Raw genomic sequence first — 70,899 nt, 5'->3', positions numbered from 1 at the left:
AGCAACATATAAAGTGTTATTTCTATACTAGTCTGGGTGACATTTCCATTTAGTTTCTATAACTGTGATTAAAGGCAAGAGAGGTTTCTAAACATATCTAGAGATGCTGAGCCTCACAGTGTATAAATAGCATGCATTTCATAATCTCGTGTTTAAACGTTTATTTTAAAATAACCCCTATATACATTCCAGAGAGTCTCCCTGCTATAGGACATAGTGCAACCCAGGCTTTGCATATCGTTTGCAAACTGGGTGGAATACTATTGGAATACTATTGAAGGCTGATTCAGTCCTTATTTTTCCTGTTTTGTTAAAAAAAAAAAAAAAAAAAAAAAGGCAATGTGTGGGGAAGCCTGTGAGCCTGTGCCAATACACCACTTAGAGATAAGGACATTTCTGAGACACATCTAGGCTCTCAGCACAGATCCAGAAACATAAAGTAACTTAATTGCCTTTGCTTGGAACTTGTGGCTGACATTTCTAATTACATCCCTTACCCTCCCCTGCCAGTTGTAGCTTCTGAAACTACTGAAGTATTTAAGTTGTGAGGAAGTTGTCAAATTGTGCTTTCCCCCACACTATCCATGCATCAGTAACATCGCTTCATGTGCAGATTGTGTGTTTCCACTGTAAGCTTGCCAGTAGGTTTGTCTCTTGGGCCACTGGAGAAGTTAAATTGTGTGTATTATGTCCTAAGTCTTGTTTGAGATAACATCAAGGCTGAAGAGTGGAAAAGACATGGTAAACAATAAACAAAATAGACTGGACGGGAATAGATGGAAAGGTAAGGCTGAGCCTAGTTGCATCTTTTTTTATGTTCTCGTCCAACTGGATGTCTAGGTTGCAGGGATTGTTGAGAAGCAATGGCAGGATTAAACCTGAGGTTTTGCCAAGGTAACAAGAACACAGAAGTTTGATAAAGCTCAATTCTGAGCTGCTTTCAGCAATCTCTGTGAATGTGGCCTTTTAATTAGTGTGAGCAAAGATTTAATATAAATAAATAATGTGGAAAAAAGATCCCTGTTTTCTTCCACAAGCATCACAAAGGATGGGGAAAAGGAGGGATTGGGACAGATTGGAGATTTTGATTATTGGGCATTAGAAAAAAACAGACACTGAATGGAGCTTGCCTAGATCCTTTTTCTTTGGCAAGTGAGGCAGCATCAAAGAGGATGCAGGGCTGCCTTACACCAGCATGCCAAAAGCCAGGGACCTCCAATGGCAAAGACCAGATCAATGTGGGATGGATAAATTAGCCAGGAATCCATGAATTAGGGGATTGTCCCTTCATTACACTCCAGTTTAATCCACTGGAAAGCAGACTGAGGAAAGAGAAGTTTAATGTGTCAAAATCATGACCTGGTTTGGGATGGCCTGGGAATGAAATTTCCTTCCCCTTCCTCTGGGCTCTCAAGTGTTCCTACGTGACAAATGCGCTGGGGCAGGTTAATTGGGAGCCGAGTGCAGAGGAAGAGTCGAGTTGGCAAAGCACCCCTGAAGCTGGAGGTGTCTCAGCCCTTCCCTGGGAGTAATTTCTGTGGCTCTTAGTGTGTTCTACACTAAGCCAGCCCCAGCTGAAGATTGTGCCTTCCAGCCTTGGACAGAAAAGGTGCTGGGGAGGGGGAAGAGAAGAAAAAGCCAAACAAAACAAGCTAGGGCAAAACACGCGTGCGTCTCCAAACACTGTTTAACCTGTGTGCATAAATGTGGAGTCAGTGCTGGAGAGCCAGCCCTGGAGATCCTGTTTTGCTTTCTAATTTTTGGTGTGTACTTAATCCCGTGATTTCCAATGAAGGGAGGGATATTTAAAACACTGGGCTCTCCAAGTAGGACAGCCCTAGAAAGGAAGTTCTCTGAGGGCTTGATGCCTGTTACTAAGAGGCTCAAAATACAACTATCAGTTAATCAAATAAATAGCACTTCCCAGCCTCTGACAGCTAGGCAGCTAATTGACTGAGGCTATTAATAAAGGAGAGAAATTTACACAGAAGAAAGTGAGAACTGGGGATGGAGGTACAGAAACCTGGATAAAATCCGTACTGGAGTTAAATGTGTCCTGGGACAAAGGGGTAGTGCCTGTGCACTGATTCTGTGGGTCAGAGATTTACCCTGTTCCTGCATCCCCACTCTCCCAGGAGCACATGGTGCTGTAATCCACAGGGCAGTGCACTGCTTTCTAACTTTTTACCCCTTCCCCATTTGCAGGCATGGAATGAAGCTCCCTCCAGTCACCTTCTGCAAGACACATTATCCAGCTTCCTAACCTTAAGGATGAGACCCTATCAATATTGCCTCTGCTTTTGTGATCAGGGTAGTAGTGCAATATTGCTTATAGGGTCTTTTCTTTTGAGGGTTATTCTTCAAGGAGAGAAGAAAGCCACAGCAGGAAAAATAATCCCACATGCCCACCGAGTTAAGAGAAAAGTTGTGAAATGCTGAGTGTTGTTAGATAGGCGAGTAATTGTACAGAGATGTTATTTGTGACAAATAATTGTGCTATTCTGGTGACTCAGGTTGTGAGTAATGGGCATATTTTTGATGCTATCACACAGGATTCAAAACGGCTTTGTGTTTAAAACACAAGCAGTGATTGAAACCAGAGAAACCCATCATGGTTCCTTTCTAAAATAGTATGAGTTCTGAGATGTTTGAAGGGTGTCTATATTACATACTGATGTAAACACCCACCAAAGGATGGGAGGAGATACATAGCTATACTTGCTGTTTCTGTGCCTGATCCCAGCCCGAAAACCAGTGTGGTGCAAAGCAGAGCGCAGCACAAAGAGGCCGAGGCTCTAATCCCAATAACCTCGGCGAAACAAAGCTGATGGCTCTGCCCGGCGAGTGTGGCCCGCCGAGCTCCGCGACCGTGTCCCGAATACCCGGGGCTATTCCAGGGTCGGGCGGCGCAGCGGGGCCGGGCACTGCCTCCGGCCCTTCCCGAGAGCTGCTCTCTGAGGTACGTGGGAACGAAGCAGGGATGGGGGTGTTAAATCTCCTCTCCGCTTTGTGAGGATCAGCTGGGGGCTGACAGCAGCCGGGATGGCCGAGTGGGTGGCCCTGCCTTCCATTTCAGGTGGTCCCCGCGGTCCCTTTCGGGACCTCAGGGGCCCAGGGAAAGGGGTGGTGGGAGGGGACTGAGGGCCGGATCAGGGCGCGGCGGAGCTGCCGCGGGGCCGCTGCCGCGCGTCTCCCCGGGGCGGCGGGGCTCGGGGCAGGGTCCGGAGCCATCCTACGGGGCCGTGCCCGCTGCCTTCCCCTTGTACGGCTGCCGCTACCCTCAGTTTAACTCCCCCCCGCCCCCCGCCCCGAGCTGCCCCTTAGCATCATTCCAATGGGAGGCGGCCAGCTCGGGGACAAAGCCAAGATCTTCCCAGCCCACTCGGGCTCTCCCCCTGTGCCCCCAGCCCGGCAGCCGCCGCAGCTGCTGTGCCAGCGCTGGGACCACCGGCCGGGCTGCCCCTCTTTCCCTGTTGCACTACTGTCACGGTCGCAGCGAGCAGTGCAATAATGAAAGGGCGTCAGTGCGCCGGGGAGCGGCGAGAGCCGGGGACAAGCCGGTGACAGCGCGCGGGGACGGGGACGTCCCGCCGCACCCGAGAGCCACCTTAACGGGGCGGAGGGGATACACACGACACTGACGGACGGACTTTGGTTGTGCAACTTTCTTTGTTTAAACACGCAGCGGCGGAGAGCGTGCGCGCAGGGGCAGGACAAGGTGAGCGGCTCCGCGCACCGCTTGCCCCGGGCCCGCCGCCGCTCCCCGCCCCGCCGGCCCCGGCCGCGCTCCGCGGGGCCTGGGGCGGTCCCTCTGCTGTACCAAGACCAAATAAATAAAAGTGACCCCCGAGTCCCCTGTCCCTGCCTTTTCTTCCTGGGGTGTTTCTTGCAGGTCAGCAGCCCCTCCTGCCTCCCTGGCAGCCCCTCGCAGATAAAAATCCCCTCGATGAGTTTTTGCCCTGCCCTGATCCGGTGTGCTGCTCACCCGTTTGGTCTTGTGGGGAGAGGCTGAAAATGCGAATAGGAAACGAGCGTCTTCCTTCACTGTGGAGCTTGAAAAACTCCAGTCGTGCCCTAGTGCTGGGTTCAGCCATGGAAGAGCACGGGTAGGGAAGTGAGTGTGGGGCGTGAGGGGAAGGGTTCGCAATAATGGAGATGAGAACAGTGCTTTGCATCTGGGAAGGCCAGGAAATAGCCCTTTGATTATTAGTGGTCATGGTGAAATGGATACTTCTATAAAAGAGGGCTGGGGAGGGGTATTTCCTTAGCAAAGGACCTTCCTGCTCTGGCCTTTTGAACCTGTGCTTCTCCCTGGCACTATTTCTGCTTCATCATGACTTTTTGCAGAGGAAGGTAAGTGCAGAAAGCAGGCTGGCTGTCGGAGAGGGATGCAATCTAATCCTGATGAAAAGGCTTTTACAGTCTATGCTTAATTTCCTATTTCTTTTGGGTTCTCTCTATCTTCCATCCCTCACATGCACAAGCAGATACAAAAGCTGAATCCTTCCCTGCAGTCTTTCTCCCAGGGAAAAGTCAGCCCCCTCCCCAGCTTCACCTTCAGGCTTTGCGCACACAAAATGGCTGCAGCAGCCTGTGGGTGGGCATGGAGAGCTCAGGAAGCTGCTTTTCTTTTTCCCACCCTGCCTGCCCAGGAAGCCCTTCTGCTTTTATTTTCTGTGGCATTTTGCTCTTGCATAGCTCTGTGCAAATCCAAGGGGGTCTCCAATGTGTAATCTATGCATGGAATGGGAGCTGGGGAGGGAAATGGCCAGTTTGCATGAGAAGGGGACCTGTCGGGCCCCAGTGTTTATTTTTTTGCTGACCTTCTGGGGATATGGTCAGTGAGAGCTGTGACAGCTGCTGGAAGCGGCAGGGGCTTTGAAGATTGTGAAGGTTGTGACCTCGAGGCCCCTTTCCTCTCTCTGTCCCAGGAGCTGCTGAGTCAATCAGGGAAAAGGGGAGGTGAAATGGGGGCTGCTCTTTAGCCATTTTTCAATCGGTGAATGAAACAGGAAAGGACAAATGCAAGAAGAAAAAAGAGCGATTACTTCCACTTTGGTGCATTACTGAGAAGGGGGAATCTCTCTTTGGCAAAAGATTATAACAATAATGGGAAACCACTGTGCTCCTAAGATCCAGCACCTTGAATAAAGGATTTAAGCGGGCAAGGAGCTGATGGCAGATCAATAACAGTAAATTAGGGGGAAAGCCTACAAAGTCCTCTTGGTTCAAAGCAAGAGGAAATCCACCTCTTGTTTCCACCAGATATCAGCTCTAGATGTAGCAGCAGCAACATTCCCAGTTGTCCCCCTAGCTCCCACCATCTCCTTGACCCTACACTAACACACCTTCATCTTTGCTGAGCTCAGCTGAACCCTGTGGCTGAGATCGCAGAGGCCGCTGACAACGGCTGCACCACACATGCCAAAATAAAGAGACAAAGTACATTGTGCAGGGCTGTATCCTTGATGTGTGCTTTTCAAATGGCACAAGCTCCCCTGGCAATAGACACCCCTGGGTAGCCCACGAGAGGGCTCTCACTCAGCCCCAGACCCCTCTCTTAAGCCCAGTGAGAGGGGTTTAACTCTTTTTCAATTTCTGGATAACATGATCCTATGGATCTTTCCTTTTAAAATAGTAATCAGAACAGCAAACAGAGCACCCGGCTTCGGTTGACCAATACACAACAGAGGCAAAGAAAGCAAACAGCAGGCTTTTCACTTAGTTTACACAGGGGGCACTTAAATACTGTATTGGTTACATAATACCATTTGGGGGTTGGGGTTTTACACATTCTTCTACTAAATATATCTGTGAGATTTGTTTTAAAGTGATCAACATAAATCCAGCCACAGCTTTGAGGCCTGTGATTAGACCTAATACCACTAGGTAGCTCATAGCATAATTGCTGAAAACCAAGGCACAACAGAATTTTTTCCCTAGATCTCCTGGTCTGCACTGCACTCGCTCCACTGCAGCAGAGGGTGTACATTGCCTCTAGAAGGGCTGCCATAGACAGCCACTTCCCTGCAGGAAGCACAAACAGCTGGGCTTTAGGGCCATATCCTGCTACTGCTCCACATCCAGTCCTCAGAATTCATTTCAGCACAGACTGAGCAGGACATGTTCCAGCAATTACAACAAACTAAGTGCTAAGAAAGAGGATGAAGCACATTAAAAAAAAAAAAATTAAATCCTAGCTATAATTGATCAGGGCAAAAGGTATACACTGTTAAGTCCTCTAGAGAAACCTGTTCAGATGGGGTACCTGAAAGTACGTTCCCTTCCTGAGAAGCCCTCCAGTAAACATCCTGTTTCCATCCAAAGGGAGTAGCAGGTGGCCAAACTGCTCCACTGGAGGTTTGACAATGGCATTATCTATCCAGCTTTTCAGCTGAAGCCTGGCTAAATCTGTACACAACTTCTGAGACTCTAGCTAAACCCTTCCTGGGAATGGAGAGCTTCCCCAGGCAAAGCTTGGATCTAGCAGCCCTGCATTCTTGCAAAGGTCGCATCCCTCTGCTCAGAAGTGAACAGATGGGGAGAAAAGTCTCAAAGCATCAGAGCTTTAAAACAGTGCTCTTCTCTTTAGTGTATTGTCACCAGAAGCTCCATGGGCAGGGATCTCTGCCATAAGGAACTAGCAGAACAGCAGGTGGGGGGCTAATTGAGAATGGAAGTTCCTTGGGGCAAACCAAAATAGTCTCTGTGGCACTGCATGAAACTAGGTACAGTTCCTGGGCTCAGCATCAGACACTGACTCTGTAAAATTCCTGCTTTCTCACTCACCTGGGAGATAGTTGAGCCTTTTAAACATTTTGAGACACAGAGTAATCAGATGACAGGGATAAGCTGCTGTTATGGTGCAAACTTGAATGTATCATTTTTCATGAATGTAATAAGTCAAATATTTTATAGTCACCCTGCTACTACTACAACAAATAGCAGAGCCCTGAATTCCTCAAACACTGATATACCAACAAGTAACACCTTTGTCAGGAGCCACTATGTCTTTGTGAGCAGTTTGCCCAATTAAAGTCTATGGGGAGTTACACTGACTACAAAAGCCACCATCACACTGTGCTAGAAACAAACTGGTTTGTTCCACCACTGTGAATTCCTGTCATATTTCAGAACAAGGTTGGGGTGATGGCATCTGAGTTTACACAGCCCTCCAGCACAAGATTCTGTTACTTGGTTCTCTTTTCACAGTGGATACACCTTTTACACATCTCTAAATTGTTTTAAAACATTCAAACAAAATGGAGTCTGTGTTCTGAGAGAAGGAGAAAATAAAAAACTTCCCATTCTGAAGGAAAAGGGGATCTCTCACCAACCCTGGAGAAGTATGGAGGTCACCTTCATGTGCAAGCTGTTGCAGACACCAAGAAGGAACAAAGCTAAGGATTTCTCACTGCCTATCCCCAAACACCAAGTGATTAACTTAGGACTTTTATAGCTTAGGACTTTTATTGTTTGGAGCAAGCAAAAGAGTAGTTTTGGTTGAATGTCTGTCTGAATTCTCTGATCAGATCCCTTCTCCCCCTCATTTCCCTATTCATGCACAGACAACCTTAGTGAAACATGAATTTTTACAGGAAGTTACAGGAAGAAAACTTAAACAACGACCAATCTCCTACCCATCCCTTGAAATCTCACACATACACACACAAAAACCCCCCCCCAAAAAAACCAAAAACCAAAAACAAACAAGCAGGAGATAATTTAATTAGGGGCGGGAGAATCCAGATAACACTTAAATCGGGAGAAGTGAAGACGAACTGTTTTCCACTTGCACCCTGTATTATGGAAGACAGTGGGGTAAGGGGTCTTCTTTAAAGCCTGGACTACCTGAATGAATGGATCTCGGCACTACAGCGGGTGGGGTAGAGCTCCAGCCTGCCTTCCCCGTCCGGCGGCGGAGCGGCTCCCCGGGCTCCGCTCCGCGCCCGCTGCCCCGACGGCGCGGCGAGAGCCCGTGCGGCCGGCGAGCGGCACAGGCAGCCCCATACGCGCTGCCGCCGGCAGGGAGAAAGGGTTTCGGTGCCGGGAGCTCATTTTCGGTGCTCGGCAAAGGCCAGTGCACCGCAGTCGGCTGAGCCCGACAGCTGCTGCCGGTGAAACCGGCCCCCGCGGAGCGATCGTCTGGGGGTTCCGAGGGCCCCTGGCTCGCGGCTCACGAGAGGACCCCGCTGACAGTCGGTCCCGCCGCTTTGTTCGCAGGCTCTGACCAAAAGGAAGGCTTCGAGCCTGAGAATCTTCCCCCCCACCCCGTGACATACGGAGGCAGAGGGCGGACCCCCTTCCGTCGGGGAAGGTGTGCTTGAAGCCACAGCCTTCCCCTCCGTGAAAGGCTGGAGCGAAGAGTCACGTCCGCCAGTCCTAGCAGAGACGGGGAGGACAGGCTCAGAGCGGGGGCAAAGGGGACACCGGCTAAAACCACTTCTCGACGTAGACGTCTTGAATTTTTTTATTTACTTAGGGGCACACAAACGTAAATTTGGAGGGGGACGGGGGACGACACAGCCGGAGTAAGTATTACTCAGGCTATTCAGTCACACATTTCCGATTATCTCTGCCCAAAATACCTCTGCCCGACATCCAAGAACATCCTTCCCTGGCTCTTCTCTGTTCAATTTAAATCCCCGATGCACATAAATGCCCCGGAGACCAGCCTGGCGGGAGCCTGCTGCTGCTCCGACCGTGCCGTCGGGAAAGCATCTCCCGGGCCCTCCGGGGGGCTTGGGGGTGAGCCCCCGCACTGTGATTCGCCACATTTCCCTCAAAGAAGTGAGTGAGATTCTCCCACCTGCAGCCGGTCAGTCCCCGGCGAAGGCACCGGGCGGAGAAGGAGCAGGGGCCACAGCACCCCGGGCCAAAGAGGGGCTGGCTCCCGGCAGAACACCCAGCCTCCCTCAGCCGGGAGGTAGCGGCCGCGCCCAGGCTCCCCCGCCACACACCCCACAGTCCCTGGACAGCCGGACAGGAGCAGACAGAAGTCCCTGCCTTCGAGGGACAGGGTGGCTGTCGCCATTTTAACCGGCTCCGAGCAGCCCTCAGCAGAGAGGCAGCGGGTGATCTTTCGCCGCTCTGCGCGGCTGCGGGAGAAGGATACTGGGGAGGGCAGGGATTCACCTGAGCAGCCCTGGGCATGTCAGCCAGTCTCCCTGTGGAGTTCTTGGACACCTGTCCCGGAACCCAGAGCACTGCTCACAGACAAGGCAAAAAAACCCTCTAATTTTCTCTTCCAGATGGGACGAAGAAGCACCGACACGTTTTTGGGACCACTCAGTCCTGCAGCTACAAACTGAGTACTGCTCATCAGTTCCAGTTCAGTACCTTAAGCATAGCTCTACCTATTAATTCCAAAAGATCCCTGGACTTTAGTTAACACTTAATGAGGGTGGAATTTTATTTTAGGTTAAGTACTAAGGAATTCTTTCAGTATAAACCATAGTGTCGCAGACTAAAGAACAATCACTTTTCCTTCGGTTTCTTAAGGCACCAGATATAAGAAAATATGATCTAGTGTTAAGGTGGTTTTCTGACAAGAACAATCTAGACCGGGCAACTTTCCTATGCAGAAGAGCACAGAAAGCAGGTTGAAAAGAAAAGCGACATTCGGCATTTATTGTTATCTTCCCTTCAAAACATCTTTTAATGTAGCATCCCACTCAGCACCAGCCTTCCCAGCGCCGCCCCGCGCAGCATCTCTTCCCCGGTGGGGCCAGTGCCCTGGCACGCAGTCGGCGCAAGCTCCGCTGCCGGAGCTCTGCCGGGGGGTCCCCAACCAGGAGCGTGCTGTGGGCAGAGCAGGAGCCGCCCCGGCAGCAGGTTCGTGCTGAGGATGCTGAACCACCCTCCCCTGGCCAGCTCCCATTGTACGTCCGCTCCACGCCTGCGCCCTGCCCCTCGCAGCCCCCGCCCCTGCTCTGCTGGGCACCGCCGGGCTCGGAAACCCTCGTTCTCCGTCACTGATGCACACATTCACTTTGTTCTGATGCTCCCCACATTCGGGACCACACCGCCCCGTCCCAGCAGAACAAGAGTTGCGGGGTTCACCCGCTCCCCGGCTCGGCTTTCGGGTGTCGCTGGGGAGGGAAGCCGAAAAAAGCTTCTATGTCTAATTTCCAGTCTTGGGAGCGTTCGCAGGCTTTTCTCTGCCACCCACTCCTACTCTCACGGAGGGCGGTGTCCCTTCAACTCCAGCTGCCGCTTCCAAAAAAAATTACAAGTACCCCTACCTTTCTGAGTAGGGGGGAGGGAAGTTATGCCCTCCCAACTGCGAATGTACCCCTTAAAGATCGACCTCTTAAAGCCGGTCGGATCGCGCCTCCCCGCCCTTTGCCGAGCAGCATCCCTCTTGTTCTCCGGCGCCCGGCTTTAGCCCTGGGAAGGGCAGTTTTCCTAAGGGGAGTCACGAAGCACTATTTCCCCCAGAGCCGAGACCGAGGGGCTCCAAGGCTGCTGGGATTTCTTAAGCAAGATTTCAGTTAATTGCTCACAATAAACAGCCGCCCATATCATGCAGGAAAACAGCGCACATAGAGAGAGACAAATATTTTAACATTTTAAACTATTTTGCCCTTGAGACTGAAGGGCTCTAAGCTCGACTGAGAGCCATTCTCACCGTAGGTTTGTATTGCAGAGGAAACACAGCACAACATAAACGTGTTTTACTGTGCAGCTTTATAGAAAATTGCCTGCAGCTCGACAGTAATCATTTGCACATCCTCACCCAGCAAAAGCAGAGGTAATGTGTTCAAAAGTATAATATTTGCAAGAGAGAGCAGATGGTGCTCCCTTGGGTGCAATTTCAGGAGAAGCCTTGCATTCTGAACTTCTCGAGGTCTGTTTTACCCACACAGGTTTAATGCTATAAGAGCTCTATATTTTTTTTCCTTCGGCAGTGGAGTCACAAGCACACTCAACGCTAGCCCAGCGTAAGATATTGCTGGCACGCGTCATGACCCTTCCCGTTTTGAACAAGCAGGGGGGACACAAGCGGAGTAGACAGGTGATTAAACAAGTGCCTATGCGATTATTTTCCCACATCATTTTCCGTGTGCCCGCCGAAGCCAGTTACCGAGCTAGATGGGTTTGTACTAGGATGGGAACTGCTAAGAATGCATTACGGCGTGTTTCTCTCAGTGTCAGCAGCCGGACAGGGCCGGAAGTCCTCTCACAAGCCGTATAAAAGCACGATTAGAACACCCCTAAGCACGAAGGCCTCCGGGCGTCCTTGATGCGGGATAAGCACTCAGGGCCCCCGTGAGCCCATCGACTCCCTCTCCCGGGCAGGTACAGAGTCGCCACTGTGTTTTCTCGGCACAAGAAGGCACAACGATTCGGTTTTGCAGTCTTTTGGGCTCTTGAGCTACTGGGCTTTAAACTTGCCGCCTGGAGAGAGGAAGTCGGGTGAAGACAGCGGAGGAATTGCCCTCTCCGCCGACCCATCGGACACAGGCACTGCCCAACGCAGTCCCATCCCTGGGAGTCGGCCCTGCGGCCAAGCATTGCCGCGCCCAGCCGCGAGGAGCTCTTCCATGGGAGACGCGCCGCGCCCAGGCTCTGCCGGGGCCCGGGCTCTGCCCGCAGCCGGGGGCTCCGCTGAGGCCGGCGCACACCGCGGGACCTCCCCGCTCCCTCCACGCCCCGCTGCGGCGGGCGAGGCTGAATAAAGAGACGCAGATCGTGCCCGGCAGAGAGCAGAGGGACAGGGGCAGAGTGAGACGTGAGAACAATTTCGCTCCAAGAATGAGGGTCTCCTGCCAGCACCCAAGGATCGCCGTTAGCAGCGGCTGGCACGCAAATATTGGTACCCGGAAACCCTGAAGGCTCCTGTGCGAGAGCATCTTTCTACTAGACATGAAAGAATATCGGCAGGCGGCGGATGCTGAGAAACCCAAATTGCACCGGCAGGCAGACATGCAGAAAAAAAAAAATTACGTTATTTTGGCACGTGAACAAAGCCCTCGCCAATAACTGCGCAGGTAGGAAGGGGAGCTGGACCCGCCACTTGCTGTCCCCACTGAGGACGGCTGGTGGGGCTCGATGTGGGTGACCCACGAAGCCAGCGGGAGCTGCATCCCCGCAGGATGGCTGGGAGAAATTTCGCAGCTGCTCGGAAACCGATACCGTGTCGGTAAGAGATGGCAGCTCGGCTTTCATCCTCATGCCAAAGGGGAATCCTCGGCGGATGGCACAGGATCTACTCCAGGGGAAGCGGTCCAGCAAGAGCCGAGGACAGCCAGGTGAGCTACGTTAGGGGTAAGAGGTGTTCTTGGAACTACCACTGACGTGCAGCCTATTCTAGCTAGGAACAGATCGTTTCGTTTTAGCTTTTACTGTCGAGATCTTGCGAAATGCAATGCGGTTTTTTGTACATGACAGGACAAGGAGAGCTCCTTTTTTAGCGATCCTTTTGTGCGTTTTCTTCCCCCACCGAGCAGAAACCGGTATTTAATTTTACAATACAGATAATTGCCTTAAATGCATACTGTAAGCAAACAGACTTCATCCTTGGCCGCACTTCAACGATCCTAAAGAAAAATAGTAAACAGAAACGCTCGAAGCACCGCTTCAGAGCTTATGCTAATGTTTTAAACTTCCCTTCTAATAACCGAGCAGTACATGACTTGGCAGAGCGCACCTAAGGAGGCACGGCCGCACGGGCGGTCTTGCAGCAGCTGATCGCCTTAGCAGTGTAACGCGGGGGAAGCGGATGTTATTTGTTTCCCCCCGAAGAGTATAAATCTGCGGCGATCAAAGCTGCGCTGCTGAAACCCTGCCGGGCTGCCAGAGGCACACGGCTCGCAGGCAGGCAGCGCCGGGGAGCGGCGCGGAAGGCGGGGGAGCAGCGCTGACTAGCGGCCGCGGCTCCCGGCTCCCGCACCGAGAGACCGAGACGCGCCCGCCCCTCTCACCTCACAACAGCCCTGCTCGCATCCACCCCACGCAAGTTTTTATACAGCTCACCCACGGGGCTGTTCCCTAGGCAGGACAGCAGCCACCAGCATTTAAGCGCACAGTAGAGAACTCTCGTCTAGGGGCAGTCTGCGGGCACCGGCCAAGCCGGGCAGCCGCGGGAAGGCGGCCGAAGTCAGCCCGACCCTTCCAGGCTGCGGTGGTCGGGCAGGCAGAGATGGGGCTGTGAGGGCATCAGCAGAAGAAAAATAACATCGGGCACCTACTGCGTACTATGTTCAGCTGTGGTTCGAGTTGCACTTAGATTCACCCCACCTAGTTCGATTTTCAGTACAGCACACACTTGTACTCATTATTAGTACTCAGAAAATGAAGCCGAGGTGGATAAATACATAACCATCACGAGGATCAAGTGAAGAGCCACAGATCTGAGCCAAAGCTCGACAGTTCTCCACACATTATTTTTACAACTTAAAACAAGAACATAGGAAGTAATTACAGAGCTTTACAGCTTGTACACATTCTGATTAATTTGTAATGTGTTTTATAAATGTTTGGGACCCTTGAGATGTCATACAGCTTCTAACACGTCTTATCCTAATGAAGCAGGACACCATTTTCACTAAGGACAGGAGACAGATGAATCCCTCACAGAACAGCAGCTTGAATCAGTCTCGGAACTATCACAGGATTTCACTGTGAACTTTATGCTAATTAAGAATTAGCACAATACCAAATATAGTAAAAAGGCTTAAATTGCATCAAATTGAACTATCAGTTCAATTTGAAGCAATTTAAATAGCAAGAAGCATTGAACAGCACAGCTGCTGAAGTCTACTTTTCAAGGTGCTCACCATATTCCCTCTTTGCTCACACACCCCAAATAAACCAGTACTGTCCTCAGAGGAATTGGCTGACCATGTCTCAATCAATTTCCACGCATTACTGCAATTACAGCAAGTTTGATTCAGGAAACAGATGAGAAGGAGCTAATGCTGGGTTTCCCTCTTTTGCACAGAAAATAAAAAAAAATTATTATGTGCAAATGCCGCACACCCTACCAAAGAATTAATAAACATGGGAGCACTAAGATGCTTAGAATACCCCTGGAAGGAAAAAGAAGAGGTATGAAATACTTACTCCTTTAGCTTCCTAAGGTTTTTCAAAATGCTTAAAGTTTATTACTGTTTGTGACCTGCATACATAATAAACCCTAAGGTAATGTTCAAACTGCTGTGTGTTTCCTGTGAAACTCTACACTGGTAAGGTTGAATGTTTTATTCTTCCTTGAGGAAGAAAACCATGCCCTGTGCTTCCTACCCCACAGGGTAGAACCAAGGTGAAGAGGAAAGCACTTCCTTAGCTTCAAATATTCCTGTTTAATTTTTTTTCTTGCTTCCTTAAAAAGCCAAATGACACAACCACAAGTGCTGTCTTGTAATCCCAAACACATGAGTTCCTGAAAGGCAGCTGATGAAACAGCCATGTTATGAAGTAATTAATTATCAAAGATAATTGATTGGTGGCCCAGGGCTGGATCACAGGAGACGTTTTTAAAGAGAAAATTGCAAAACCAAAAGGGCACAGACACTCTACATACACAAATCTCTGACAGGCTCTCAGCTGCCAGCAGCCAATTTAGCAAAGAGGCAGCAAGGATGCCAAGCAGGGAGTCAGACACCAGCAGGATGCTGCTGCTGGAAGGAGATACTGCTACAGTTCAGCCTCTGTCAGGCCAGGTGTGAAACCTGGTGCATCCACAGGGTCAGCTACTGCTTCACTGCTGGGGAAGGCAGGCAGAAGACAGAGAAGATTCAGCAAAACTAACTTACAAATACTACTGAGTAAGAGTCATTGTTACAGGCTTGTTTTGACTGTATTTTTTTCCTCTTTAAAAAGATATGCTAATTTTACCTAATAAGAACAGATATACCCAATTAGTATTCCTAAACACAATAAATTAAATTATGGTTATACCATTTAAATACAAACACTGGTTTATATTTAGTCTCAACATTCAGAATGAAGAATCAATGAGCAACACACCCCTTCCAGCACACTGGAAGAACTAAAGCCAGGTTTCATTCATCCTGACTAAAAAAGTCAAAGTGTGTGGCAAGCGTTCATATGGAGAGCAGTTGTACAGAGCTTTAAAGAGCTTCCAGAAATAGAGTAAAAATATCTGTAGGCACACACTTGCCTAGAAATTAACATATCTAAGGAACTCTTTATAATTTCATATTGAACTAGATATATACATATGTGTAAAATGCACTATTTGACAGATTTCAAAGACTGACTAGCAACTATTCCTGCTGAGAACAATTATAAATACAGATCCTTCTCATTCTTTCCCCAAAAGCCTTTCTGGTTTCTTAAAGGAGGAGTACAAAGCAACATTGGTGCACCTTTTCAGAGAGTTCTTGTAGTAAAAAAGTGAGAAACAGGAAAGCACCTGTTCTCTCTTATTTGAGAGAATTATTTTCTGCTAGCATCAGAAGACAAAATAAACTGGTTTCATTTAACCTTGAAGCATACAGAGAATTTTGACAGGAGGTATAAAATGTATCATTTTAAAATAAAGGAAAATAAAGAAAAAAACCAGCATTCCCAACTTCTATATCTACATCTCTCAGTATTTCATGTTTTACCCTAGAGCCCAAACAGCTTTGGGCAGACAGTAAAATCATATAGAAAACACCACCACACTGCAATACAAAAACTAGATTCTCCAAGTCTCTAATCCTCACCCATGGGGGCAGGACTGAAAAGTTGGATTATGAGCAGCCAAAGTAAATAAAAACACCTGAATCAGACTCTGAAATCTCAGTACTTGCACAGGAGCACAAGCCATCATTTTTCAACGCTATAATTTTTGCACTTCCTACATTAACATGACTTTTGTAGCCAGAATTCAGCATGCTAGGGGTACCAATAGTTCTTGATGTACTGTATTAGACCTTTCCAAAGTAAGATGTACTTCAAACAGCCTCATTTGAGACTCCTTCATACCACCACTTACAGCGATAAAAATTGGGGGGAAAAATCCCAACCAAACGAAATCCCCCCAACTATTGCAACACACACCCAAGTGAAATATTAAGGCTAAATGACTTTTACACTTTGGTCAGAATCAGACGAGGAGGAAACTCCGCTCACAGGAATATTGTTGAGCACGTCTTTAAATAAGGCATTCATGGGTATATTTGCGTGTGGCAGCTTGTTCTTTAGGAACAAAAGGTACAAATATTTTTCAAAACAGAACATAAGAAAGTAAGCAATAAGGACTAAAAGCCAGATTTTTCACAGCCTCACCAAACCAATTTGGTTCAAATCCAGAAGAGAAAGCCAAAGGTCCAGTGAGATCCCACTCAAGCATAATAAATAAGACTGAAAACCACCTTTGCCAGGGACAGAAACATCCAGGCACAGACAATCATTGGGTGGGGACAACACCTGGCACACAGACCAAGATGAGCCCCACAGCTCTACCCCTTCTCAGCCAATTCAGTCTTCCACAGGTGCTCAAACACTAAGCCCATTGGTGTAGGCACAAAGCATTTTAGCTCTTAGAGAACTCATTGTCATGATTATTTCTTCCTCCTGTCAAATACCGTCACATTTTTTGTGTTTCTATATATAACACCTTCAAAAGAAAAGCTCTCCTTAATAAGGGAAAAGCTTGTTTATGCAGGTTTGTTTTGTTTTTAAATAGTTATCCTTTTATAGCTATAACCTCAATAGCAATTAGTCAAGAGTATCAGTGAACCTGAAATATTAATCACAGGAAAGTTTATTTCTAATACAAAACAGCAAAAGCCAGTTCTACCTAATCTCCAAAATGCCTGCAATCCTTAAATACACACATGCAACTAAAATTACTAGAAAAACATTCTTACCTTTTCCTTTGAAGAAAAATAGCAAGGTACACAGAAATGCTGTTACAGAGGTTCCTTGTTCCACAGGGTTTGGACAGATCTTCCCTAGCAGGAAATCCTTAAATAAAGCCTGGAGCCAGCCTGGGCAGCACTCCTGCATGAGGTGCACAGAGCAGCCTGCTGGATTTGTAAAGCTGAACTCAACTGCCTACTGCACCCTCTCAACACAACACCAACACTGCAGCTCCCAACTGCAGCTGTAAGAGCAGTAAATCAGTTTCCTGCTTCTTTAACTGATTGACTAATGAGCACCGTAATCAGTAAACTATTTACACATGGAAACAAGACCACCTGAATGCTCTGACTTTTCTCACTGATTTGGTGAGCTTTTCATCTTCAGACAAAAATCACAAATACATGGTATTTTGAATTTTAATCAGTATTTCCAGTAACACTGTATAAAAAATGCACTGAAGAATTCCTTTTCACAGAGGAACACAGAAATTCTTAACTTGTGTAGTGAAGATTCCTTGCTAGCACTCCAGTGCATACCACTCTGTCAGAAATCCATGACCAAACCACTGTCTCAGATTTTTTTTTGCTCTTCTGGATTCACAAATAAAAAGCCCCACAAAGGTGTATGCCTCACTATTTATTCACCTGGACTGTCATACTGATCTTGTAGAGTGACACAGAAGTAAGCCAAATTTAACCGTTTCTTTACACCACAAGAAACTCTGTAAAATTCCAATATTAATTAAGCAAGCAGCAGTTTTCTGCACCTGTTCATAGAGCAGAGCAGCCTTACCAATGGACAATCAGCTGTACCACCATTACTAGAACATCTGAATTTCTTGGACAAAGTAAAACTATTGAAATTTTGTCTTCTTACTCCAACACACACAATATTTTCAAATCTTCCAATACAATACAGAATGAAACTGTCATAAGACATTGGATGCAATTTTCAAATGGATACTTTTTTAAACTCAGACTGAATAGCCGACTGCAAATCATTCAAAAAACACCGTATTTCAGAACCATTTTTCCGTTTCTACACTCAATCCATCTCCTCATCAATAACATTCTTTCACTAGGATGTAGAAATCAGTTTCTAAATATTTAATTATAGCTGGAAAAAGATTACAAAATACAAAGTTTTATTGTACTTGAGACTAGAGAAAAGTATTACTTTCATTTTTTCATTTCCTTCAAATTCGAGAAAAAGTAACAAGCAAACAAACGACAACAAAACCTAACAGATGTATGAACTAGTTTCACCAATAAAGCTTGGAATTCAGAAAGGACTTCACCAAATAAATGTCAGTGGCCGAAACTGGCAGAAGCCATTCCCCACAGAAGTGCTGCATTCCTAGAATGAACTAATGCCCTTCAGTAACACAGAAAATCAGTCACTCAGGCAAGGCAGGACTTAGACCAAGGATTAGCGTCTCCAAACACTGGAGTCAAACGAAGCATTTTGGATCCTGTGTCAATTCAGAGCTCATCATGTTTTGCAGGGTCCAGACTGGGTTTGATGAAGACTCCCTCCATGGCTTTCCAATAGTTGTGGTGGTTGGCAGCAGGCATGCCATGAACTTCCCGCTGGCCTCTAATGGGGTGGCCGTACTGCTCCCCCGTGATGGACAGGAACACCTCGGTCCCCACGTGCTTGAAGCGCACGGCATCCTCCCGCTCCCAGTAAGTCCCACTGCACTGCACAATCCAGAAATCCAGGTCATCTCCTTCGCCATCATCCCCAAAGGCACTTACTTCCTGTTAGAGACACAAGCTTCCTGAAGTGAAAGTGTAAGCAAACACCTCCAAGACACACAAACACCAACCACAGACTCAGCAGAGTTCAAAGACAAGCACGGGGAAAGACGTGTTGCTGTATTGCTTTGTCAACAGTTACTGAAGCCAGAAGCAGTAAGGTTCTACCAGACAGTGTGAACATAAAGTGCCCACAAACTCCAACCTGTAATGTGAGCAAAAAGTGCTGAAAAAACTCCAAACAAAACAAAACCCCACAATGACAGCTGAACATTCAGCAATGTTAATGACAATATATGAAGTGTCTACACTGAAAAATGAAACCCAGGGAAGGTTTCAGAGTCAATCTTTCCCTTAGGCAATTCATTTGAAATGTTATTTTTCCATCACTTCTTTCAATAATGAGATTATTGAGACATCCTACACAGAGCTGAACCGTATTGTTTCAGCCACTTTACTTATGGTGAAAGAAAAATTTTTCCACAGAGTCAGAGCTTCCAAGTTAGAATGTAACAACCTATGTACACAGCCTGATGGAAGACTGACATGACTAACAACAAAAATCTTTCAACAATGGCATTATTTACACGAGATTTTCCATCTTGGAGAAGTATTTGTTCTGGGGCTGAATTACAGTTAGAAATGACACTCTTCTAGATATGTACAAAATTCTAATTAAGTATGATTGCAAGAGCAGTTCAGTTTTCCTGTGGAAGAAGGACAGAAAAATATGAACAGTGAAATGAAATAGGGATAGCAAGAAGACAACTGAGACTAATAGACTGGATCACCAAGGAACATAGACACAGGAATGCCTAATGTTATAACACATGACTAGTTGCCTGGCTCTAGAACAATCTTCACAATGTTGAGGGAGATACTCAATCTCCTGCATCTAGAAAACACCAAGCATTTCAGAACAGCCTTCCCAGCAGCAATGGTGCAGAAAAAAAAAAAAGCAGATTTGTTAAAAGTATGGTAAAATACTGGCACATACTATATTACCTCTGTCAAGAACTGAAATACATCATTTTAAGATGCAGAAAAGCCTACACTCAAATCTGGATATGCACAGACATACTGCTTCTGGCAGCTGGTACTCAAGCCTGATTCTCCAAAAACCCAAGTCACTGGAGAGACTATTGTCAATAGCATGCACTACTTGTACAAAAGCTTAAGACTTAAACCAACTCACTTGGTTATTGGAGAGTGGTGATGGGAAATGATGAGTGTGCAGATTTTTCCCAGTGTTAACATGGGTGAGCCGTATGGCTTGCCCACATTTCACTGGTGTCCCACGCTGGCAACTGCTGTCACTCTTCCCACGGATCCGCCAGTAGCTGTTGGCATCATCTGAGGCTTCAACTCCTGTCACTGACTGCTGCCCACTTCCTGTTTGAATAAAATTAAATGACACAAGATTTATCCCACTTCCCCAGTTCAAAAAGACATGAGAAAACTACAGAAATTCGCTTGAATGTTGTCATGCCTTCATGTTTACAAGACAGTTAATTCTCACAGTCCATTTACTGACTGCAAAAGGAATGCAGGTACCAAATCATCTTTCAGATGGAAGCAGTGAAACACAGCATGTGTTAACAGATGCAAACTGTCAAAGTTCATAGTGAATACGAGAAAAAAAATCTGATCTATGACAGGTACTATTCACACCATCCCACCTTTATCAAAAATACTATCAAGGTCTTAGTGTTCCCCAACAAACCAACACCCTCGTTGCCAGAACAGACACTGGGAAGGTACTGCTGTGGGCCTTGACACTGAGCAGGGCTTACCTCAGGAAAGGGCAAAGCACCCCTATCACATCCCGACTCCAGGGCCCACAGAGCAGCTGACACATCTTCCTGTCCCACAGGCCTCAGCATCCCCCTGTCCCTGCCGTGTCTCCAGCCCATCCCTACACCCCATTCCTGGCCTGCCGCTTCCCTCTGCACCAAGGATACGAACCTCGGGACACTCCAACTTCCTCCACCTTCCCCACCACCCTCGCTGCCTGCCCACCCCCGCCATTTCCCTGTTAGGCACGACCTTTCCCCGGCCGCTTCCTCGGCCTCTCACAGCCCGTGCCCCGCCATTTTCCAGCTCCCCGGCCAGGCCCTGCTCACCGGAGCCGTACTTGACCTCGTGCGAGTGGAGCCGTACGCTGTGGCGGGTGTTAAGTAGTTTCAGCACCGAGCCGCAAGTCACGGCGCCCGGCGCCGGCTCCCTGCCGTGGCACAGCCCGGGCAGCAGCGCCAGGAGCAGCAGCGGGAAGAGGCGGCGGCCGCCCCGCATCGCGCCGCACCCGGCCGGCCCCGCCGCCCCCTCAGTCCCCTCAGTCCCCTCAGCCCCGCGCCACTGCCGCCCTCAGCGCGGCGCTTCCGCTCCCCCGCGCGGGCCCAGCGGCCGTCCCGCCCACCGCCGCGTTCAGCCAATCCCCACCTGCCCCCAACCCCGCCGCGCGTCCTCATTGGGCTACGGTGAACCGGCAAGGAGAGAAGTGACCAATCAGAGAGCGCGGCGTGGCGGCCCCCCCCTAGCGTGTGGACGCGAAGGAGAACTGCGGGCGCTCTCCCTCACGGGGCCGGGTCAGGGCTGCGCTGCCGCCGCCCCCGGGCGCCTTCGCCCCCGGGCCCGGAGCGGTGTCACCTCCGGCTGCTGGGCACCCCCGGGGCAGCGCTGACACGGCTCTGCAGTTTGCCCTTGCTGAGAACGGTAGGAGGAGAGGCCAGGTCTGTCACTGCTACCATCTCACCTAACGTGGTCTGGGCTGTATGAACAATTACAGCCAGGTCAGGCTGAGGGATTGTTTAAGGGCCTTGGCGGGAAACGTGCTGTGGGTAGGACCGTCCGGTTATTACCAGAGCCAGAGAGGGACAAATGTCCTGACAGCGAGAGCAGTGTCGGACACAAACCGGCTCAGAGGTCACAGCCAGGTGAGGGCAGTGCTCAGATCCAGCCTCGGGGAGCCGCAGTTGCACTGTCAGGTCAATCGGCCCCTGCTGCTCCATTCAGGCCGCTTCTAGCTCAGAGCTGGCAGGCGGCACATTTAGCTCTGCTCCTTCCTGCATTTCTGGCTCTAAGAACGGAGTAAATATCTACCCATTTGGGGGATTCACAGAGAAAAGTAACACAGTGGTGAAAAACAAAGGGAATTCATGTTTGTGAAGTGACTTGGATGATAATACATTACAGCTCCAGTAAATTCTGGATTCTTTTAGAGCTTCTAATTACATGGCATAAACATTACACAAAGAAGAACTACCAATGGTTGCTGTAATATTAAGCTGTAGCAATAACATTTTTGCTTTTGGATCCCAAAATTTACCTGTGCTTCAATCTCTTGCAAAGTTCTTATAACTCTATTCTGTAAAAAAAAAAAAAAAATCTGCATAAATTAACATACATACTGTCCTTTATTGCATAGTTTTGCAAACTGAAGAAATACCTCCCCCAAAAAATCTCAGTAAGAGGCAGCCATTGACAAAGGACGCTTGAACTCCTACATAGTTCTTTTACCTCTGAAACAGCTCAGTGGGGTTCACCCATGTACCACATCACAGCCTTGTGTGAGTCCCTTGTAAAACTGTGAATAATTCAAAGTAATTCAAAGGAGCAAAATATTTTGATCTTAGTGGCAAGGAAACAGAAGGGCTCCCATCCTGTGACTTACATCTTTGTAATAATGGTATTTTGTCCTTGCAACTGCAAAGAACTAAAACACTGCACTTGATATTACAAGATGATTTAGAAAGCACATTAGTGTTGCTGGGTAGTACAAACATCATAAGATGCTCAGCTGACTCTCTCTTCCACCAGTCCTGAAGCTGCAAGGTTTTTTCCTGCCCATGTGATACCACTCAATCAAATAGTTAGCTTTTTTTGTGCTGGCTTTGGCCTGTTTTCCATAGCTATACCTACATTTGAGAAAAATCTCTGACGTAAATGCCAGGCCAGCATTAAAACAAGCCCAAGTGCTAAACACAGGTCACGTATATGCACGTCTATACATACACACACACACACACACAGAGTGTGCTTTCCTCAGAACTTAAAGCTCAATTCCTAGTGCTGGAGGTATAAAGCCTTACTCACAGAAAAGCAAAAGCTCCCCCACTGATAGTCAAATGCCATATTTTTTGCATCATTCTAAGCAGCCTTGCTGTTCTAACTAAGACAACAATAACCAGTTTCCTGATGTCAGCTTGCAGGAGGTGCTTGGCACTGCCAGGGCAGCCTGAGTTGTAGGTAGTGGCAGGTTGGGTCTGGGAGACATCCTGTGCTGTTCTCAGTTTTGGGAGGTGGCAGCCCACTCGAGGCCACAGGCACACTTGGGTGGGAGCAGACCCCTGCACACGAATGCTGCTCTTTTCTGTGAGAAACAAAACTCACCGTCCCAGTATTGCTTCTGTTGTTATAACTGGGGCAAAACCAGATGTCTGTGGTTGCCATTTTAGCCGTGGAAAATCAATCATATGGGGCTTTAGCTGGCACCTGTCTGTCTTTCTGGGAGGTCGCTCAGTCTCAGTGCATTTAGTGCCGTTTACACGGTGCTCCCTACAATGCTTTTCAGTCCCACTTTAGAAACATAATTGGGTTAGAACGGCTGCCAGCAAAGAGCCATCAATGCCTAACACCCACGGCAATTAACAAGCACCTCATTGCCACAGGGCCCTCTATTGTTTCTGGTAGATTGCTGTAAGCTCCAGGTAAAATTGCCTCAGAAATTATGTGGCTTCACCTTGGTCATGGGAACATCAGCTTTTTGTGATGGGAATCTCTTTATGATTCTTGTTTATGCACAGAAACAAAATAATTCAACAGTGCTGTAAAAGGGGAGAATGTAAAATGTAACTACAAAGCCTTCAATCACTCAAACACCACCCCCCCACCCCCATCCTTAGGCACAATTGATTTTCAAGCATTTTGGAAACTCCTACCATTTCCACTCAGGTGCAGCTATAGTTATAACCTGGCCCTCCCTGAAAAAATGGTTGAGCAGTGCCAAATGCTTTTAACATGCAGGAATGAAAAATCTGTGGCACAGATTTCAGAAGCTGTATGCTTACCCAAAGCAACAGATTAAAGAAAAATGATACAGTTTTTATATTGGCCTTTGTTTAAACTTCCTTTGGCTTTAAACTTTCTGTTTGCTTTGCATGACTGGAGCAGTTACTGACAGCTAAGGTAGCAGAGCTGGCAACTCCTGGGCGTGATCCACACCCCAAAACACACTGGTGCATCTTTTGGTATAGACAGCCCTTGATGTATGGAGAACACTGCAGCAACACCTGGGCTCTTTCTCAGACCAGCACAAACCTTAGGCAAAACAGACAGGGACAGTTCTGAAGCCATTAGTACCTGATACAGAAACAAGCCCACATGAGCTCTTCCATTACCTTTTCTCTGCATCTGGTCCCTTCTCTGATGTCTATAAAGATGAACTCTACTGAACTCAACAGAGTAGCTGTAGACAATCAGATCTGCAAAGATTGTGTGCTTTTTTTCTGTCTCATTCTTTCACTCCACACTGAGGAACAGCTGGTTATAAACCTCACTTCAGATGAAACATTTGTCTCCACTGGCATGCCTTGCAACAGAGTTCTTCTAACTGTGACCCCTAAGCCTCATACAAACAGTGAACAGGAGTAATAATGATAAAATGTGTCAGCCAGGGAGAAATCCAAGTGACAAAAAATGGCTTGCCAAAATTTTCTAGAATTCTAGTTTCTTATCACTCAGCCTAAATTAAAGATTAGATAACCAAAATAATTTGCTCAGATTTTTTAATTCAGTAGATATAAACATAATGTAAGAATAAGCAGAGTAAGTAAATAAGCAGGAGACATTTGACAAAAAAAGTATTAACATATACCCTTAAATTGAAGATTTTTTCATCTGGGGGAGAAGATTTGATGTTTTTTAATTGCTGCCTTCTCTTTCTATACTTTGAGGTAGAGAGGGTTTCCTGGGAAGTCCTGCAGAGTCCTGGCAATGTGTCTGTCACTGTCACCATCTCTCAGCGACTCTTCTGCCTGATGCTTGTCCTTCAAGAGCAGGGGATCTCCCCTCAGAACCCCAAAGGAATTAATCTGCATTTCCATTCCATCCACTGGGATTTTTCACATGGTTTCAGTGATGCTGGGAGTTGACAACAATCACTGTAAGTGATCTGCCAGATGAACTTTCCTGTGTAGTGACACTGCTGAGGTGTTATCCATGTTTGCATTAATTCTTTTTTATTTCCCCCTTAACATAAGGACCTGCCTCTGGTATCTTTAATTTGTTTTAATGACTCCTAATCAACATTTGCAATAATCAATAACTTTGTTTTTGTTTAGACAGTGTAAGTTGAAGCTGAGGAAGTTATTTCGAATTTGTAGGCATGGATGGGAATTGTTGTTTTGATGATTAGCTTCTATTTTAGAACAAGAATGTAAAAATGCAATATATGTTACATCAGTTCAGGCAGCTTTTAAAATAACTTAGTTCTTCATGGGATTTGAGACGCCTCTAGACATCTGTTCAGAGAGGTCAAACTGAATTCCTGATGTAATCAAAGAGTTAATGGAATCAGATAGTCTAGGTTTAGCTATTAATGTGCACAGTTAAACAGTACCTATTTTGGACCCATCATTTAATTGTCTAGGAGAAATATTCCCCATCTCAACTCTTTTTTGACCAGGTATCTTTGTCTATTTTAATAGACCTCAACATCAGGCAAAGAGATATCTGGAAAAGGAATGTGCAGGCTTTACGTCATCTCAACCCCAGTTAGAAGTCATAGATGCTGTAATTTAGTTCATATTCAAATATTAGTTTTTACCACACAGTAGACAGTGAAGGAAATGCACCAGAGAGAAAACAGCCCTCTGAAAAAAGGGAGAGTGGATAAAAACTCACCATCCATGAGCCAAAGTATCACCAAGGACCAGAGGCCTGCTAGGTGCATCAGGAGGGATTTGAATTTGGTGCTTTTAGCAGTCCTCCATAATTGAATGCCAAGTGTCAAGTTAATAAGAAGGTCACAATGGCAAATTTTGCCTCTCAGCCACCTTGCTAGGACCACACACCTTGCCAGGCATTATTTTGTGCTGGTGTAAATTCAGGTATTTCAAGCATGCATGAAGGAAGGTGACAGGTACTGCCTGGCTGTGTCACATGGTAACCAGGGAAGCCTTTCACTCTTAGCAGAGTTTGGGGGTTTCAACCCTTTTTGATGCAGGATGGAGGAAGCTGTTCTATGGATGAAAAACTGTAGTTTAAGCATTTCTACAGAAGCCACTGAACCTCAAAGATTTACAAATCCTCTGAGGCTGGGACAGAGAAGAAAATGTTTTCATCTTTTCATTTAAAAAATGGATTTTACTTTGTCTCATTTCAATGCCTTTTAGAGTTCACACTTTTAACAAAATTTCATGCAAGGAAAAGACAAAGTCCTGCTGTGCTACCATTGTAACCCCAAATGAACTAACTAACTGCAGCCAAGGGAACAGGAAAAAGAAAACACATTTTTTATATCAACATGTAAACAGATGCCTTGTTGGAAGCAGTAATTGTTGGAAAATACATTTGTGAAATACAGGAAACCTCTGCATTTCTACTGATTAACTCAAAGTTCACAGAAAAAAATTTCAAGCTCAAAAGCAGTGAAGAACTTGAGGATGGTGAAGGCTTCTGCTGGCTTTTGCAGCTAAGCTGAGGTAGAGCTGTGTTTTGTTTTAGTTAAGCTGGAAGATGCAGCCTCTCCTTAGTCCATGTCCTAGCTTATGCAGCTCCACCAGAATCCTGGCCAATGTGCCTGTCTTTTCTGCAGAGAAGAGACTGTCCAGGGGAAGCCTGCCTTGCCTTTCAGCTCTGGGCTCTGTGGGGTCAGCTGGCTATCCTGGCAGCCAGCTGTGAGTGCAGGCTGCAGAGGGAGCACTGCTGCTAAGGGGATGTGGCACAGGGGCAAGGTTTGCTTCCTGGGGAATATTTGCTTCCAGTAGCAGGAAGGAGAGCTGGATAAACAGGTATAAAATCAGAAAAGCCTCCAGGAAGTGCATTAAATATTTAAGAAGGATGTTACTGTTAATAGCATTAAATGCATACTAGGGTTAAGAAGGCTGAGAAGCCAATCTTTGTCTAAGATTCTTATGTTGTGCCTCTCACCTGTGCAGAGTCAGGGAACACTGGCAGTTCTAGAAAGAGGCAGAAAACCCCAGAGTTTGCATTGGCAAAGAAAGGAGGTGCTTATTTTATGATTCATGACATTACTTCAGAATTGTGCTGACTTCAGCTGTTGCAGTAACAGCACTCATCAGTAAGTGAAGCCTCTTGGGAAACGTGGGCAGGCTGTGACGTTCATCTCCCAGAAGGGGAAGCAACTAGCAGGTGCACAAATATCCCCTCTGAAATGCCAAGGGCACTGAAAGCCTTTACAGAACATCAAAAACTTTTCTGTAACACAACCATATAACTACCAAATGACAGAAAAGCTCACAGGAATTGCCTGAATGAAGATTTAGCAAGTTGTCTACAGCATTTTAGCATGATCTGTTTTGAATTTCATTTAATATAATTTTTTTCTAAGAGAAAATCTCACTGAAGAGGCAGAAGGCTGTCTTCCAGCTCTCACCATCATTTCCAGTAGTCATTGCTCATTTACATGAGCAGGGGAGAGCAAGAAAGAGTAAGAAAGTGACGAACAGCTGATGTCCCCTCTTGATACAGGGAAGTCTTCCATGTTCCCAGTGCTGCCTATTTTGGGGCCTATAGGGAGAGCACAGCCTAGGAACCAAATTCCACCATTAATAATATTGCTATCACCTATTCTGCTTTTATTTTTCTCCTTCAAAGTATCAAAATACAAAAAACTTACAAATTATCATCCAAAATTTAGCTGCCCCTCAAAGTGCCCTTAGGCTGATGGAAACAAAGTTCTGTAGCAGTTTGCTACGTGGACTGGAATGGATGAGAGCCTAAAGATCAAGAGAGCTGCAACCTACCTCAACTCAGTGATTCCAAATTCCTTGTTAGGAGACAGACCTGGAACACCATTACTCCTGCAGGTGTTCATGCCCCCAGACAGATGTTTCAAACTTCAGGTGTGAACAGGGTGCAATTTCCTCTGCTGAAGTGTGCTTCTCTCTCCAAACTGATGGTCCTTGCTTTGCTGAGGATGGTCAGTCTCTGGTTGTGCCTACAAGTCATGTCCTTGACTTTGGGGCATAGGCATGGGCTGTCTTTTAGGAATTGAGCTCTGCTGAAAAAGGAGACACTTGGAGGCTGTGGTTTCTTTATGCATGAATTAAGCAGCAGGACTGTCAGCTCATTCCCACAGAAATGACCCTTAAAGCCTTTTCCAACCCATTTCACTCCAGCTGCTCTTCCGAGAAGCTGGTGCTTGGCTTGTCAGCCGTTTCTGCACTTACCTCCAAGCTGCCACAGGTTCAGAGGTGAAAATCACCGTCATCCATGGAAGAGTCCCAGTCCCAGTGTGATCCCTGCTTCCTGGAACAAGTTACAGCAAACACCAAGACAGCTACCCTGGATCCATGGACATGTTAGCATGGCACTTTTTGAGTTGCCATTCTCCCTACCTCAAACATTTTGTGTGTTGTTTCTCCTGCAATATCAGAAGTGTGTGAATGTTTTGGGATAACACTACAGACCAAGAAGGGGGTTGTTCTGCTTAGATAGAATTTAATCCTCTTCCACAGGTGAAAAATGCCAGCTAACAGTATCTTCCACTCTCCATTTCAAGCTGAGTACTTGGCACTTTCATTCTGGTAGATCCAGAATAGCTTTTCTGCAGTAAGAAAAAGCAGTTCAATGCCAGGACAAATGAGATTTTACATGCAGTCTGATGGAGAACTAGCTGGCATCCAGCACTGAATGACAACATATTAGAAGCTGCCCTTTGTGAAACTTTTGTCTGTCCTCCCTGCCCTTCTCTAGCCCAGCACCAAGAGCCATGGGACCTCCTGGCCAGGGTTTGCTGCTCTGAAGTCAGACTGAGTGTACACTGCCAGCAAACCAAGGTGGGGGGAAACAAGCAAGTGGCTACTGTGACGGTCCCTGATTGCAGGGTTATACATCCACGGCATCATTGGGATCAGCAGTTCTGCGCTGAAGCCAGCACAGAGCACGAACTGAATCGCTTGTCCCACCCTCCGCCACAGGCGGGTGTCACCTCGGCAATCTGGAGCAGAGACCGCCACAGAGAGCGGCGCGGGTCCCCCCGGGCGGGCCGTACCGGGCCGTGCGGCGCTGCGGGCCGCCGCCGCCAGGGGCCGCCGCCGGGGCCTCCCCGGTGCTCGCCGCGCTCGGAGGCGCCGGCGCCGCGGCGGGGCCGCCCCGTGCTCGCCTCGCCGCGGGAGCTCCCGCCTGGGGCCGCTCGGAGCGCGGGCAGGGGGGATGCGCGGCCGGGCGGCGCGGGCACAGCTCCGCCGCCGGGGCCAGCGTCCCCCCAGGGGCAGCGGCGGCCGCGGCCGCCCACACCTGGCGGCGGCCCTGGGACCCGGATCGGCCCGGAGCGGAGGTACGCACCGCCCCGGGCGCGGGAGGGGCGCTGGCGGGCCCCTGCCCTCCCGCCGCAGCGGGAAGGCAAGGCCGGGCCGCCGGAGGCCGCTCCGTCCCGGTTCTCCCCTGGGACACGGCCCGCATCCCTTCTGGCCGCGCCCGATGGAGCCGGGGATCGGTGGCCGCAAAGACGTCACGGCTGCAGGGCTGCCTCAGGTGATCCGCACCCGTGCCATTTCACTGGGCACCGCGGGCGAGGGTGGGCCCGGGAATGGAATTTGACCCTCTGACGCACCCTCGATCGAATAAATCATTCCACCCAGTCCCTGAGCTTTCGCACGCTCCTCATCGCCAGAGGTACACAGTGCAAGCAAGGGTTTGCCCCCACAGGGGAGGGCACGGCTGGGGCTCTCGGGGAGGAGCAGGCGGGGATGGTGTGAGCCCGCCGGCCACACGCAAATCCTGCCACAGAGCGAGCTGCGAGACAGCGGCGGGCTGAGGTGGAGCAGGAGTTAGTCAGGGGCTGAGTCACCATTGGGCTCGCCCGCGGTAAGCCTCTCTTTTCCTGTTTGCCTGTCATCTGCAGGCTGCCGAGTGTTCCGATTTAACCTCCTTTTACTTTTTTTTTGCCAGGGATGACATCTAAGGATGCTTCAGGTGAAGCTAATAGTAACTGGAGATGACTTTGGCTATTGTCCTCGGAGAAACCAAGGCATTGTGGACTGTTTCCTGGCTGGTGCGGTATCTAACGTGTCCCTTCTAGTCAACGGAAGTGCTGCAGCAGATGCTGCCAAGCTGGCAAGGAGGTAAGCTACTTTCTTTAGGTCCTTTGTGGACAGCCTCCACAAAAAACCAAGCCTGGAAAATTTAGTATTTCGCAGCCCCAGAATAAACACTGTATCATAGCTCAGGCTGGTATAGGAAAACTATCCAGACACATTTACTAAGACTCTTCACAGTAAAACCAGTGATCTGCTAACTGATACCAGTAATGGTCTTTCTCTAGAACTGGCCACTGCACATTTCCCCCCCCCCCTCAGGATAGGAAGCCATTTCCACTATTTGACTAGTAGAATTTGGGTTTCTCAGACTTTCTCCTTCCACACTTCTAAAAATGCATCATCAGAAGGAAAGTGCACATTATATACTCAGACCAATCTGCTACCCCTAAAACTATAAGAGCATAAAAGCACAAGTCTTTAAATCTCATTTAATTGATCCATTTCACCCAGGCTGAACACAAGGTCAGCCAGGCTCATTGCAGAATCAGGCAAAGGTGTGATTCTGCAAAGGCTTATTTATAAAACTGGGCATTGGAAACCTTGACTTTTTCCTCACCCTGTAAACCTTTTTAAAAAAGCACATCAATATTTCTATTAATTCTAGGCTTGATAAACATATCTGTAAAAATGCATACATAAAGAAAGGGACAATACCTTGTACCTACCACCTTTACTTCTTCACCAACTTCAGGGGCTGCTGGCACAGTTAGCTCTGCAGTGGATCAAATGCTATGTGTCAGTCTCATGGTCTAGTCCAGCAAATCCTTTAATAAGAAGAATTATTTGTGTTTAGGAGGTAAAACCCAGCTAATGCTTCAGCTCTGATGTGGGCAGGTGCTTGGAAGCAGGAATATGTCCTGAAAGAGGGAACATCAGGGTTGAGAAACAATTTGGGAAAGCAGAAAAGGAAAGGAGCTGTACTGCTACTACTAAACTGAAACCTTATGCTTCAAATGCAGCTGCTGTGGGGAAGAGTTTCATGAGAGTCCTGCTGACCTTGTTCTCACTGAGCATCTTTCCTCAGTTTGCTGTGATTTTAGGGGTACTTGGAAATTGCTTGTATCTTCTTTGGAGCAGGGTAGTGGAGGAAAGCCAGGGTGCTGTGTTAGTGGCAATCTGGTCTGTAAAAAGGCTAGAGGTTCCCCACAAACATCGAGGGAGAAACTGCCTGGCAATGAGAAGGGGAGAGGCACCACACCAGTAAGATTCCTAAAATCCTAGTAGTAAATGAAACATAAAACACAGAGATAAAGCCAGCACATCTCTCAGCCACAGAGGCACTGTGAAACCCTTTAAGTCCCAGTGGTCTGGTAATGTTGTCAGCTATTTTAGCCATGGTCTTTAGCAGGCTTTTAAAATAGAATCCACCTGGCCTCATTTCCATAGCCAGGAAGTAGGCCATGTAATCAGGGGTTTAAAAAGCATCTTTGAATCCAGGTCATGACACTGGTGCTGGCAGCTGATATGGGTGTGAAAAGCCAGGTTGGAGGGCAGAGGACAGCAGAGGCTGCAGCCTGCTGCTACAATTTGATTATTTGATTTTGGGGGGAGGAGAATGGGTGTGGGGGAAATGTAATTTTGAATTGTCAATGTGAATGAAATGGATTTAAATCTGTTTCTGAGCATATAAGCAGGGTGGCTTTGGGAACATCTGCCAGCTCTGAAGATCAACAGCCCAGGTTCTACAGTTCCTCATTTGTGTAACTCTCTGCAGGTCTATTCAGCCCTACCCAGCCATGGCAGGAGCATTAGCAGGTGTGGAGAAGAGGTTTCCTCATCTTGTAATGCAAGCCCAGCTTCAGCTGCTGCTAATTGGCACCTGTGTGTGTAAACAAAGCCCTGTGTCACCCCTGAGATATTTGTTCATGTCACAAAGGCTGACGCAAACTCTTTCTACACAGATGACCAATAGGTCAGATTTGCTAGAAATGTCATTGAGTCCTCCTCATCCTGTGGTGCAGAAATGGGAAAGTATCACTTGTTTGACTGCCTTGCCAATATTATTCTCTCGTTCCCCTGCTTGGTGACATCTCCCATCCCACTGTAAATATTGAGGCTTTTTTCTATTATGGGATGAAAATCTGCCTGTTGTTTTTTTTTCTCCTCATGTTTGTCTTCCCCTATTCAGCCTTGACCAGTGGCGTTAGCAGGAAGAGTGGATCTATCCCCAGCTGAGAGAAGAGGCTTGAAGCAATTAGCTTGTCCTTTCCTGGGGCACATTCCAGTGCTGTGGAATTTGGTCTTTCACACACATAGTGCCAGGATTGTCAGAGCGATGGACTGCTTTTATGGCTTCTTGATAAACTGTCTATTACATGATTGGTTGTAGCTGCAAGTCTTAAGCTCTCACTCCTCACCTGGTTTTAAGTTAATTGGACACAGGCAGAGCTAATTAATAAGTAGACAAGTTTTCCTTCCTAAGCACCTCATGCTGCCCTACAATGTTAGGACTTGGCATCCTTCAGAAAGGAACACAGTTCCTCTGAAATTTCTTTCTTCCTTTCATTTTCACAATAATTCTGTAGTTTCTGGGTATGCCATCTGTTGCCCTGAGCCTTGATTAAAAGCCTTGGCAGACATGTGATGATAGTCAGCAGATCTTTGTAGCAGCTCTAACACAAGCCAACTGCAGAACAACAGAACTAAGCAGTAAAAAATACACCTTCCTTAACATTCAGGCTCAGCACCTTGGGCTTTCCTCATCCACTGTCACAACTGGGCTGAAAGAAGGGGCACACTCATTTCTGGCAACAGAGAAGTTTCAGCAGAGGTCTGATCCATCACCAAATGACAAACCTATTGATAGCATCTGCCAGAGCAGAACATAACCAGAGCAGCAGGTGGGAGAACAGACTGCCATTGTGGGTTGAGGGTTTTTTCAGTAACTCAAAACTTTTCTCTTTATGGGGCCTTAACTGACTGTGATTTCCTGCTTATCCATATAATATAATCTCAATTTTCTACTTAACAGGCCCTGCCTTGAAGTCAGCCAGACTTCCTGGTGATTATTCCAGAGCCTTTCCCAGAAACTGGGAGGGTTATTTTGTAACCTGAAATGAAGAGATGACTTAATTTTTCCTTAGAAATATGGAGATAGAGACATCTAAGTCAGTTTGCTGCTATATCCTCCCACCCCTCCCCTTTACATCAAACAACTCAGGTGTCACTGAGCCTTAGGACCTTTTTCCATTTGTGTCCAAATAGGTCATGAAGAGTGACATATTTTAGAACACCTCAGCCTCAGTCTTCCTGGGTGTTTTTTTGCAGTTTAAATACTGAACATCAGCCAAAGCCCCCACAACATCTGGGTACATGAAGGATCTAAGAAAGCCACACTTAATTACTCTCTGTGTTTTCACTTCCTTTCCCATCAACACTAATTGCAATATGTGTGTGTAAATTGTGACTTAATTCTGACCCTCCCAGTTAACATCTGACTAATTTAGAAATCTCTCATGCTTTCTCATCAACCCTTGTATGTGACTGTTAATCACACAGCAGACAATTCCTCTGCTGAACTGTTTGGATAGGGGTGGGACCCAATCTGAAGCCTTACACTAGAATCCCAGATCATATTGACTTTACTGGCAGCAGCCCATTTTACTGACGTAAGGTTACAGACACAGGAGCTGCACTGGATACAAAGGTGTAATTACAACAGAAACCCAGGTCCCTAAGCTATGATACAGCACCAGCTCAACACTGCAGAGGCTTTAGAGCATTTCTGGCAGAAGAAATAGGTTTTTAGCAGTAATAGAGCAAGAAAATATGTTATTTGATGAAAGACAGATATTACTGAATGGTTAAAGTGTGTGAGGAAGTATACAAATGCCAACATGAGGAAAGTAAGAAGTGCACATTTTTACTCAAAACCTTCTTTTTCTGGCTTCAGACACTTGGGTGTTCACTGAAGTGAGATGATGAGATACAAATATTTACATGAGGCTCTGACTTGAGTCACACTTGGGCTGAAACCTAATGATCAGCAGTTTCCTGGATGATACAAATTTCTGGATTATACAATAGGTTGTTGAAGCTGGGATCTGTTTACCCATTAAGGGAAAGGGTAAAGTGCCATGCTTATGCCAGAACATCCAGCCTTCAGCAAGGCAATTGGAACAGTGCTTGGCAAATTTCATAATTGCCACAGCCATTGCAACTGTCCTGTGGCATGGCCAGGCAGGACCCAGGACGCTGTTACTCACCCACCAAGCAGAGTGACTCAGTGCAGTGCCCATCTCCAGGGTCATTGAACAGGGATTGCAGCTGCACATTGCCTCAGCAGAGACATTTGTTCAGAGCACTCGAGTGGCAAAACAAGCAACTACTTGAAAAGGAAGCAGTTTAAGCAGTTTAACTGACTGTATTTCCTCTCTCTTTGATAACTGGACTGGGCCCACTGACTCAGAAATCTTTCCAGGGTGAATTCCTTCTAGCACCTGCTGTAAGGATATTTCCTCCTGCACAAGTCTCTCCTTTTTTCCCCCGCCTCCACAAGGAATGCTGAGAAGAGACCCACAGAGGTAACAGCCAGCTTTCAGTGCAAACAGCTCTCTAGTGCATTGACCTCCATGGCCTGAGTCTCTTCTCCACAGGTTCCCAAGCAGCTCAGTCTAATGCTGCTCCTGCTGTAGGAGCACACACCTGTAGCCAACGTCCTGTGGCTTTATCAGGAGTGAAGTGAACCCCCGTGCTAAATCCTGCTTCATCTCTGCATTCCCTGGGGCACTGGGACAGACTTGCAGACACAGAGGGGCCTCTCCAAACAGACTGGAAGGGTCATTGCAGCTTAAAGGAGTCACCAAAAAGGATTTGGGGACACCAAGTAGATTCTTCACATAATTTTGTTTCAGCAGTGGTAGCTGTGTACAGAAACTAAACTGTTGCCTGAAGCCCAATGCCAATCCTTTTATTTTGCATCTTGTGTGAGCAATTAGCAGTTAATGACCAGCAGGGCTCACCCTGTCCCATCTGGAAAGGGCTTGGGCAGAGGAGTATGAGGCCAAACCCACAACAGCTGAGCTCTGGTCCCAGGGCAGCATCACATGCTATGTAAGCTGCTTGAGCTGCTGGTCTCTGCTTCAGTAATTCAGCCAACAAATTAGCAGCTATTTTTCAGTCTTTTGAAAGATGTGGGCAACTGCAAAGTATATTTCTGTAGCAGAAACAATCATATGTGCTCTGAAAAGTGGGCCCTCTCAGGATATTCCCACACCTTGACTTTCCTCCCTGTAAGCTTGTAGTGGAACTCTGCTGTACCCACTGATCTGTCCTTCTCCCCATATCGTTACAACCTCCCCAGCATGCCTTCTTCTGTGCATCTCCCACAGATGAATATTTCTGAACAAGTTTCTCATGTGCAGCATTTTGACTTTTGCTTTCAGTGCCTCTATCCCAGAGCCATTAAACATAAGCAGTTCCTCTCCAGATGCCTCAGCATGCACAGTCTGTCAAACCAGGACTGACTCCACAAGAAAACTATTAAGATATTCAGCTGGTGTTAGGCAAAGCTCTGAAACACACTCTAATGTTACAGTTAGGGTCTCCTCTTACCCAAGGACAAGGCCAGCTCTCTCTGCACTTCCACATTCTGCACATTCCCCAGCTCTGGGGCTGGGTTCAGCCCTGGCCAGGAGCTGCTCTCATGTTCCTCAGTGCAGCCCCTGGCTCCTTGGTGTCCCACACCTGTCAGAGGGACTTGCCTTCTCCTGGAAATAGCCTCCCTCACAGCATTTGAGGCGTTGCACAGTTGAAGGCAGTTCATTTGATGCTCCTGGGAGACAACGCTGAGAGGCTCAGCTGTTCATTTCTTGCCCTCCCACAACACATGAGAAAGAGAGTACTCAACAGAAAAAGTCCATCTGCTGATTCATGGTAACACAGGAATCCTTTTTTTCTCGCAAACAGCACTGGCTGTGGTACAAATAATACTCCAGCTGAGGCAGTAAGAGCTTCCCAGAGGCAGAATAAAGAAGCTGGGGTGGATTTCTAGAAGAAAACCAAGAGAAAACCACAGGCTTCCCCTCTGCCTTTGGACTTGTGCAGGGTGCCCAGCCAGTCACAGGATGGAGGGGAAGCCCTCCTGCCACAGCAACCCTTCTGCCCTGCAGCCTGTCACCCCCAGTGACACACCTTCCACTTCTTGTGTCAACCAGGAGTTGGTGTGCTCATGTGCTCAGGCCCCTGCTATGATGAACATTTATCATCAGTGAAACAACTGGGCCCTGCTGCACAGAAATCACCAGATCAGAAAAGAGAGGACCTTTTTCTCCACAAGCTGTTTTGCTCCATTAAACAAACATTCAATCTCCTTAATCACACAATGGACTAATTTTGTTCTGCAGAGCTGTGCATACAATTTGACTCCTAACATTTATGTCTTTGAGAAGTAGTATCTAGCAACTGAATGCACCAGGAAAAAAAAAGCTTTCAGTCCTTCAAGGGCCAAAGCCTCAGGACCTGAATGAGCTAAATGACTCTGACTTGGTCCAATCCATCCACAGTCCTGTCTCCAGTGAGCTGGTGTTTCACCAGGCAGCTTCAGATGTCTCAGTTTTGCACCCTTTCCCTCAGTGGAGATTGTTTTTGTTTTCTCCTCGTGGTACAAGGGCTGTGTCAGGGACAGACCACACCCGCTTTTAACAGCTCCATGCAGAAGTTCCAAGAAGGATTTAAAGCATCGCAGACTTGTTGTCTTGAAATTCACTCTGCACCATGACTCAGACTGGGCAGCACAGATGGAACATTGCACTTCTGTCATCCACTCACTGGGTCAGCCAGAGGCCACGGGTTGTCTTGGAAAAAGTTTCAAAGCATCATTTTGGCTACTGATTCTGAGGATTTCCAGAAATGCTAATGAGACCCAGCACAAATCCAAACATGTACAAGTCCTGTTCTCATTGCAGGGGAATCCACAGCACAGACCAAGAAGGAAACACCAGCACTCTGCTAAGCCCTGAGGGGAGCTCTGCAGCCACACCAGCTCCATAGTTCCTTTTTTTTTTTCTTTTTAGAATCTTACAGCATGCAACTGGGTAATCAATCATACATACCCCTGGGACTCCTTAGCAAGGCTCTACACTTCACTGTGGGCCTCCTTGCACTAATCCTTCTCTGGCTGTGCCAGGGAGATGCTGCTCTGTACAGCTCAGCCTTGCCACTCACTGAGTGATTGCTGCAGTAGACAGAAGTCTGGCCACTGCAGGCAGCTCCTTGTATTTATACCTGTAGCCTGTGCTGTTGCCATAACAGCTTCCTTGGGCACTGTTTATTTAGGAATTACTGGATTCTACTTGATTCTACTTAAGGGCAGCTTCAGGAGTCATCAAGTAACACTCACGTGTCTCATAAATGTACCATTTTTAACAGGGTGAACAATCCAAGGGGACACCTAGCAAGGGCTAATGGAGCACTTTAGAAAAAGCTGCAAGATCTGGATTTTTTGGTTGGTCATCAGTGACTGCAGTTCCTGGAGTGCAGTTACAGCAGTTAGCCCAAGATACCTCGTGCTGTGAGCCAGGATGGGGGCAGGGTTTGGGCACTCACAGGCTGGCTCTGGGTAGAGTGCTCAGGATTGTTACCTGGAGATGCCCTGCTCTGGTTGGGGTCACTCTGCCATCCTTTCTGGCAGAGCAGAGATACAAAGATGTACTCCAGTGAGTACTGCAACACCTCTAAGATCAGTCTGGTTCTTACACTTTAATCTCCCCCTCTTTGACCACAGTGAGGGAGGTGCAAAGCTTGGCAGATATTTCACTCTCTTACAGATACAATATCCCAATAGGCTTGCATGCCAACCTCTCTGAGGGCTCCCCTGTGTGTGAAGTGCTCAAGACAAACTCTTCTCTGCTCAACCAAGATGGATTCTTCCATGGAAAAATGGGATTCAGAACAGCTCTATCAAAAGGTCTCCTGAATATGTCAGAGGTAGGAGAAAGCCACATACAGCTTGTACAACTTGCCTTCTTGATACAAATCAGCCTGCATTTATCCCAGCACATAACAGCTGAGGACCTTTCCCAGATTCCAGCTATGAGTAGGCTTAAAGATGAACCCTGCCTGTGCTGCCTGTGCAGCTTGAGCTGGCTTTTAGGTCCTGAGCCTCATTCTGCCAAAGGCTCTGCAGCCTTTGAGAACCCATTCCTCCCTGATTCAGTGCCTGTATACACTGTTAACTATTTATCTGAGGAGGTAGAAGGGGCATTGGAACAGGTATTTACAAAGAACCTAGAGATCAGTAAAGAGCAAATGACAGAAAAGTCCTAAGCAGGTACCAGGCTTTTCAGCAGCTTGTGAGAAGTTTTGGTTCTCTAGGGAGGTGACTGCTTTTGCCCCATGAACTAGGATGAACATGTTCAGGTGATCAAAACTGCATCCATTTAAAACAGAAATGGTTGTTCAAATGTCCTATGTGTTTAGAACATCTCCATCAGCACCATCCCCATAAGCAGTACCACAAAGAGCCCCATGCCCAAGGGAGGCTCTGGGTAGGCCAGCAGTGCTGCACATCCCTGTACAACCACAGCACATCCTGCATCCCAGAGCTGGCTCCTGACTCCTGCTCAGTGGGGTCCCAGCAGCCCCATCACTCCCCTGCTCTCAGCCTCTGCCAGGCCTTGCTCTGACCCTTTTCTGCTGCACAGGTGAAGCAGGAGCTAAAGGCCCAGGTGGAGCTGTTCCATGAGCTGACAGGTCACCTACCTCCTCACATGGATGGGCACCAGCACGTGCATGTCCTCCCAGGTAAGAAGGAAATGTTCTTCTCCTGCACCAAGCAAGTGAGTCAGCTCAGAGGGAACTCCCCCTGTCACAGCTCCCTGTTTGGGCAGTAAGCCCCACCATGAGACACCTGCTGGTTGTTGCAGTTTGAATGTTCCCACCTGAGCCCACAGTCCTGCCCAGACCCAAACTCCACTTGGAGCCCTGGGCCTTCCCACCTGGGCATTAATGACACAAATGGCCAAGGTTACACCTCTTCTTCCAAGGACAGAATTCTCCTCAGCATCCTAATTCCATGTTCTCACCCACATTGAAGGAGGCAGACCAAAGCCAGCAGCAGACTGGCCAGTTTAAACTGGAGTGTTAGAGCTTGCAATAGCTGGTGGCTCTTTCAGATGCTACAGAACTCCATTCTGTCTGTTGTGTTCCCACCCCAGTCACTGACTGCAGGTCTCAGCTTTAGAGATGAGCATGGATCTTCTGTCCTTGTTTTGCAAATATTAAGTCATTGTTGTACAGAGATGGAAAATGGAGTGAGAAAAGTATCCAGGTTTTCCCACTCCAGTACTGACTGCCTCCAGATAACATTGCTCTGGCTGTACAAGAACCTGATGAAGAATTTGTTCCTGACAGTGCAGCCACCTCTGGTGCACTCTAAGACCAGAGTCACTCACTCAGAAGGGGGGCTGGACTAAAGGCTCAGTGCTGAAAGGAAGAAAGGCACCTACAGGAGAAGTTCAGGGAGAAATGCTTGCAGTATAGAAGGTGACTCCCATAGAGATGGATTTCAGCAGAAGATAAACCAAATGGAATGTTGTTTTCTTAAACACAGAAAGGATGTGCTAACATCTTGCAGGGGACACAAGAAGCTGGTTATCCAACTCCTGACTGCAGTCTCTGGTTTTGCTTACAGAGGTCAGGCATGTGTTTGCAGAGGTGTTAGAGGAATATGGGATTAAGTACACACGTGTCCCCATAGAGCCAGGCCTTCATAACTGTGACTGGATTCCACCATCCCTGATGGACTTTTACCTGGGAGTAGAAGAAGATTCTTTTAACACAGTGGATGTGTTTACAAAGCATGGAATAAGGTAAGACAGGTATTACTCATCCTTCTTGTAGTAAAACATGAAGATTGTATCAGCTCCTGATAGCATATTTCAGAAGTGGAACACCATCTTTCTCTTTCCTCTTTGGACTTAGAGAAAGGTTCTAGAGGAAGAAGACCACAGAAGTGCCAGGGGCACAAGGGCTTAGGAAGTTTTGTTTGAACAGAGATGAATCACTTTCCACTTGAAAAGGAATGTTCTTTTCAGGGTATGCTTCTCAGCCTTTCTAGTGAAGCTGAGTCAGCCTGACATCTGGAATGCCAGGAGAAATGCTGCATCAATGCTGGAATTTTAAAAGTATTATCTAAGGAAAGCATTTAAGAACTAAATTTTCATCTTCCTGTTGTAGTAGAGAAAGGATTTTAAGTAGCAGGAATGAGACTAATTAGAAGCAGGTATTTGTTAAGGGAAGCAATAAGCTCTGAGAGCTGGTAGTACCACAGCAGGTGATCACTGCTGTAAGCAAACAGCCTTGTCAGTGTCCTGCATCTCAGGCCAAACCCTAAAAGCTCATCCCTTCCCCCAGTAAAATCCTTCTCTTAAAAGCTTAGACTGTTTTATGGGGTAAAGGCCTTTCACTAGAGACCCTTGCAGTCACCTGTCTTTTGGGGCAGATGTCATTACTTCCTCAGTCCACTGGAAACATTGTCTTCTGGGATTTTTTTTTTTTTTTGTGTGTCAGTGTTTCTGAACACCAGCAGCAGGCTGGTATTTCTCCCTTCTCAAGAACAGCTGAGCTGGGCTCTTCTGTGATCATTCAGGTAAAGGCTCCAGCCTTGATTTCTTCTAAAAACATTTTCATTCTGCCCTCACATGCAGTGGCTCAGCTCTCCTGGACTCGTCCAGGCCACACTTAGAACTGACACTTGCGACCAGACTTGAACAAAGAATTGTGTGAAGCTAAGAAGCAGCATGTAGGTGGTGTCCTCTAGGAGTAACATTTTGTCCAGCTATTATGGCTCTTTGATATATTCTGGCAGAAGGCTTCTTTAGCTAGGTAGTTGCCATTTTATTTCAGTCACTTTTGTTTCTACTTAGCTGAGGGTTATTATTCAGGATTAATTTATTTTGATTGTGTGGCATTTCTCAGTTCAGCTTTGCTCTTTGACTTTTGGACAATAAAATGCACCTGTAAGCTCACAGATGCCAAAGACAGTGCTGGGGCGGTGCTGGGCCTTGCTGTCCCTGCAGAACTGCTGCTTGAAATAGGATCCTGGTTTCAATCAGGAAAAGTTCTAGTTTTACTTTTGTTTATAGTTAAAAGTTTTTTAAACTCCTCCCAATTTTATATCTTAAATTTTAGGTAAATTTTGATTCCTAATCCACCGGATGTAACACAATTCTCTGCCTGCCTCTTTAGCATTAACAGCAGTGTTCCCTCCTCTGGCTGCAGGTGGCCAGACATTTACATAGGCCTGAGCACCATGGGCAGGAACATGTCTGTCAGCAGCATCCGCAGCGCCATCGACAGCGCCGTCCTGCAGCCCCCGGCCAGGGCACGGCACAGCGGCACCGTGACAATCGAGCTGATGGTGCACCCGGGGTACCCCAGTGTCCCACCCGTTGGGGGCTGTGGGGAAGGACCAGATGATTTCTCACAGTCCTGGGAACGCCTCCATGAACTCCAGACATTAATTAAGCCAGAGCTGCAGAGTCATTACAAAAGCAGGAACATTCAGCTGTGTTCATTCAAAGATCTTTAAATAAATGAGCGGACATCCACCCATCCATCCATCCATCCATCCATCCATCCCCTGAAGACAGGCAGTTGCTGATGTCCAGAGAAGCCAGATCGCTGTTATCAGTGTCACAGTCCCTGGTACAGCTCACAGGAGCTGTGAATGGCCTGGCAATGGACGCCACCACCCTGTGAGCAGCTCCAGGCAGCATCCCAGAGCCCCAGCTGCCAGTTTTAAGGCCACAACATCTGCTCAAAATGTGCCAAACTCCTTGACACCCCCTCCACAGTGCCCCAGCGCAGCACACGCTCCCTGGGCACAGCTCCTGCCACCAAAGGAGCAGCACGGGGACAGACTTGGCTGTGAGACACTGCAGCACAGCCCTCTGAGGGGTCTGATCATTTCTCCTTTCAGACTTGATGGCAAAACAAGAACCCTGCTGGGGAGTGGGTGCTGCTTTGGCACACCCGCTCAGTGCAGGTCACCCACAGGAGGCCTGGCCACCTTCAGCATTTGGTTCTCTGAAAGCAGCCAGTCCCTGCCCCTCCACTCATCCCTGCTCACCGATGGTGAGGGGTGCAGGGACAGTCACCCTCAGAGCCTTCCTCTCGTCGGAGCACTCGGGTCACACGTGGCCCAGTAGGGTCTGCAGCTGCCTCACGGGAGCCGCCTCAGCCGGCAGCAATTGTGTCTGCCTGTTTACGTTGCCTCTTGGTGTTAACCCCCCCTAGGAAAGTAACATCAGCTGTAGCCCTTTTGGAGAGGCTTTTTGTTTTTTGGATGACTTTGCAGGAGCAGCAACTGTTGACCCATCTGCTATTTCAGTAACTGCTGTGTGTGAGAGCAGCAGCAACTGGTCCTGCACCACCCACTGCCCCTCAGGACAACCATGAGCTGTGCCAGCCACAAGCACGGCTGCAAGTGGAGAAGGTCCCTGTATTTGTCCCTTTTGATCCTGTCACCAGAGCATTTGAAGTCCAGCAAGTCGCAGTAGTGCTGATATGTTCTTCACTGCAGCCCCGTCATTCCTGTAAGGACTGTCACATGGGGAAAAGTTTCTCTAAACAAGAGTGATCTATTTAACATAATTGGTTTTGTTAACTGTATTTTTTAATATAAAAAATATCAGTATCATCATTATTCTTTTAAATGAAAAATAAACTCAGACCTTTTCTATTGCAAAGCTTCAGGAGGCTTTCAGGTTTCATTACATCTGGTGAGTGAACTAAACCCACTCACCTGTCTGCTCCCACACTGCTGGAAGGGCCTCCCTTTCTATCATTGGTGGGAACTGTCTGACCTTTCCTATAACACATCAGGAAGTTTCTGTCCTGTACAAGTAAAAAAAAACATCAAAGATGCTGTAGAAAATCTTTTTCCCGATTCTTTCCTATATCATAGAAATGCCTTAGGGGTCTGAGCCGGGGCCGGGTGAGAGCAGGGCAGCAGTTACCCTGGAGATGCCCCGGCCCCGAAGCCGCTGCGGGGGGGCACCGGGACAGCCCCAGGCCCGGAGCGCTCGCACCTGCCAGCGCCACCCCGTGCCCTCCGGACGGCACTGCAGCCACTGCCGGAACGCAGGGCTCCATCGGGTTTGTCACCGCGTCCTCGCAGATACTTTTAAACCTTATTATAAACGTTTAAACTGCCTCACGTTCTAAGCGCTGGATTGGCTCTGATCGCACCCATCAGGACGTTACACACCTGTGTAATTCTGCATGCATTTCCTTGCAGCTGAGCACTGAAGACCTGAGGGGAGCCTTTACCCGAGCACCATTCTGTGAAAAACAGATTTTGTAAATTCGTTATTTTCAAATGAAGAGCATTAAACCCCAAATTTACATTTAATTAGGAAAATAAATAATGAACTACTAAAAGACTGCTCAATAGGGAACCTTTCAATTGCATAAAATATAGGGAGATAAGGAAATTTCTCAGTAGTTCTGTGAAAGCTTTAAAGACAACCCAAGTTGAAATTAAAACACTACTACAATCCCAGTTAATTCCCAGACCTCTGTGAAAATAAAACCATGCCACAAAGCCTTTGAGAGCAATTTTTATTAGGGTAGCAGAATGGACTTGCAGAAAGCCTATACCAGTACTCCTGGGCGTAGTTTCACCAGTGCGCTGCATTCATTGTGGGTGTTCAACTACACGTTTAAAATTCAGCATGGCTTAGGGAACCAGAGAGAACAAGAGCTTGATTTCCTGAGTTATCCTAGGACTTCGCACTTGGATTTCTCCTCCTCAGCCTTCAGCCACACAGGTGCCGGATCCCTTTGTTCAGAGGCTGCCCCAGACACGCGCCAGCACTTTGTTTACTCGTCTCACAGTTTAGCAATTGGACTATGAAGAACACACCAAGAGAACTGATAGCGAGATCTGTCTTTGTGTGAGCTCTGCAGCTGGAGGGGAGCGGCTGGTGCGGCTCAGCCGGAGCTCCTGCGGGCACGCAGCCCTTCCGTCCCTTCCGCGGCATCCGGTCACAGCCAGGCAGACGGGCGCAGTCTTTGACCTGAGAGGCTTTACAACCACAGAGTAACTATTGAGTAGCAACGAGGGCAGCAAACTAGTGCTACAGTTTTGTTTCAAATAAAATTTAGAGAATGGTAAGTTTCCATGCCAACAGACATGATCAAAGGTACAGTGACTCAGGTGATGCAGAAGTTACACACTTCAGTTTGACAGATAATTTGGCATTATTTTATTATGAATCAGAGTGAGCGTGAACGAAACAAAATCAGTACCAACTTTCTGCAAATGAAGACACAAAGATGTGAAAATTTGGTAATAGTGCTCTCACAAGCCTGAAAACACTTAGGAAATGCAAGTTTCCGTAAATAAGGTGAATGTGGTTTAACTTTATTTACCTGCCAAAGAATCTGTCTAAGAACACTTAAACATAAAATTTCTTAGCTCCCTAACTCATAAAAAAATTTACTTTCAACAGAGGTGAGGTACTGGGCTGTCATTGTTTACACTAAATTGGAAATGAAAGCCAGAGGAGAGGGACGAATAAGGAAATAGCAAATACACAAGACGTTAAAACCAAGAGAGATCTACTGCTTGACACACTAGTTCTGAAAGGTTGCAAAGGCAGAGGCTGTATTAAAACTGAATTTAGGAGTACAGGCAACCACCTAGGTGTCAGGGTTATTTCAACTCAGCTTCCTGCACATCGAAATGATATGTGCTCCCAGATACCGACGGATTTGTGGAAATAATCCATTCACTCAGTAGCAGACCCCAGCTGCAGAAGGGGAGAGAGCAGGTTGACTGTGTGGCAGTTTGACTGTGGAGCTAGGATCACGCTCTGGGCTGGGGAGGAAAGGCAGCAGAAGCAGCAGAGACAGACAAAGGATGCTCAGCTCTGAAGGAAAAGGCTTCCTCTCCTTTCCTTCAGCATGCGCAGGAGTGCCCCGGGGCAGCCGCAGGACAGCTTTGCCTGACAAAGCTGAGGAACTCCACTGCCACTGAACACTCCCTAAAGCCCCTGCCCCCTGTGCTGAACACAGCAGCAGCAGCAGCCGAGCACACTCTGTTATTGCTCAGGCCTGGCCTCGCAGCCGTGCTGGGCTGGGAACAGCTCAAGGGCCCTCCCACAAACACAGATGCTCCTGGCGCATTCTGAGGGAAAACCTTCAGAGAGGACTGCAGTGCTGTCAGATTTAGTTCTTGAATTCAAAATTAACATTTCCAAAATAATGATTTTAAAGTCAAAAGACAGTTTGTCACTTTGGTACCTCTTGGTCCCCAGTTTCTGGAACTCTCCTGGATTGGTTGCAATGTTGTTCTGTGCATGTTTCCTACTACTCTGCATAGGTATTAAAGATAGAAGTGAAGGAAGTTTGCAATCACATTCTACTACATGTTTGCTACAGATTTTTTTTCCAAAGTTTTCCAAGAGCAGAACTTAAGCCATATTCTAATTCAATGATGCACACAAAAACTTGGGTGTCCCCGTTTAATAGACATTGGCCAGATTTACATCAGACCCAGACATTATTTCTGATTGGTTTTGTGGGTTGGAATTTGTTTATTACGTTACAAACTGAAGTTCAGGGGAACTTGCAACAAGTCCCACAAAGCACAGTGCAACATTTAGAAAGAAAAGTAAACGAAACTGCCAAACACTCAATCATTTTCTGCCGGAACTGGGATATTTTTCCTAAGACGTCACTTTGAGGAGGGGGTTAAAATTCATGAATGAACTCAAGATAGTGGGAACTGCAAGGAAAAATAAGAAATGACAGCCACAACCTTTTCAATTTAAGGGCAGAATATAAGTCTAAGATATTTTTGATAAATTCTGACAAGAAAAAGAAAACAGCATACTTTAAAGTATATTGAAGCAGTGATTTTTAAACAAAGAAAGCAGAACTAGAACATCTTAAATTTTAATCCTTTCTTTACAGGTTACCTAGCCCACTTTTGATTAAGAAAACTGTAGAAAGTTAGTAACAGCCACAAGTTCACACCGAAAGGTGGCACTTGTCAATTTTCCATTGAGTCCTGCTTTACGGGGTGTCTCAAATGCACTGCTCCGATCTTCTATCATAGGTTGCTGACAGCACTTGTGTCAGATTTTAGTCCACTGGTCGCTTTTCACCATATTTCTTTGTAAACTCTTCAGCGTTCTTACAGAATTTTTTACGGTCCTTAGAGTATTCTTCAGCTAGGTCAGCCCGGAGGGGGTGCTCGGGCTGTGGATCATTCACCAGTGCTATGAGGGACTGGATTACTGTCAAAAGAAGTATAAACACCGTCAGAGACTTAGATGGGTAATTTTTCAAAATCAAAATGTAAGCAAAATTCTCCTGTAAGGAAAGAGCTTTAACTGCATTTAAATACATCCCCATAAATCTCGGGCCTTTTCAAGCGCAGGGCGTGAGTAAGCTGCAGTGATATGCCAAGATTTAGCTCAATGACCATGAATGAACACCAGAAAATCGTATTTGTAAACAAAATCAACATGAATAGAGACCAAAGTGCACTACAAATGATTTCCCATGGAACTGGCATCCCATCTAAAATCCTCTCCTATGGCTGAGCATGAATCGAAGTCCTCAGACAGGTTTCACTGAAGGGATTTGGTAAAGATGGAATTTGCACCATGAAGCATTTCCCAACACCTGTCACAGGGATGCAGCTGTGACTGACCCTCTTCTGCAAACCCTTTTTTCCAGCTTTATTTCCCTGGGATTCTTACACCTATGAACAGCAGGCATGTCTTTCCTTTACTCTCAACTTCCCAAGACAGGGGCCAGTAGAGATGTGCTGGGCAAACAACAGGGTGAGAGGGGCAAGGTGCTCACAGCAATGTCACCAATGTCCGTGTCACTTCCCGAAGAAAAGTCACTCTTCGGAAATGAAGTGCACCTGACATTTACACAGTGACCCTCACACCCCACAGAGCCATTTACTGCTACATTTTTCTCTGGGCAGGAATGCAAGTTCATACAATGATGGTCACTCCAGCAGGTGCTGAACACCAGAGCTGCTTTGTTTGGGGCACTGATCTCAGTCTTTTCCATCCATGAACAAATCTCAAAACAAATACTCAAAGCCACGCTCAAATCTGATATTTGTCTCTAAACTGCTAAACAGAAGCATTTCTTGCCACAAATCCAAATTTAAACTGCAACAAACTATCTAAGGAATGTAGAATTGATACCAGCTTACTTCACAGTAACTCACCAGTCCTGGCCTTACAACAACTGCCATCACATTGCTGAAAACAGCAGAAACACTGAGTGGCAATCCCTTCTCACTGAGCAAAGCATGCAAAAACACTACAGAGAAAATGTGTGTTCAATAACCTTAGTAACAGTAACAGCCAGAAAAAACAGGCCTGGCAGAACGGGAGCTGCCTCAATAGCCACAGAGCTTGAAAACTATCCTGCCATTAACAATTGTTTTTAATATTAAGCATAAATTAACAAAAAGTGCAGCAGTAAGATGCACATTTAGCATGTGAAAGGTAAGTTAGTGATTTATGATGAACTTAATTGCTTCACTTTTTTTTTGCGTGAGCAAAACCAATCACTTTGATGCTGTACTAATGATGTCACATTATTTCATTGAGAAAAGCTAGGAGAGATTTTTCAGTGAAGAAGAAATCTGAAGGAAAAGGAATAGACATTTAAGCCAGGTTTTAGTAACATTGTCACAGGTTGATACAGCCATGTAGTAACAACAGATGTTGACATTAAAAAAACTTGAAGAAAGAATTAAGACAAACAAAAAACCACAACACAGCAGACCATGAGAGATTTGCAATATTCTGATAGCCAGGATCAGTTCCAAAATCTGATTTTAGCACACCTTTTATTCAGTCTCTCAGATAAAAAGGGAATTGCTACTTCTCAGGGAGACACTATTTTCTGCATGCAATTAATTGTTTCAATAGTTCCAGCTAATGACAGCTTGTTTTTCAAGCTGGGTAGAGACATGTAAGTCCTTTAGTTAACTAGCAAAGGCTGACAGCACCAAGACAGCTGCTCAGGTATGGAACAGAACAGAAACCTTCCACATGTTCTTTCCATCTCCTCCTTTCTAAGGGCCTTTGTCCTGTAAAATCAGGCATAAATCTACAACGAATCTAAGATCTCACAGTCCTATTTCACAGGTTCTTTCTGCTGCCACCTCCATTTTCACCCACATTCAGCTGCTTCACCTCTTCTAAAACAACTGCAATTTTCCTGTTTTGTCTTTGGGCAAGATCACACAACCACAAGTACTTTCTTTAGCACACAGGGGTAAACAGAAAAAAGATATCTTAAGTACAGCACTGTTTCCTATCAGAAACACAGATCATGTGAAAATAACCTTTAAGAAGAGCCTGGAAGGGAGAAGAATCTTCTCTTATGGAACAAGATACTTCAGTGTCACTGAAGCTCTAGCACTGTCCTAAACTGCTACTCATTTGAATTAATACTCTTTAAGCATTTTTTACAAGGATGTTTGCTTTCTATATGTATAATAATAAAAACTTAATACCCAACTAATCATTACCTGCCAGACAACACAAAGTTCTCACCTCAGCAACTCATGCAAGCAACAACAGGAAAAAACCTTACATTACACTTAAGTCTGCCACAGAAGCTGACAAAACTTTTTTCCTTACAAAATTTAGATTCTTATCAAAGACACTGTACACAGCAAGCCTGACAACAATGATCTTTTAAGAACTACAAGGTAATCTGTAGTATCATCTCAGATTTTGTTTATGACTCCCATGATATTTCAAGCTGCATGTTCAAATCACTGAACCACATGGCAGATTATAAAATTTACAGAGCCCTGAGGTTTTAGACTTTGTCTTTCAAACATCCAGGAATTTACTGAACACCTTTGGATTCAAAAGTTACTGTTTAAAAAGAAACACAGCATAACCCCCACACAAACTACCAGCAAAGTTTTAAAGTATGCTGAGGACACTTCCTTAATAAACTCCTTAGTCATGAAGAGTTTTGTGGTTTCCTGGAGGTGGAAATGCCACTTCAGTGCCAGTACCTCCCATTCCAGTAATAAAATGAGGTTCCACAAGTTGTACTCTGTGCTCAACACGTGATTCATGACACAAACCTTACAGTGAATATACCCTCAGAGCATTGGGAAACTGACAAGTGAAACATTATTAGCTTTAAATTCAAACACTACAAAGTTTCTCAATACCCAGTTCTTTCTCCACACGGAGTCCTACCTTGGTCAGTTTTGGTTGCTGGCTTCCAGTTTTCAGCACTAATTACTGGCAGACAAACCTGCCCCTTTTCATCGATGTTAGGGTGATAGATCTTTGTTTTAAATGTAATCTTAGGAGGTTTGAATGGATATTCTGCTGGGAAGTTGATTTCAATTCTGAAGGCTCCTTTATCATATGGAGGATTGTCCTGCAACAAGAAGGCAGAATGTCAAGAATGTGGTACATGCTAATAGACACAAGTGAAAAGCAGCATCTACAGACTTGGATTTCATTGATCTCTTCAATGACCTCTTTGAAAGGCATTTTCTACCGACACTACTGCCAGGTTTATGTGTCAAGAAACATCAAAACCCATGTGAGAGGCAATACAAGCTGCACGCTTGCATCCACCCTGGAAAAAGCAGGTTGCCATTGTCCTACCTTTCTGACATTTCTATGGGTAAGAAAGCACCCAGCTCCATTTACATCCAACTCAAGGCCCTCTCTAGTAAGTAGTTTTATTTTGTGTTTCAAAAAACATAGTAAAGCCCTTCCAAGACACAAACAGCAAGCCTGACAAGGGAAGTGGGTTTCTGAACAGTTATTTTGCATGTCTCACAACATGGTGGCATGAACAGCAAAGCAATTTGGTTTGTCAGATCTCCCTAAATGTTTCGAGAATGTTTTTGTGCTGACTACACAAAAATCTGCTGAGCATTCATTGGTACTAAAGATAGATATTCACTGTGTTTGCTGATGAGAACATTCTGAATTTGTATGCAGTTTTAGCACCCACTCTTATCAGATCAGTTTTGAAGGAGCAGGATGAGAGAACTGTGAAGTGAGCAAAGCAGTTCTTCATGGTAAAACAGAAAAAACAATGTCCAGAATTTCACTAAGAAAAACCTGTTAGACTATTGATACTGATGCTTCAGATACTGCACAAGAGAGACAGAACAAAAATAAACCACTGCTACATTTAAATCCCATGAAAATACCATTCTGTGCTGAAAAGAGAAACTATGGAATGAAGCTTTTCCAAACACTGTGAGAACAAGAATCAAACAGTGAGAGTTTCCAGTTGGTGTAAAGTATAATCACACACATTCTTCATTAGCAACCAGACTCTTCCCTGCAATCAATTCCACTCCAGAACTTATCAATACTTGGGGGTGGGGAGTGTTCCATTAAAATATTTGTCAACAGAAAACATCTAATTTTAGGCTCATCCATGTGAAGAATTTGGTTGTGTGTTTGTAAGAAACACAGCACCGTTTCTCTCAGGGGAAGAGGCAACTAGAGCAGCTTTAAAATCACTTTTTACCCAAGAAATCCTACTTTGGATGTTGAACCAATAACTTATGGTGGTGGCAGTCACTGCCTTCTTCCCCCACAGCTCAATTGTTCTTTCCTCATCATGTGCTGTAATTTGTGAGGACGTTCAGTGAACTGACACAAGAAGTGATCTGCTTTAAAAACATCTATGTTCTTCACTGTGCCTCTTACATGAACAAGGAGCCTGGGCTACAGTCTTGTTTTGATGTTGAAACCAAACAAATAGTGTACCTTGGCCATCCACAGGACACAAACTACTACATTCTACAATTTAGAACAGGAAAAGCTATCTTTGATTTGCTTCTCAATTTAGTGAACAACCTTAAAAACTAACATTTGTTCTGAAGAACAAAATATGTTACAAACAAGAGCTTTTAAAGCTTTACAGCTCACCTTTACATTATCTTTCGCAATAATTCTGTATGAACACTATTAAAAATAATAACCATTATATTTCATGCCTTCATTAAGCAGCTGACCAAGCAATGCCCAGTTATAGCATTTAATAATCAGTAACTGGTTAGTCCTACTGAAGTATGTGTCTTTAAACCCTAAGTAAGAACATTTGCTAAAATGGTAACACCATGTGAAGCAAAAACACAGAGAAAAAAGTTTAACTTTCAATAAGCTCATGTATTGCATTTATAAGCCATCAACTCTGGTACCAAAAATAGCTAAAGAGACAGTAACACCAAAACACCTATAGCATAACCTCAGAATAAAAACTTACACTACTCTTTGAACACAAACAGCAAATTTGAAATTACTATAGGAAGTGTAATTTCATAACAAAATTCCCCCTTAACTATACCAGCAGGGAATTTGAGGCTATTTCCCCTGTAACAGGACATACTACAAATCAAAAGGCAGGTATGGAGCACAGTTCACTGCACCAACATTTAAACACTTGTGATGCTGCAAAGCCCTGCAAAACAAACACCATGCTTATCCTCAGTTGAGCAGAAACTGTTAAAAATAGCTGCTGTACACCACACATTCCTAATCTTAACAGGAGTAAACAAGTATTTTGTTTGTTTTGTTTTATTAGTCATATTTACCAACCTTATACTGCTTCAAAGTGTTATCAAAGCACTAAACTGTTACACATGAACACAAAGTGACTGATTAAAGGCAGTTGTTCCTCAGCTCTGTCAAATTTCAGTGTCAGATCCCACTTGCTTTGTTTGCAGTAGTGTCAGCCACTCCAAGGAATCACTTGCAGGCACGTAAGTAAACAGCCAACTGAATGTATTCCACGGCATTTAAAGTGTAACCGCCCAGCCATTAGCTCAGCCTGTGCCATGTGAGCTCCAGAGCAGCCTCTGACTAAGGAGGCAGAGGCACTGCAACAGAGATGTCTCAAAGTCTTACTCATATAATAAAAAGACAGACTTACACTGGTTGGGGAGGCTTTTTGGCACCACCCACAGAAAACCACAACTGCTGCCCCCATGGCCCATCCCCTATTGCTGCAGACTAAAAATAGCTCTTAGAGCCAAGGCAGCCATTTCCCACTGCTATGGGCCACAGCTGTGGGAAATACAAGAGGTGAAAATCCAAGTGACTTTCAACCAAGAAATCAACACATCACATTTTCTGCTTTCCCCTTAGTAACAAATCCCTCTCTATTTGACTAATAAAATGGTTATCTACTTCAATCAAACATGCCCTAAGAAAACTGTAGAGCTTTTTAAAAAGATTAAGTAAAATAAGTTTATTTTGGCACTAACTAATGCTTAAACAAAGATACTACTTTCTTTTAAAGAGCTCACTTCAGAAAATCCAAACCTTTTCCTTGCATTGAATTTTCCCCAATACTCAGTGTTATCCTAGTAAATTAAAAAAAATACATATTAAAGAGTAAACGTATTTCATACATCCTTTCTTTTTCCTAAGATGATGTAGATTTTGTGCTTTAGGCTTAATGTAAAACCAAACTTCACTGCTTCCCCTTCCAACACCTCTACCAGCAGCCCAGTGCCACCACGGAGCTCCAGCCATGTGTCAGCCCAGGCCTACAATAACGAATTATTTCATGGTCACCAGCAGCACTCCTGAGCTCTGGATTTATGAGATACAAATGATCCTCATTTTATTTTAAAGCTCATAAGGAATAGTCTATACTCACAGGAACAATAAGCCCTTGCCAGGTCAATAAATTAGCTTCATCAACCTGGATATTACGGAAGTTTTTCATTCCACATTTGCGAATTTCTTCAAGCTCCTGAAAAGCAAAGCAAAGTGTTAAGTGTAAGTTAATACCTGGATTAAGCAAGATGCTCACATTTATTTTTCAAAATGCTTAAAGGTCAATGTGGTTTTCTTTAATTAGTGGTGTGGCAACCCACACATTTAAGAAATAAAATTTTGCGCCTGTAAAAAGTAAAATTTTCCGAGACAAGATACTAAAACTCTTGTTTTCTGATACATAAGGAAAACACAAAAATGTCTTGTTATTAACATAATTATAGACACGATGAAGCAGAAGTATTAAAAAATTACATTTAAAAATGTCTTTATCTCAAATGTAAATCAGTGCCTTTGCTAGCAGACTATTAACAATACTGTGAGGTGTAGAAATACAATGCATCTTAGGACTCGTGTGAAGGAGAGCAGTGATTTGGAAGAACTATTTCATAATAGTTTTAAACAGGGATAAAACCAATGAACGGGCCAATCAGTCCAACTGAAAATGAGCAAATTCCTGCATGAACAGCTGAAACTGATCCAAACCCAGAAAAATATCAATCAAGCCTGGTTTAGAGCAGTAACTTGAAAAGATTCAGCTTTCTCTCTGTTTAGTACCTCAAAGCTCACAGTACACATCAGGATTCCTCTTTTTAAAGCTGTATCAGTCTTGAGCAAGGTTATCTTTCTGCAGCAGTCAAACTATTTTTAATCAGTTCACGAACCAGGTATCACCAAAATAAGTATGTCAGCATTTTTATATTTAAAATGACATATAAGCCCTACTATAGGGACTGCTTCCTGGAGTACTTCATAAGACCTCAAAAGAAACACCTCAAGGTTCCACTTTTATTTCCTCCACAACAATTACAGTCCTTTGTGGTTGAACTCTGCCATTTTATCTTTAAAGAGAATTTAATGAAATATGAATTCAAAAATCATCCACAGCAAAACACAAAAGCTTCCCAGTGCTTTCAAAACTGCAGCACATGCCTGGTGGCTGCACGGGTTAGGAAAAATGCTGCTTATACAGCAGCACTAGGGTGCTCTGACAGTGCTCAGCTCTGCACTGGGTGCAGGTGTCTTGCAAAATTAGGCTGGATATAATTATGATAAATTCACCAATTAAAAGCAAAGACACTACACAGTGAAAAACAAAAATGATCAGTTTTCCTGCGACAAGTGCCATCCATGGTTTGTCTTCCAAAATAGCTCTATGTTCATCTTGGATCCAACCTTCCTGCACTTGACTGGCAGATTTAATACTTGCAGTAACCTCTTGCATAAATTCAGCATCATGATAAAGTTCAAACCCAAAGGGAAAACTAGAATTCCAAATGCATGTGAAACAAAAATCACGACAGCCACAGATCAGGAAATGAGCATTTATATTCCTACCCACTGCACCTACTAGAGCAAGAGCATACTCTAAACACAGAAGTTTAACCTTGGAGGCTTGGATACTGATCTCATGCCTGACACCATCTCCATGACACTAACACTGACTTTTTAGTCTAGACCCATGGATTTATCTCCAAATTCCACTGCTGCTTGATTTATGCAATGTCACAGACAGTTTGGGTGGTTTTTTTAAAGAGCTAAGAGGATTATCCTATTTCCTTAGAACAGGAAAACAAACCCCCCGCCCCCAAAATAATCCCATGAGTCATATTTATAGGGATAGAGAGCAAACCAAAATATTCAAAAGAAAATAACCTTTATGATTGCAGCTCTAAGAGGTGCTTTACCGTCACTCAGAGTGCATATCCCCACAGTGCCTTGCTCTGAGTGCTCCTGCACAAAGCAGCAGCTCAGGGAGAGCCGGGTGGGTCCCTCACTGCCTCTGTCCTGCCACGGGCAGGAACCTGCTCTGAACTGAGTTTGCTGCTCACTCCCATCACATACAGACCTGTGAAGTCCTGGCAAAGCGCTGCCCACAGCATGTAAAGGAACAAATTCCATTCCACACTAGATGCAACACACCAAACACTGGGAACAACATAAGCTAATCAAGCAGTAGGTATTTAAGCATGAATAAACGTGCATCATCACAAGTGCCTTCATTCTAAAAGAAGGCAAGGAAAATGGGTTTAGACTGTTTTCTAGTTACTATAGTTAAAACATTATGCATATGACAAATCTCCCCCATTATGCCCAGTGGGACTGCAGCTCCCAGGAGCTTTTGTCCCAGGTTCAGACAACAGCATTGTACTGCTGCTGGCCCAGAGAACAATTGTCCAGATGCAAAAAAAAGAAGGACTATGACTCTATAATTCAGGTATGTTCTTAAACTAACCCAACAAAACAGAAAAGTGTAGCTTCGCATTGCTGGAAAATTAAACACCTACATTTTATAGTTATATTCAGGTTAAAAAAATTGGATGGTGAATTAAGAAATGCAAGAATCCCATACACAGATAATTATAAAATGGTAAAACTTTGCATGCCATCAATGAAAAGTTAAAATAAATATGCAAACAGTTTCCCACTTTCTCAAGCCCACCATATGAGAGAGGGAATTAAACAGTACAGAAGCACTAAAGAACTAGACAAAAATTATTCAGGCCATCTTCCTCTTTAAAATGACATGTGAGGCCTTTGCAGGAAACCACTTCCAAAACCAAAGCTGTGGGAATGACTGGAGTGTGTCAGGCCTGTCCTGTGCCCTTCCCCTGAGGGAGGAGCTGACAGCTGTGCGAGGGACAGCCAGGGATAAAGCCGGCAGCAGCTCCGTGCCTCACACGCAGCCAGGGCTGCAGAGGTCAGGGACAATCCAGCCACCTCAGCAGGGCATGCACCTGAACCAGGGCTTAGACAGACTGAAATTTGTACTAGAAATTACTTTTCTTGTAGTAGGAGCGTTCCAGACTTCATATGTCACTCCAAACGAATCGACTCGGTGGTGGAGTTCTTTACAAACAGCTTTTCCCCCACCACTGTCCCCACAAGGGCAGTGTAAACACTACACAAGCCGTGCTTTCAGGAGTGCTAGGACCTCCACCATTCACAATTTCAGGGTGTGAGGGGAGGTTGTTTTGGTTTTTTTTCCTTCTGGCAACTGCCAAAACCCATAATAAAGATCTAACTGCCTCAGGGCTACGCAGGCAGACACTGCAGTATACAAGTACTGTTAAAAAAGTGAATGAGCTACTAAATACTTTCAAGCAGCACAGATTAAAAGCTAACAATACCTTTAACACGGGCTTGAGCAACTCCAAAGGGACAAAAACTACTTTGAGGTAAAAAGATACAGTCCAGATATTTATTTCAAAGCAATACTTATGAGTCTAGGCAGACGGTAAATAGATTAATTCCTTTTCTTGTCCTCCACCCCTTAATTTTGTCAAGTAACATAATTAAAGGAGCACAGGAGGAGCGTAACTAAAGGTTAGCTGACTGCAGTAAGAATTTAAATCAATCTTCATTCCCCACTCCTTTATCAACCTTGCATATGACCTTGCTGCATTGGTTTATCCACTTGAAAAACTGAAATGTCTGAATGTTCATGGGGCTCTCTTTAGACACGATGTTTGTAATTTGGAAATGTTCAGGCAAAGTGTTATACACAGCATGTGAAATGGTGAAAACGCGGTTTCAGAGGTGGCACCTGATCTTCAAGCATATAATGCTGAAGGGAGTCATAAAAGTACATACTACTTCTCATATATAACCATTAAAGGTTTAAAATTGTAATTTTCAATTGTAAATTTCAATGTAATCATTTGGGCTGTTCAAATAAAAAAATTAAATGTTTTAAAGAAGAAAGAAAAGGGGCACCAGCTTAAAATGTAGCTAAATCTTTTAAAAAACCTTTAACTGTTTGTCCACGCATCTTTCAAGTTTTGGGACTTCTCTAAAAACCCAAGCCAGATAGGAAAATGCAGTGAAGGCAAATACTTGTAAGAGTGCAATCCCAGAATATGGGAATAAGTGTAAGAGCTCATATTGACTTGAGTAAGTTCTGCATCAAGCCCAGAATACTATTAAGTTCACAAATAAAGCCAAAAGCCTCCTGAAAGAACCCTAAATCATTATTACAACTTATTTATCTGTTTATGAATACATTCTCTAAAAAACGCCTGTAAGTCAAACAGGCTCCAAAACACTGATCAGGAACTGGCCAGTTTCACTTTCTGGATTAACAGTACAGAGAAGTCTTAGAACACCTTAAAATCTGATTCTACCACACACACACAAAAAAAAATCCATCACAAATCCAATCAAAACCAGAATTCAGCTCTTTCAAAAATCAGCAGTAAGTTTCCTCTGCAACATTACAACCCTGTATACTCATGTCTTATTGACTGAGCATTTCTACTTTTTGGCAAAGTATTTTAATTTGATTAAAAGCCTTTTGTCAATTCTCAGTTTCAAAAAGTGAAAATGCACCCCTATTCTCACTTCTGCCTAAGGACAATCATATGTTGCTCAAAACCATATTTCCCTTGTTACTAAGAACTGAAGTTTGGATCAAATTAGAATTATTTTTCAAGTATCAGAGTTGTTAAAAATCCCTTTATTTAGGAGCACTACAGTGTTTACAGGACCACAGCATCCTGGAGATTGCAGGCCACCTACCTGGGTGTGGTCCCATGTTTGTGTTTTATCATGGAGGAGTTCAACAGTTGCATAAATGTTTGACTATGCAACTATGGAAGCAGAGTAAAAACAATAAAATTAAAATAATTGTCAACATATCTCACTTCCTATGTGAAGTTATTTACTCTTTAAATCTGTTTTCAATTTCTATTGCTAAAGATACTTTTGAACATCTAACAGCCAGGGAACCAAAGCATGGATCTTACAGACACCTGAGCTCCATCCTAGGCAGTCACCACGGAAGGGCCCAGCTCCACACCTGGGGCAGCACAGCCTTCTCCAGGAGCACCCAGACACCCGGTGGGAGGTGCAGCTCAGCTCCATGCACTACTACCCCTGCAAGAACTGTCAGTGTCCAGCACCAGAACAGCCTTCCCTCTGCACCTCCTCACTACGGCTCCACACAGCACTCAGCCATGGATCCAGCATGAAGAATGGCTTCTTTTATGTTAGCAGGTGGCAACTGTGCAAAGCCTTCCCTTGAAGTCTCTGGGAGTTCCATGTTCTCCATCATACAGCCTGGAGACAAGTTCCTTTCTATGAGAAAGGGCCACGAAGCCCAGTACCCCCTTCAAAGAGAAGCCTTAGATCCTCTCCCAAATATCATCACTCCATATTTGTGTGTTTCAACCCTGACTGTCCACAACATCACCTCCTTGACAAAGCCTGCTTTGTTCCACCGCTCACATTTCACAAGGAGTCAGGATTCAACAACTGGGGCTCTTTGAAAAGGTGTAATGGTGGCTCACAGATCAAACCTCCACCTCAGATGTCACTGGTATATGAGTCATTAGCCATGTTTATTTCATGTTTTTGCTACACTAAGTGCACTCCTGGAAGGGCACTCCTCCACGGAGCTGCTGTGAATCGGGGGAGAAGACTTCAGTTAGGTGGCACTATTTGATGGGATAAAGCTTGGCAAAAAGAGGCCATAAAAAAGGTCTTTGGCCTAGGGAAGGCAATTTGTTCAAACACATCCTCAGATAACAAGCCAATCTTGTTGTCTTTATAACCTGAATTCATGTTTAAAATTGAATGGTATACAACTACAATGTACCAAAATTTGTAATGCTTGTTTCACACAGAGGTTTGTGAACTCAAGATGCAAATGGCTTCCCCAACTGGAAAAGAGCATCCATTCCCACCTGTCCAGTGGACACGACTCTCAGTTTTCTACAGGCAGCCAGTGAGCTATTATGGATGTACTGCATCCAGTCTCTTTGAGCCACGGTGATTAATATGAATAACTATGATGCATGACTTGAGTCCAGAAAAAATGCAGTACTTCAAAATGTTGGCAAGACCTTAAGGAAACAGGAATTGCTTAATTTTATATAACTATAAAAGGTTTAAGGTTTAGTCTCATTTATCAAAGTCAAGCTTGATTATTTAGCTCAAAGAAAAGACAGTTAATGCTTATCCTAAATTATTTTAAAGGTAATTGACTGACACAGTGAAAAACCCTATTTCCTTTAGTTAAAATCACTCATCATTCCAAGACCCTGACAAAGACGCCCCAAAGACTTCCCAAATGCAAAACTTCAACAGTGAAAGACTTGAAATCCAAGTGGACCTGTGAACCTGGGACTTTAACAGTGCTATTAGGTTGATACACACGTGAGTCTGGACCTTCACATCATGCTGCAGCAATCCCGATGACATCATCCCTACGAGAGCTCTACTTTGTTCCTGCCGAGATGAATGGCAAAGCCAGAGCCTCTTGGGCTGCCTCCACTCCCCAGAGCAGGAAGGGAGCTGCTGATTTAACAGCCTCTGCAAGCTGTGGGACACAGCAGCCCACAGCTCTTCAACTGCATAAAACCCACACAAACATGAACAACCCACAGATGTTAGGCAACAGAAACAAAAGTGAAAATATAAGAGGTAAGTTATCAATGTCTCCTGCACTCCCTCCGAGAAACAACTGCCACACCAATTTTCGAGAAAATAAGGTCACATTATCAAAACTCCTTTTTAGTAAAAGACTGAAATTCTAAGTTTCAGAAGTATAGTAAAAATGAAGAGGGAGGCTAAAAAGCAAGAGGCACTGAAAACATTAAGAACAATTTTTTCTTGCCTTTGAGATTTGTATTTTCTATTTTAAATTAACAAGAAAAAAAAAAAAAGGAGAAAATATATATTATTCCCACCAGAGTACTAGTGATGTGCTTTTGAACAATTAATGTATTATTTCAGAACAGGAAGAAAAACTACCTTACAAAAACAGCAAACAACCATTTAATTTTATGTCTGAAACTAAGGGAAACCTTATTTGAGCATAAAGCAACAGACATGGTGATTATGATACTAAAGCCCTGAGAAAATATAGAGCTACCAAAAATGAAGTAAAAAATGAACTCCACCTCACCAGGATCCTTACGGACAATTAAAGGTTTATACCTACTGATTTTTAATATATGTAAATGACCCTGCACACAATCTATCAAATATTTCATTTTTAAATGCTCCATAGAATATTTAAATGAACAAAATGAGTCTTATAGAAGCACTGCTGAGCTATTGGTTTCCTCTAAAATACCCAAGTAATAATGGTTATTCATATATCTGCACATCAAGGAAATGCAACTTCAGGACACGCCATGAACACATCCGGGTGAAATCCCAGCCTTACTGGGGGTCCACGGCCTTGAAGCCAGCTGTAAAACTGGTATTAAAGAATTAAGTTCAACAGAATCACCCAAGAATCTGTTAAATCCCAGTGGAGGGTTACTCTGCACCCCACAGGGGCAGGTTTTTCAATAAGGCTGAAACATTGCTCAACAGTTATGGGGTCTTTCCCCTCCACTTCCCAGGACTGGCCTGTAAAGTCCATTGATTTACCCACAGGCACTTCGCATGCAAATCTGGATTCTGCCACAGCATTTTACAGATGAACAAATTTTATGCCACTATGTAGTGTGTCCTGGGCAAATCTTACTGCTTACAGTTTAGGATGTTAATTGGTAATTATATACAGCACATAAAATAAATTTGTGTGCTTTGGGGGCAATAGTTACTATTTTCCTTGTAAGAAGTACCTTCCTCCTCAAAGAAAATAACGAGAAACATAATCCCGAGTGGTATTTAACCATAAACTATACGTGCTCTTGGTAAAAGCCCAGCCGGGGCCGAGTTTCCATTTCCGAGTATCATCCACGGTTCAGAACAAATAAGAGTGAAGACAAAAACATTACCACGTCCGCAGCGAATGAAGAAACTTCTGAACCCAGGTCCGTGTTTCTGTGTGATAAACCTCTTACTCATACGAGGAAGAGGTTACTCTCCGAAACAACGAAAACGAAATTATTTCATCCCCGGGCGCCTGGGGACGGTTCCTCACCGGGGCGAGCGCGGGGGAGCGGCGAACCTCCCCCCGCAGGGAGGGAGGGAGGAGAGGGCGCTTCCCCGCCGAGGCCTCCCCGGGCAGGGCCGCCGAGCCCTCCCGCCGCTCCGGGGATGCCCCGGCCCCGGGCGGCGGCGTTTCCTTCCCCCCGTCCCTTCCTCTTTGCTTAGTCACCCTGGAGCCCCCCGAGCGAGGGGGTCGGGGCGGCCCGCGGCGCCCGCCCGGCGCCCCCGCCCAGCCCCGGGCGGCAGCCGGGTCCGCGGGGCGCTGTCGGAGCGCGGAGAGGCGGCGGCGGGGGGGCGGCGCGGCCCCTCACGGCCGCGGCCCGAGTGCCGGCTGCTCCCGCTCCGGCCGCTCGGGCGCGGGGCGCCGCCGAGGGGCGCGGAGGAGGCCGCCCCGCCAGGGAGCGGCGGGGGAGGCGGCCCCGCGCTGCCGGGGGGAGCCGGAGCGGGAGGGCGGCCGCGGGGGCCGGGGCCGCCCGCCCGGAGGCCCTGCCCGGCGCTGTTACCTTCATCAGCCTCCTGCTGGCCGCCATCTTGGCTCTGCTGCTGCGCCCCACAATGCATCGCGGCGCGGGCCGGCCGCTAAACCCTGCGCTTCCTGGGGCGGTGCGCGGGTGGGGCGGGGCGTGCGCTCGGCTCGGCTCGGCTCGGCTCGGCTCGGCTCGGCTCGGCTCGGCTCGGCTCGGCTCGGCTCGGCTCGGCTCGGCTCGGCCCGGCTCGGCCCGGCTCGGCTCGGCTCGGCCCGGCTCGGCCCGGCTCGGCCCGGCCCGGCCCGGCCCGGCTCGGCCCGGCCCGGCCCGGCCCGGCCCCCGCTGCCCTGAGGTCTCGGTGGTGCCTTTCAATCACCAATCACTGATTTAAAAGTGTTGCTGTGCCTTTTTCTATCTACTGTTCATCCCCCAAATTCGGTACCATCTTCCTCGGTGGGGACTACAACCACCTGTAGTCACAGGCTTTCTCAGAGAAGCCCACGTTCTCTTCAGAGCCCTTCATAAGGTTTATTTCTTAGTTTCTTCAGACACTCTGAAGGGAGAGGGAAGGGCGATTTTCCAAGAGCCATCTGACCACAGAAACACCCTCAGCTCTGCCGGTCTCAGATGAAACCACCCTTGGCCTCACCTGTCCTTGAGCAGCCCAGTCCAGCCTCACCCCCTGCTCCCAGTGCCCTGCCGCGCTCTGTGACAGAAGTGCTGTGGGAGAGGAGAAATCCACCTTGGGCAGCAGTCAGTCCCGCCGTTTGCCATGTGCTTCTAGCCCTTGGTGGAGCTCTTACTGTAGCTGCTCCCAGCTCTGGTGCTCAGGATCCAGCAGCAGTGCAGGTGTCCTCAGGTATCCAAGACACAGGGCTGGCAGATTTGAGTCACTACATGGACATGGGACAGAAGTTACTACATCACATCTAAAATGCCACCAGACATCTGTTCAGGTTCAGGTACCTGACTTGCTCCCTAAAACCTTCTGCATTGACCCAATGTACTCAGGAATTGCTCCAGGACTGCTGGATGTGTGGCCTCAATTCCCCTTTCCCTCACCCTTGTGTTGGTTCATGTCCTCACTTGATCTAACACTTGTTCTACAGAACAAGTCACCAAAAAAGTTCTAAGCTCTAAAATAAACTTTACAGACTAATACAACCTGAAAAAGGAAATGTTATGCTTATTACAAACTTTCAAAAACTTGTAAAAATGCAACAGAAGTTTTTAATTATGAAGCACAGCATTATAATCTTAAAATTAGTCCTTGAATAAGCTATTTGCTAATCAATATTTACATTAATATGGTGCTTACTGCTACAAAACTCAATCAACATTTGTTAATGAAATAAGCTATACTGCACCTATAGGAAACACCTTAATCCTCACCTACTTCATATGCATATTATGAAATAGTTTGTAAATAGTTATTAAATGTGTTTGATGATCATGATAACTTTATTCTATTGGATATGTAAAGATTTTTGCATTAATTCTACTCCAGGAAAATGGATTCAGAGGAAGCTGAAAGAGGCAGACCCTCGTGGGGAAGTAGTGGAGAGATGCAAAGAGAGCCTGTGCTGACTGGGTAAAGTTACACACATGCCAGCCAGGCACAGGCTGGGAGAAACCAGAAGCTGCAGAGACTCTCTGAGGATTCTTGATGTGCTGCTGAAGTGGGATGCTGGTGATGAAGATTTAAAAATGCTGACATCTGATAAAAGTGCTAGTTCAGATTCTATGATTGTGAAATGCATAAATACCTAAATCTGATACCATGGTAACTTGGAAGAAGAGTTCTTACAACTGATTATCCAGATGTCTACAAATATGAAAAACAAGCTGCTCCAGATACTATCCTGATTTCTTTATTTGCCAAAACTCTATTTATATCTTCAGCTCATCTTTATTTGACTGCATAGTTTTCCAAGACTACCATATGTCTTTGCATAAGGTTCTCTAAAGATTTTTTTCCCCCAAATACAATTATTCTGTCCCTCTTCTGTACCTGCATTGAGACACAGAGCCATCAAACACCAGAGAGTATTTGAAGCACCGCAGGGAATTCTGAAATTACCATCTACATGAATTTACAACTTGTAAGAGAGTGTCAGAAGTAGCTGGGATAATTATAAGATAATCTGCATTTCCTTTAACAAGACAAAAATATCACCCACACTATAACAAACAACAGCCCAGCCAGCTCTTAAGAAATTGGTGTTGAGTGTAGCTGTCCTCACAAATGGACACTTAATGTTGAAATCATTTACTACAGCAGTGTTTGAAAAGTTTACCCAGAAGTGGGCACATCTCACATGCCTGCTGCCAGTACCCTGGATCCTCCCAGTGCCTGGGCTAGGCTGGATCCTGGGCAGATCTGATGGTGCCGACACTTCTGTGCATCTTGTGCATGAGCAAGGACTGCAGTTGTACTCCCAGTCCTGGATCTCACCTGGGTGCCACTTACTGAGTCAGGACACGCTGTTGTACAGCCCTGGAGAAGCAGCAGGAATTTCTTTTGAGACAGAATTTCATCAATTATACCTCATACTCTTCTGTCAGCAGCAAAATCCAGGCCATTTGTTACATAGTTTGGAAGATGGTTCTGCATTTTTAAACTTGCCTTTTGGTGTGGTTTCTAGGTTTTATCCATTATTTTACTTGACACTTAAGAGTGTCCAGAATGCAGGTTTGAGTGTTTATCCTGCAATGTCTTCAAAAGATTGGACACTATACTTATACCTGCCCTCTGCCAAAGATAACTTTCTATCACATTTCCACTTTTTAAAGCAACATAACTTTTCCACTTCTAAAAAAGAAACTGTGCAAACAGACTTTGTGAACAAGCGAGCCACAAGAGCTCAATAGTTAAAAACTTTAGAAAAAATTCTCCTGGCTACTTTACTGTTATGAAATGGCCATCTGAAAGAAAACAAACCTCATAAAAACTGAAGGAAAGAGTAAATAATTACAATAATTTAGTTGCTGTATGAAAGCTTGGTACCCCCACATTGTGCTTATGAGTGGGAGATGTCACTACACCACAAGAACAACACAACAGAACCAGGGAAGGTAAAGAGAAGGGCAGAGGTGGTGATCAAGAGAGTGCAACAGAGATGTACTAAGAGAGGTTAAAGTGGCTGAGGCTCTTCCACCTGCAGGGGAAGAGGCTGAGGAAATATGTTAAAGGCTTATGAAATTATAAAGGCAGGGGCTGAGATGATAGGAAGCTGTTATTTGTCAGACTGGAATGAAGGCACACACAGACACTGCTCAGGCATTACAAACTGCCCAAAGACAGGGCCTTTTTCCACAGCAGGTAATTCATGCTTGGAACTCCCTACCACAGGCTGTAGTAAAGGCAGCAGTCAGCAGGTTCAAAGGGAAGCTTGTCAAACTGGGTAACAGGTCTATACATGAATTAAAAAAGAGAATAGGCATGGAATTATCATCTAACATCTCCAATTAGTGCCTGGTCATACTTATGGGTACCTGGAAGTGTGAGGTGACAGACTGTTGGCTTGCATGGTGGTCCCTAGATGAACCATCCTCCCCTGCCAGGGACAGTGAGAGAGGGGTGGCATAGGTGGGCCTCTGGTCCAGCCTGGAAACTTCAACCTGTTCTGGTCCAACTGGACACTTCAGACATTCAGGATTCCTTGGATAGAATGATTTCCAGAATATAGACAGAATTCAGATTTCGAATGGGTTCCAGTACCTTGAAAATACATCAAAGGGACCTGTAATCAACAAGGGCAAAATTAATCTCTAGGAGCAAGGAAGAAGGTAAGAAGATAAGAGTAAAAAATTATTAATGCCTAAATAATTATATACCTCTCCATTGGAATTGTTAAATCTTAAATGGTTAAAAAAAAAAAGACATAAATTATCATTCTGCTGACAATCCTCCATCCTTTATTCCTGGCCAACAATTTAAAGTTTTTATGTAGATTTTCTTGTCTTTTCAGTCTCTTAGATCTCTAATGGCAAGCATTTTAAAGCAATTAATTATGTATGATGATTGTCATCTGACATTTGTTCTGTCTAGTAAGTATCTATTGTAGAATTATAAACACATTGTCTTCCTCCTGCATTTTATGTGTCATGAATATTATTAAAGTGATTCTGTCCTATACAGATGCCTTTCCCCTTGAATGCAATATTTCTCAATAAAAAACTAAATGCATTAAGTCCCCTTTGATGCTGGAAACTGGTCTAGAGATGGAGAGGGGAATGCACAAAATATCACAACAATAATACCATGAACTTTATGCTCCTTTCTATTCATGCTTCATTAGCTTCTATCACCCTGAATCAGAGACAGGATCCCATGATGCTAGAAACTCTGAATATCACAGTGAAAAAGACCATTTCTCTCTGAAAAAAGCCCTGAGCAGCTGTGATAGTGGGAGACAATCACCTCCAGAGAGACCTAAAGGGCCTGGAGGGACTATGGAGTGTTCTTCAAAAGAAGAACTGCCTTGGAGGGTGGGAAGCTCTCAAAGTGTGGAAGGAGGCAAAGCAGCACAAGGACACTGAACAGCTTCTACTGCCCAGCAGCTGGAAGAAAGAGACAGGTATTGACACGAGATCACTTTCAAGGCAGTTAGGTCCTGACTCCTTTCACATGAAGCCACTGAGACACAGGAATCAGTAACAGACAAGTGTTCCTTAACCCCAGAGTCTCTAAGGCAATAGGCTGCAAAATTTGGAGTATTCTTAGCTCAACATGGCTATGCTGGACATAAGGAGCGCCCTGAAGTAGAGCTTCCTCTAACTACTGCAGAAGTGGCTCACAGCCTTTGAGACTTGGATGAGGATGGTTGATTTGAGGAAGAGGTGACAGAGGGCAGAGGAGAACAGGTCCCCTCTAGTGTGATAGAAGTTTCAAAGGGAGCTCTTGCAGAATGCAGATCATGATGTGAGATTTTGCAGCAGAAGCATGAGCAATGGAGGAAAAAGGGATGGTCTTGACAAAGAAATCTGTGTCATTGTGTTGGCTGATAGACCTGGAGATACAGAGATTCCCCTTAATCATGTGTCAGTACCTTATCCAAGAAATCTCCCTTTAGTCAAACAATTTGGAAAAAGTATTGTTGTTGGCTGGGAGCCTCCACTTGTGCTGGCTGTGTAGATATTAAATGTTTCTATAGCCAGTCAGCTCAGAGACTCTCTCAAGCAGTGATTGAAAACTTGGTTTTGAAAAGTCATACCCACCAAATTCTACTTCAAAGTGTAATATAAAAAGGAAATTACTGTTAGAGGCAGCACACCATCCTAGTAGGGAGAGACTTCCAAATAGGTCCAAAATGTTTAACACTTAGGAGCATCACCCTGTTTCAACAGAGGTCACTTGGATGCCAAGCAGCAATTATTTACATGCTGTGTACCCTGATGAAAGGTACATGCCATGAGGGAGAGGTCCACTGGTCTGTGTTCAAAGCTTGCAACTCAGCCCTCAGCAAAGAGCAAAAGTGGAAGTGGAACCTCAAGATGTGAAATGACTCATTAAGCAAGAGCAGCAGGAGCAAAATTCAGCACCAATGGGATTTGTTACTCCATCCACTCATCATCAGTGAACATTTTGTATATAAGCTGGTAACAATGCCCAAGGATCTTCCAAAGGAATTGTATAAAGGGTGGCTCACCACTACATTTTATGTGGAGCATTTTAAAATAAGTGAACATTCAAATATTTAAATTCAACTAGCATTATTTAATATTTTTATTTGTTTAGACCAGTGGAAGTTTACTAGTTGTTGAAGCATTGTTGTTTTTTGTATCTATCTCAACATTTGGTTTGAGATACAAATGTGTTTTGTGGTTGGTTTTTGCAAACATGAATGTGGGAGATGGCTTTCTTGCGATACAGGCTTACTTAAAGCAACATATTTCTTGTAGTTTTTCAGCATTTGCTTTTAAACCCACTTTTAAGTGAAGGATAAACTTGTAAAACCTTATGAGAGTTATCTTGCCCATGCAGTGTGTTTAGTTTCACAGTTAATTCACAAATGAGTCTTTGATGGGAAGGGGATTTTGCAGCTGAAAAGTGACAAGGTCTGGTGTGGGTTCTACTGATCTGTGTGAAGTCACTCTGTCCCTCCCAGAGGTGGGGACATTGAGTGCCAGTCATATCCTGCACATTCACAGCCCAGGAGCTGGTCTGGCTTCTGGCCTGCTTAAAGTACCTAAAGCTCTATCAGTAATTTAGAAGGTGCTTTTAGAATCTTTTAAATTTGTGAACCTTAGGTGGTTTTACAGCGAGGTACAGAATGCAGGAAACTTCCCCTTCCTGCTGGCATAAAGCTGCCCTTTGTTCCTTACTGCCGGCTGTCTCAGACAGCCCGTGAGCCCCTGCTTATCAAACAAAAAGGGGAAAAGGAGCAGCTGCTCCCGGAGCCCCGGCAGGGAGCGGCTCCCGAGGCTGGCTCGGGGCTGTGGGGACACCATTAGGTGGCAGCAGAGCCCGGGGAACGAGCCCCCCGCGTCCCTCGAGTCCGGCCGTGCCCCAGATGTCCCTTCTCTCCTCTATGGCACCAGGGTCGCCGTCAGGGGATTTTAAAAAAGAACTTTTAAAGCAAAACACTTGCTATTCATCAATGTGATACACTGCAGCTCTTCTTACAGCATATAAACCCGAGAGAGTTTCCAGTCCTTAAAATACTTTGATACTTTCCCCTGCTAGCAATATGCCCAGCCCATTGGTAACACAGCCCTGCTCCATGGGCTGAGTGGCTCTGCCACACACACACCACAATCACCAGGGTGGTCCCGAGGAAATCCCAGGACTGGAGCCCCCACACTCGTGTTTGCCCCTCTGCAAGAAATGCTCTTGTACAGCAAAGCTGACACAGGCTGGATGCACTGATGGGTGCCCTTCTCTCCTCTACTCTTAGCTCAGTTTGATGGAGCAGACCATGTGGAAAACCATAACATTAACCCAAGTTTTATAGTTCCAGTATTTCAAACCCACTAATGTTGTTCTAACCAAGAGGCAGGATTGTCATCCACTGAAGGGGATACACTGTGCTATGACTTTTACCCCTGCACAGCACATTTTGTTCCTGTGACCCAAGCACAACTGTTAAGCTGTCACATCCATGCAGAGCGAGGACTTAGAGCTGCCATTGGCAACTTGCTGCTTATTCACAGACTGTGGCAAGAAGACAGATCCACAAAGTAGGATCCAGCCCTTCAGGCTGGCAAATTTGGAGCATGCTGGTTGGCATAAGAATGAATTTGTGTTAGATATGTCTTGTGTTACTTGTCTTCTTCATGGTGTTCAGTGGATATGCCTTTACTCCTTATTGCCTGTAGGTTTGGAAGGGAAAGTTTAGATTGGATCTTCTTACAATAAATCACTAAAGAAAAGAAATCTTTATGTGACTTATTTCTCCCACATGATCAAAAGCATGTCCCCAGTCAAAATGGCATCCTCCATTCTGTAGTGGGTTCAATTCTGGCTATGTGCAAGGGGACAGATGCCTCCAGCCCCTGTCTCAATGGGTGCCCAGAGAGCCCATCCTTTCAAGTGCTGAAATAAGGGAGTAACACATATGACAGACAAACCACAAGTAGACTCTTCCACATGACTGAGAAAGCATGGAATGAGTCAGAGGAATTGTTCTGCTACCTTGCATCTGGCTCCCAGTCCATGATTCTTCATGCTTGCTTTACCTAAAGGACCTTTTCCATAGCAGGTGGAATAGCAGTGCTTCTCAGGGGTTGACAGTTCCTTCTGCATTCCCTAATTCCCCTTCAGAAAAACAGGAGTGGCCAGAGCAGAAGTATTGCCAAAGCAAGTGATGACTGTCAACTTCTGCTGTTTCTTCTCATAGTTCCCAGAGATTTAATTATTAAAAATTTAAGAATACTTTACATTTTAAGTCACCTTAATTTCTAGTGCTTCATCACTAAATATTGTCATCATTTTCCTTCAGATCATACCAGTGACTTCAGAAAGCTCCAGCACAACAGTGTCTATAACTGATCTGTGAAACTCCAAGATCAAGCAGTTGTTATTTCATTAATGCTATTCATTCTCAAAATAAGAGGACATGAAGAAAGTTCTTAATGCTTCAAATAATCAAATCACAAAGTAGGAAACCATTTAAGTTTTAAATCAAACTCATCAGCCATGATCTCTGAAAGGGCTCCCAGTGACAAGAAACATGGTACAGACAAAAATAATTTTTCAGCAGCATTTACATTGTATTCTATATTGCAAAATAGATCTCCAAATTCTAACAATTCTCCATTGCTTACCTTACCCTATTAAAGAAAGACAAAGAGCCTAGGGAGAACAGAGCTTCCATGGCTTATGGCTTTTAGAAATTACCTGCTAAGTGTGTAATTTTAAAGTGATTGTCTTCCATTAGGACTACAATAAACAGCATGGTGGAAAATTCTATCTGATTACCTTTTCTAATGAGCTGCAGGAGGTTGTGGAGGCCAGAGCTGTAGAATCTTAAACATTTCATCACTGATTACAAACCTGCCTCTGAATTAATCAGATAATGAAGTGCATAGATGTAATGAACCTTATGCTGATCAACAAATTATTAGTGATTCTTGCAGATTTTTGGCAGGCTAAACACCTTTTTTATAAGATTTTCTAAAGTAGAAAGTTTATAAAAAGTATGTGCTCTATCTATAGTTTTTAATGCAGTAATCAGTAGATATAAACTTTATAATTTACACAATTATTTAATTTACTCACAGTGTGTTTAAGTTCCTGTTGGGGCTCTGGGGGGCTGTTATTATCACAGATGCAGTTTAATTGAGACAGCAGCAATTAAAGATGAGCTAAATCTTGAGAACCTTTAACTACAATCTCACTAGCACAAGTGGAGCTCTGACTCTGGAAAAGAGAGAACAGATTTCAGGCATTGCCAATATTGGTACCATGGGCAAGTCCAAGTTCCTAAACCCAAACCATCCCTTTTGGTAGAACTACCCCCCATGCCAGCATCAAACTGCCCCTGCCCTGGTCTCCTGGCGTCCACCCTGCATTGTTCCCCCTCCAGCCACTTCTTTTCCTTCCATGTTTCATTCCTGTTGCTGGAGTTTAATTCTACACTTCATTTTGCAGAACAGCTGCCCAGCTCCCCAAGCCATTGTACCTGGCTGGGCAGGAGAACCAATCAAGTGGGTGCCATTGGGGCACACGTTTGCCCTGCGCTGTGCCCTGTGCTGGGGCCTGCTCCCTGGGAGACACAGCCAGAAATGGCCTCACCTGCTCTTTCTCCTGACTTTGGGAGTGTTCTGCTCTTGGGATCCCTTTTGATTTTCTGCTTAGTCACCAGCTTAATGCTCACTGAAAGATCAAAGTTATTACTGTTAAAATCTAATATACTGCTCTTGGCTACTGATGGATCTGGGGTATGGACGAGATAGACCTTTGCTCTGATCCAGGATGGCATGTCTCATGTTCCTATTATCACTTAAAATTTACTTTCCCCAAGGGGATGTGCTTGTAGAAGTCCATCTGTCAAGTGATTCATGAGAAGTGGACATGAAAGAGAACCGAATATGACTAACTGAATACATTAAAAAAATTAAACAAGTATCCCTGACAAATGAATTCTTGAAAGATCTTAAGTAAAAACACTAAGAACTTGAATTTGTCACCTCTCTAGTCTCTGTTTTGCATTTTAAATGGTTGCACCTTTGATGAAACATTTTTTTAATGTTAAGTATTGCCCTTTTCTTATAAAAACATATGTGGCTTTTCCTTTCTATCTCAGTTGTTTTGGATTAAAAGAAGAAGAAGCAATTACAGAAATATCAAAGAAAGAGACAGAAGCAATCGCATGGATACAATTATTATCTCATTGAAATCCAGGGCCTGTTATTTGCAACTTCAGTCAGACCAGGATTCATCCTCAGTGCCTGGAACAGTGGCAAATTG

General features: G+C 45.5%; 3 protein-coding genes across 6 annotated transcripts; 1 reads left to right on the top strand and 2 right to left on the bottom strand.

Annotated features, from left to right (window-relative positions):
- Positions 1–16,897: 16,897 nt before the first annotated feature.
- SDF2L1 (stromal cell derived factor 2 like 1) lies at positions 16,898–20,959 on the bottom strand. The gene is made up of 3 exons (XM_084217352.1): positions 20,702–20,959; positions 19,774–19,970; positions 16,898–18,581 (listed from the first exon to the last, which is right to left on the bottom strand). Exons 1-3 carry the CDS (start codon positions 20,868–20,870, stop codon positions 18,303–18,305), a joined length of 645 nt encoding a protein of 214 aa, XP_084073478.1. The 5' UTR covers positions 20,871–20,959; the 3' UTR covers positions 16,898–18,302.
- Positions 20,960–28,934: 7,975 nt separating this feature from the next.
- YDJC (YdjC chitooligosaccharide deacetylase homolog) lies at positions 28,935–42,536 on the top strand. 4 transcript variants are annotated; one of them, XM_084217245.1, is made up of 6 exons: positions 28,935–29,097; positions 29,712–29,884; positions 37,627–37,786; positions 38,503–38,602; positions 39,492–39,669; positions 41,081–42,536. In XM_084217245.1, exons 2-6 carry the CDS (start codon positions 29,727–29,729, stop codon positions 41,388–41,390), a joined length of 906 nt encoding a protein of 301 aa, XP_084073371.1. In that variant the 5' UTR covers positions 28,935–29,097; positions 29,712–29,726; the 3' UTR covers positions 41,391–42,536. The 4 variants fall into 4 exon arrangements, with proteins under 4 accessions (XP_084073371.1, XP_084073372.1, XP_084073373.1 ...); XM_084217246.1 differs by lacking the exon at positions 28,935–29,097 and adding an exon at positions 29,135–29,294; XM_084217247.1 differs by lacking the exon at positions 28,935–29,097 and adding an exon at positions 29,491–29,627.
- A 1,788-nt stretch (positions 42,537–44,324) lies between these two features.
- UBE2L3 (ubiquitin conjugating enzyme E2 L3) lies at positions 44,325–61,081 on the bottom strand. Its single transcript, XM_084217533.1, has 4 exons — positions 61,023–61,081; positions 52,514–52,609; positions 49,072–49,258; positions 44,325–46,107 (listed from the first exon to the last, which is right to left on the bottom strand). Exons 1-4 carry the CDS (start codon positions 61,047–61,049, stop codon positions 45,953–45,955), a joined length of 465 nt encoding a protein of 154 aa, XP_084073659.1. The 5' UTR covers positions 61,050–61,081; the 3' UTR covers positions 44,325–45,952.
- Between the last annotated feature and the right edge of the window lie 9,818 nt (positions 61,082–70,899).

The sequence above is a fragment of the Fringilla coelebs genome, assembly GCF_963513975.1.
Source record: "Fringilla coelebs genome assembly, chromosome: 17".
Taxonomy (NCBI): domain Eukaryota; kingdom Metazoa; phylum Chordata; class Aves; order Passeriformes; family Fringillidae; genus Fringilla; species Fringilla coelebs.
The sequence above is the reverse complement of the archived record's forward strand: the minus strand, read 5'-3'. Positions and strand labels throughout refer to the sequence as shown.

Excerpts from the sequence above, each read along its gene's own strand:
- SDF2L1 (XM_084217352.1), bottom strand. The coding sequence starts at position 20,870 with ATGCGGGGCGGCCGCCGCCTCTTCCCGCTGCTGCTCCTGGCGCTGCTG. Across the intron at positions 19,971-20,701 it reads CGAGGTCAAGTACGGCTCCG|GAAGTGGGCAGCAGTCAGTG; the intron begins GTGAGCAGGGCC and ends TTATTCAAACAG. Across the intron at positions 18,582-19,773 it reads CACCACTCTCCAATAACCAA|GAAGTAAGTGCCTTTGGGGA; the intron begins GTGAGTTGGTTT and ends TGTCTCTAACAG.
- YDJC (XM_084217245.1), top strand. The coding sequence starts at position 29,727 with ATGCTTCAGGTGAAGCTAATAGTAACTGGAGATGACTTTGGCTATTGT. Across the intron at positions 37,787-38,502 it reads GTCTCCTGAATATGTCAGAG|GTGAAGCAGGAGCTAAAGGC; the intron begins GTAGGAGAAAGC and ends TCTGCTGCACAG. Across the intron at positions 39,670-41,080 it reads TTTACAAAGCATGGAATAAG|GTGGCCAGACATTTACATAG; the intron begins GTAAGACAGGTA and ends CTCTGGCTGCAG.
- UBE2L3 (XM_084217533.1), bottom strand. The coding sequence starts at position 61,049 with ATGGCGGCCAGCAGGAGGCTGATGAAG. Across the intron at positions 52,610-61,022 it reads CCAGCAGGAGGCTGATGAAG|GAGCTTGAAGAAATTCGCAA; the intron begins GTAACAGCGCCG and ends TTTGCTTTTCAG. Across the intron at positions 49,259-52,513 it reads GGCAAGGGCTTATTGTTCCT|GACAATCCTCCATATGATAA; the intron begins GTGAGTATAGAC and ends TTCTTGTTGCAG.